Consider the following 69,898-nt stretch of genomic DNA (forward strand, 5'->3'; position numbering starts at 1 on the left):
AGTCCAAAAATATGTTATATCATCGATCCACAACTCCGAAACCGAGCCTATTGGCCGAACTCTCCTCCAACCCTTCCCTATCAACCACTCAACCTTATCTCCTACCTCTCTCTCTCTCTTCTCTTCCACCTCTCATCTCTCTCCCAGCGTGGCCACCTCGGCCTCGACCCTAGCAGCGGAGGTGGAGGCAGCCGGCGTGACCCCGTGGGAGTGAGCCGCCGGCCCCTAGCGGCGCGTGTGGCCGGCCGGCTCAACCCTGGTAGCGAACCTGGCAGCGCGGGCGGCTCCAGCTCCACAGCGGGGCCAGCCGGCACGGCCCAGGCGAGGTCGGTTGACAGGGGTGGCTCCGGCCCCAGTGGCGAGCGCTCGAACTTTTTCCCATTTTCTTTTATTTTTTCCCTTTTTTCCTTTTTTTAATGTTTTTTACTTTTTTAATCAATTACTAGGGCGGGTGATGGGGTGACCCGCCCCTGCAAATGGGGTTTCTAGGGGCGGGTCACACCCTTACCCATCCCTAGAAATTGTTTACAAGGGCGGACTGTTAACCCACTCCTACAAACAGTTATTTCTAGCTACGAAAGCCATGAGCAGGTAGCGCGCCCACCCCTGCAAATGCTGTTTCAACCGCCCGTGGAAACCGTTTTTGTGGTAGTACTGATTTGACAGTATGAACGCGTATTGCACCCAACGGATGCTTGGGGCTCCACCTCCTATGCTCCCGGAGGTCCTCCACCGGCTGGCCTCCACCGTGGCCCGCTCATGCGTGGAGCTCCTTCGCTATCCCCGAGTCTTACGGCGCCGGAGCTTCTCGGCTCCTTCGCAGGCCCCAGCAGCGTGCATGGCAGTGACAACTCAACCATGCATAAAGCCAAAGAAAACTCGTCTCATCCCAGCCCATCTTCCTCCGCTCATTGCTCTCCCTACCACACCACGACACAATGCCTCGACGTGCATCAGCAGCACGCGCGTCCATTGAGGCCCATAGTAGCGTGTCCCGCTCCCGCCCGTTTGGCGCGCGCCACCTTCGTGGCGTGACCTAGAAAGAATGGGCGCGCCCATGCTACTCTTGGCGCTGGCCACCGTCACCATGGTGCTTGTCTGCACGGCCGCGTAGCCACCGCAGTAGGAGCAGTCGGCGCGGCTCACCCTATCGCCCGCCCCTGCAAATGGGGTTTCTAGGGGCGGGTCATCCCCTCACCCATCCCTAGAAATTATTTACAAGGGCGGACTGTTAACTTACTCCTCCAAACATCTATTTCTAGCTGCGAAAGCCATGAGCGGGTAGCGCGCCTGCCCATACAAATGCTGTTTCAACTGCCTCTGGAAACCGTTTTTGTGGTAGTAGCGATTTGATAGCATGAATGCGTATTGCACCAAATAGATGCTTGGGGCTCCACCTCCCATGCTCCCTGAGGTCCTCCACTGGCCGGCCCCCGCCGTGGCCCGCCCATGCGTGGATCTCCTTCGCCATGAGCGAGTCCGACGGCGTCGGAGCTTCTCATCTCCTTCACGGGCCCCCAGCTGTAATATTTCAAAAATTGTAATAGTAATTTGAGTGTAATTTTCAAAAATTTAAAACTTTTTGTTTGAATTGTGTGCTTGTTTAAAAATGGAAGATAAATTCTCTTCTTATCCAAATTCCATTTCAAAACTTGTGCTGATGTGATTCGGATCGTTTTGGATTCTATTTCATTTCATGTTTGTGTGTGTTTGAATTTTGAATCTAATTCAAAATTCAAACTAAATATAAATCTAAACCTATATCTAAATAAAAGAATAAAACCTATCTAACCTATCTAACTACCAGGCCGGCTCAGCCCACAGTCCTCACCCGCTAACGCTTCCCCCTTACCCGCCTTCGGTTCGGCCCAGCCAGTCGACCTGGCCCGTCAGCCACCCTCTGCCACGCGCAGCCCAACAGGCCGCTCCGACCCAACCAGCCGGCCCACCCCCCTAACTGCACCACACCCCTCACCCTCTTCTCTCTCGCCGACGCGTCGGGCCTGCTCGTCAGCCGCTCTCGTTCATCTTCTTCCTCCGGCCGTACACGCACGCGCGCCGGGCGTGCGTGCCAGATGGGACAGCCGTGCCGCACCGTCCGCGCTAGCACGCACTCCTGCGCAGGAGTGCGTGCCCGTGACCTACCCCGCTCTTCTGCTTTTGTGCTGGTGGCTTCAGATGCACGCCTCGGCACCCGCGCCGCACCGCCACCACATCCCGGCCGTTCAACCGCTGGCGCCCCGCCCTCGAAACCCTAGCGCCAGCACCGCGCCCTCTAAATCTTAGCCGCTCCTCACTGCTATAAATAGGACCCCTCGACGTGCCCCTCCTTACCATCTCAAGCCACCCGAGGTTGTCCCCGCTGTAGCCACTCGATAAGGGAGAAGAGGGAGAAGGAAGGATGAGGAGAACGGAAGAGAGAAGGGAAGAAGAAGGAGGGGGAGGGAAGAAGAGAAGAGAAGGGAAGAGAAGGAGGAGGAAGCCCGCATCGGAGGGAGCTGAGCCCGTGGGGAAGCCACCTGCCACCATCCGCCTCTTCTTCCTCTCCCCACTGTGAGCTTCGTCGCCCCCTATCCTTTCTCTTGCTACCTTGCCTTTCTTCCCAGCCTTCGAGCCGCTTGCAGGTGCACGCCCCTGCTCGCCTTGCCGCCGACTGCCGCGGGTCGGGATACCGGGGCCCCGTGCGCCGCCGCGGTCAGGAGCGACCCCGTGACCGTGTGCCCGTGCGAGCTTCGCGCCGCGCCGCGCCACGCGCCTACGGGCGCCAGGCTGGGGCCAAGTGCTGGCCTGGCTGCCACGCGCCCACGCACGCGCGCCACGCCGAGCTCGCCCTCGCTAGCCACCGCGCGCTAACACGTGTCGCGCCGCGATGTTGTGGGCGCGATCACCATCGCCTACACCACGCGACACCGCACCACCATCGTGTGCTGCGAGGTTGCCGCGTACGCACCACGTGGCAAGGCCATGTAGGAAAAAGTGGCACATGGTTTCCCACTAGTGGGACCCACTAACTGACCTGTGGGGCCCATCGGCTGACCGGTGGGGCCTAGTTGATCGTTGACCGGGTCAACGCTGACGTCAGTAGACATGTGGCGCAATCCCGTGCTGCCACGTGGTACAACTAGGAGCTGACATGTGTCACCTTTAATAAAATATTTCCTGAAATCATTTAAATAATTAAATAAATCCGTTAATATTTTAAAATTCATAGCTAATTCATTTTAACTTCGGAAAATATGAAACCAGTTGCATTAAATTCGTAAATTCCGAGCCCGTGCTATTTGTAGCTAGCTTGGTGTTATTTGAATCTTATAGATTTGGTTTTCTTGGAGTTTGTGCCTAGATGTACTACCGTTTAATTTACTTTACGCCGTATCTCGTTCTATTTAGACCCGAGCTATGACCCGGAAGACCCTCAAGATCCCGACTACGCCGAGGAAGATCCAAACGACTACAGACAAGGTGTCATGTCACTCCCAATCATATAGATCCTATGCATGCTTAGTTGCTAGTGCTTTATTTATGATGCTTGATGATGATGGATTCCATAGCCAATGTTTTTAGCCATACCTTGATAATTGTTTATCTTATTTTCCTTGTTATCTATTTTTGTGGAGTAGTTACAGACCTCTAGCTAGTGCACCACACATATATCCATATATATGCTTTTGAGTTATGGTTGGGCATATGCCATAGTTTTGGTAATGGGATTCCTTGAACTCTCTCGCGTGTGTTTTGCGTGAGTGTGACTCCTTGATGTGTTTTGGCGGGAGCGAGCCATGGTTGGTACTAAGGAGTGCCTTGACAGGAGAGAGCATTCTAGACTCTCTCTATACCTCGTACCTTGGCGGGTACCTTGTTTGTTACTGAGGAGCAGGTGGCGTACTTGTACGTTGCAGGTACTTTGGCACATACTTGTGGAGTAGAGTGCTCGTGTGGCAGAACCGTCCAAATTAATTCGGCTAAAGCACACTTAAGTCACCTGACACGCGATCGTGCACCTTAATCAAGCCAATTTGGTCATTTGTCAGATTCTTTCCGATGAAACCACGCTGCAGGATCGCGAAAGTGAACTCACCCGAGAGTGAGCGGTTGCAGAGATTACAACAATCCATTCTTTTAACAAGTGCATAATTTTATTACAACAAAAGAGTTCGAAATTCAACACAAGTTTGCAAAGTGTTCAGCAGCGGAAATAAACAACGGTAACTAAACGTCGACGCCCGACACCGTGATGAAGCCGATCACGACATCAGTAACCTCCATCCTCACCGTTCGAGGAGGGAGCCCACTCGACCGTCCATCCCGAAGGGAGCTGGGAGGGCTAAGCGGTACCTTCTTCCACAAGAAAACCTGAAAAGGTAAGCCACAACAAGGCTGAGCGACTACGCTCAACAAGACTTACCCGTCGGTGGTACTAATCCACCAACACCTAGACATGCAGGCTGTTTGGCCAGAGGGGTTGTTTTGCCAAAAGCGACTAGTGGTGGATCCTTACTTTCAACATTTTAGCCATGAGTTCTAGTTCATTAACCATTCTACATTTGCAACTCATACTGAACAAGCATGGTTATACAAACAATTAATAGAAAACATCAGCATTAACATCATCAGCATGTCCTCTTCATACTCAGTGTAGCATAGTGATCAAGTAGTCTCAAGCTGTGAGAGGCAGACGAATCGATCCGAGTTTTAACCATGCATATTGGAAATAATCCCACGACATCCGCTCACCACAAAGGATAGCTTCACTTGTCCACCGTCCCCATCAATTCCTAGGCGCGTGTTATGTCCAACTGCCTTTAGCATGCAATGCTCCACAATCCCGGTCTCTACTGTACTGTGATCGCACTTGCACCCACATGATGAACCATGGGAACTACGTTCCAAGCATAGCAGGGGTATAAGCCACTTGCCGGTTCAATCAGGTACTAGGCTTCCCCATTCCACACTAGGTATGAGATTAGTACTACTCAAACACTTGATCACGAACACTAGCACATCTCAACCTTAGTCAAATTCATTTAGACAGACGGGGCAATCCACCGACCACCAAAACAATACACAAGGCCCTGCCCCATCCATCGTCCTTATAGTTGTTGCAAAAAGAAAACAAGCAACTCTTATAACTCGCGAGTGACAGGAAATCACTCGACTTTTACCGAGTCCTATTTAGCAAAGCAGCTACTGGAGATCCTGTCATACTAGTATTCAGAACAAAGGAACCTAGGATCATGCAACTAGAGTTTCCAAACAACTCCTGTAAACATAAATGCACAAACATTAACAACAGAAAGCATGCACAAGTTTAGAAAAATCGGGTTATGCTCTGGGGCTTGCCTTCACACGCTAAGTTAGCTTGAGGGCCTTTGGCAGGTTCAGCAACGGGCTCTGCTCCGGCTTGGAGTAGCTCTGCAGCAGGGTCCTCGTCAAGCACTTGATGCAGCTCGTAGGTGCCGTCGGCAACGCTCACTTCTACACGAGATGCAATGCAAGGATAAGACACTTAGACGGTGATTTCAACAGTATTTGCAAGGATTTAAACCCAAAACTATAGCAAAACTACAGGAAAAGGTGCGAAGCCTACTGTAATGGATTCTACTCAGAACGAGGATTCCAACCAAAGTGATTTCACATTTTTTTAATTTTTCCTCGATTTAAGATGTAATTTCCAAGTTTCTGTCGATTTAATTCGATTTAAAAGAGTCGGATCAGGGAAAACTTACGATCTGACCCTTAGACTTAAGGAATAACTGTACCAGGATCCTCAGATTTGACACAGAGAAGTCCTCAAAATTTAACACAGATACCCTCAGTCAAAAGAAAAGAGACAACCGAGCCCTCGGGCGAGGCAGACAGCACTCGGGAGAGGCGGACAGCACTCGGGCGAGGCGAACAAGGTTCGGTCGCCTTCGCAGACGATTCAGGGTCAGGAAGAGTTGGAAAGGGGGTCGACAGCTCACCTCCATTCCTACTGACGAGATCTCGAGGTCGGGAAGAAACAAGCTGAGGCGGAACGAGGAACAACGGCAGCTCGGGTCAGCATCGCGGAAACTGGCGGCGGCGATCCGATGAGACAGGGGCCTCAGAGGCTCCTTGAGAAGGTCGGCGAGCTCTAGGTGACCAAGGCGAAGCTGACGGTGAAGGAGTCGTTGCGCGGGGCTTGCCGGAGTGGCAGCTCCAAGTGCGGCGGTGAGTGAGGTGGAGAAAAACAGAGTAGGTAGTGCGGCAATGGCGGTGGTGGTGAAGGGAACTCTGGTAAGAGGCTTTGGTACCTTTTTATAGATGCGCGGAAGTGTTTAGAGGAAGGAAACGAGCTCGAGTGGGCGAGAGGATAAAATCGAGGGAGAAGGAAGTGCTCTGTCGCGGCAGCGATTGGTCGGCGCCTCAATTGGCGAGCTCGGACGCAATCTTGCCCTGGTTGGGCAGCAAGGATTTGGGGGCTGGGGCAAAGCGAGTTTGCTGGGCACATGGATTTGCTAGGTCTGCGCGCGCGTGTGGTCGCGTCACGCTGGTTATTGGGCGAAGGCATACGCCGGTGAGCTTCGGCGGTGTGGCGTTCGCGGCGAGGGGAGAGCTGGAGCGGGATTGGGCGACGGGGATTTGGAACCGAGAGGAGGGATGGCCTGCTGGCATGATTGGGCAGTGCTAGCGTTGTCCCGTCGCATCACGGCTGCGGGTTGGTTGCCGGCGAGCTGCTGGTGGTGGCGTGCCATGTGGCGACATCGCACAGGGTGCTCTGGTTCGGGGCGCGAAGAGGACAGAGCAGTTACTTGCTTTGCAACTCTTCTCCAAAAATTTGAATCATGCAGCAATTGAACCCTTTAACAAGTTTCTGACCTTGAACTCGTGCACAACTTTGCCAAAGAAATTAGATCAAGATCACAACGGATTGGAGTAAAAAGGCTCCAAGGTTGAACTTGTCTCACAGATTTAGAGCTCTGGCTGGCTAAGGAAAAACAAAATTTGAGAACCAAGGTTGCTGGTATTTAACCAGTTGGACAACTTTCTTGTTGGTGAAACTTAAAGTTGTTGTGCAAAAATGTGGTTTAGAATGTAAACAGCAGTTTAACTCCTTAAGGTCATTGTGGTCTTTTTGCTGTCAAAGCTACTAATTCATCAGCTCAATAAGACTCTAATGATCTTGCTGATCTTAACGATGTTCATTCGAGAGCTCAATCGTTACAGCTTGCTCTCAGCCGCTTAAGGACCGAGTCAGTTTACCACCAATCACAGCATCTATTTTCATACATACCGCTCGCTTACGTTATGGGCCTTCTATCCGAGACTAGTGGTGGATAGTGCTCAGCCTGTACGTGGATTAGAGGATCGTGTAAGGAGTTCGAGGCGTTGGCCTGCTCTAACCAAACTGCACCCCGGTGTGGGTAGGTTTCACAGCTTCGAGGTCCTCACTGGTGACAGTGTACCCTACAGTTGAGGATAGTTCCAGACTCAAGGAAACAGGAGAGGGCTATCCACCTACTAGGGCTCCGGCTATTAGGTGGGGTTTGGACGGATCGCTACCGTTTAGGCTCCATCCATGTGGGTACAGCTGTACAACAGATGGGAAGACTAGGGATGGTCCTTCACTCGAGCCACCTTTGGAGATGGAGTTCACCATAGTTTATGTTTTCGCTGCGTAGATGTTTTACTGTTTATGATTCAGTCCTGATGGACTTGTACTAGCATGTGTCGAAGAGATGTACTCGTTACTTATGATATTTGTACTCTGTTGTTGCTCCATATTTTTGTGTTGGTATGGATTTGTACTACCTAAGATAGGGATTCGCACGTGGTAGCCTTCCTAAGACTACCACGGAGATGCGTAGGTTTAAATTCTCAGAAATGGGAATTCAGGTCCATTTCACCAGCAGTGCGCATGGCAGCGGTAGCTCAGCCCACATAAGCCAATGAAAAGTCATCTTGTCCCAGCCCATCTTGCTCCACTCGCTGCTCTTCCTACCACACCATGGCGCAATGCCTCGACGTGCATCAGCAGCGCGCGGGTCCATCGAGGCCCATAGTGGCGTGTTCCACTCCTGCCCGTTTGCCGCACGCCACTGTCGTGGCGCGACCTAGAAAGAATGGGTGTGCTCGTGCTGCTCCTGGCACTAGCTGCCGTCACCGTGGCGCTTGTCTGCACGGCCGTGTAGCCGCCGCAATAGGAGCAGTCAATGCGAGCACACCACACGAGCGCGCGCTGGGCTGGAACGCGTCCGTGAACCACTCCATCCCCCGAGTCCCTTGCCAACAACATCCACATCTACAGCCATGCCAGGGCCTTCCCATCACAAGCTCCCTCCTCCGATGTCCTCATGCCCTCATCGAAGAAGAAAAGGAAGCTCCGTGAGTAAGAGAGAGAAAAGTGGGGGAGAGAAGAGAAAGGAGATTGGGAGGGGCACCAACAGGTAGGCGAGCACACTTAACACCACATGGATGGAATTATGGACAGAATGGTAATGAGGAGATAAGTCTAAATTTCAATGGTACTGAAGGAGTTTCGAGAAAATTTATGGCAGTGAAGGAATTCATGTAAATTTTTATGGCACTGAGGGAATTGACTCCTTTTTCAATGGAAGGATATCTTTTGTTCCGCTTCCACCATAAGCTCGAAAGGAGAATGCCAACCAATGATGCACACTTAAAAGGGCTTGAATCACTGTCATGCAGTTTGAATACATGATTTCAACTCCCAATCTGAATAATAATTTTTCTTAAAAAGAAAAAAAACTGAATGGTATTCTCAGTTGATTTCTACCATACTCCTAATGTTGTAGTAAAATAAGTTTATTGTGATTGTAATAGTCTTCCCCTCTCGTTAGACAATTATTCTTCAAAATAAGTGGCAGAGCTTAATCTAAATCTTGAGGGTGCCAAACTAGATGTCACACAATTATGCGATATCGCTGCTGGGGAAAGCGCATTCTGTATTGGTTCCACCTTAGTATCGGTTGTGCAATCGGTATTGCTCCTTCGTTACTAAAGGGGAACCTTTAGTACTGGGTCAAATAACTGGTACTAAAGGAGTATTAAAAAAATAAAAAAAGAAATCCGTCGATTGGGGCCTTGGTCGTACCCCAGCCGCACCGCGCCACCGTTCGCCACAGCGCCGGAGCCCCAGCCACACCCCGCCGCCGTCTGCCCAAGCACCATAGCCCCGGCCCCACCCCACCACTGTCCGCCAGAGCACTGGAGCCTTGGCCACACCCCGCCACCGTCCGCCAAAGCGTCGGAGCCCAGGCCGCATCCCATCGCCGTTCGCCCGAGCCCCGAAGCCCCGGCCGCACAACACCTGAGCCCCGTACCAGATAGAGAGAGAGAGGGAGGGAGGGAGGGAGGGAGGGAGGTGGCGTACTTACGCTGCTCAGCCACCACCGCTGGTTCTGCCACCGCCGCTCCTCAGCCCGCTGGTTGCCGCCGCCGCTGAATCTGAGGGAAAGGTGGCCGCTACTCCAAGATCCACGCACTTCTTGCTCTGCCAAGCCTGCCAACGCTCCACTGCCGAGCCCTCCCGCTGGAGCTCCGCTGCTCCATGCTCTGTCACGCCCTACCGATGCTCCACCGCCTCATCGCGCCCTCCCTTCTTGCCTCCACCGCACCTTGCCCCACCACCGCTCCTTACTCTGCCATGCCCTTGAAAAGGACCGATATGTCACCTAGAGGAGGGTGAATAGGCGAGTTGACCAATTTATAAAACTTCAACCCACTCAGCAGCATTGCTCAGGCCAAACCGGTCATACCGGTTCACCAGACCAGTCAGACCGATCCAGGCAGAGTGGCACACCAAGTGCTGCTCGAGTCCCTCCTTGACTTCTAGCACCAACCAAACTTGGAGAGTGGCTTCTGTAGATGATTTCCAACAGGGCAAAGTAGTCCTTGCACACAAGACAAGCACACCTAAGTAGATCGAAGTGGAAGCACAAGTAAATTGCTAGAAATCAACAAGTGAAGCAAACCAAATGTAGCCACAAGGATTTGTTTATCCGAAGTTTAGATTCACCGCAATGAATACTACATCTCCATTGAGGAGCCTATTGGAATACGAGTCCATTTCAACTCCCTTCCAACAAGCCGGATCTCTTTCAACCACTTTCCTCGTCTCCACTGGATGATTTTTTTCCTTGCAGAGGCAAGATTGTAGCCCTCACAAACTTGCCGTTGCTCACCATACCATGGGAGATAGCCGACAACGCCTAGCCGTCTAGGAGGCACACCTCCAAGAGTAACAAATGCTTCAAAGGCTTTCTCGACGCGAACCACAAGTGCTCAAGTTATCGATTGCTCTTTTCAACTCACTAATGCTCACACAAGATCACTCTCTCAACCCAACTCAAAGATTTCTCAAAAATCACTCAATTCTCACAAAGAGACATTGGGGAGAGCTTTTCTGGTCACTAGATGATGTCAAGGTCATGTGTAACCAGCAGCCCAACAAGGAGGGAGCCAAGGGGTATATATACCCCCACAAACCAGAAACTAGCCGTTAGAGCTGATCAAACCAGTCAGACCAATTGCTAGACCGGTCAGACCGGTCTAGTTTCAAAACCTAGGCATTGCCCTTAGACCTGTCAGACCGGTCTGCCAAACCAGTCAGACCGGTTTGACTGAGTTAGCCCAATAACTCTTAAACACTCACTCTTGGTCCACCCACTGGTTGAATCGACCATTGTTAGCTGAGCTACGATAGATAGCTCACTCAAGGGTTTTCTTAAGGAGAATTTGACATAGGTCAACTAAGAGCACTTTTGGTCTTGTCAATTAGCTAATCTTGCATCCCTCTTGATAGTACGACATACCTATACTCAAAAATAAATATAGACACTATATCATCTACTTGAGCTTGTAAGTATTCATCCATGCCATACTTTGATCAATAGTCATTTGAGGGCTCTCAACATAGCTATCATCTTGAGCACATCCATATTGAGCTATTGACTTAAGATTTTCCCTCATTCATGATAAGGTATACTTGAATCCTTAAGTCACTCCATTTTATCAATCACAATAGATTAGATGCATTGCATTGCTTCCCTCGGTAAGGCTTAGATATGATACTTCGAAACCCCGCGGATACTAGCCACTTCACCTTAGCAAAACGCACATAGTCCAAGCCGTCTCTTGATCAAATCTTGCTTAGTCCCTCACTCTAGTATCTTGCTTTATTTCTTCACCTATTCTTGCCACCTTGAGTTTAGCTTTGCTTTTGACATCAATAATGAAATCTCATTTGAAATCCTCTTCAAGTGCTTGTTCTTGATTGATAAATAATATCTTATGAATTACAAGCTTCCAAGAACAAGACCAATATGTAACACATAAGCTAATGTCTTTTTATCATATGCAATGAAGTCTTACAATATCCATTTGATAATATCACTATTCTTTTCTTAATGATCCCTTTACTTGTCAATGATCATGTAATTTCATCATGGGATCACATACTTGCTTACTTTTCTTTACTGTAATCCATATAATACATATTCAACTTATGAGACAATATCACATCATAAATATGAGAATAAAACCATGCTCACAATCTCAAGCAAACAAGTTAGTTCTTTAATCATTTTGTCATTCAATTCACCAAAACCCACTTAGGGGCCTAGATGCACTTTCAATCTCTGCCTTTTTGGTGATTGATGACAACCCAATTAAAGCTTACAAATATATCAATAAAGAACTTTTAGATTCTTAGATATATCATAAGCTCCCCCTTAATATGTGCTTTGAGTGGAATTTCAAAAATTTGGCCTCACATGCCAAATGCACATAAACATGAATACCACGGGAGCTTCCTCTATATCTCAGAATATGTGGGGGTGCAACAAGTATGTGTAATAATATAAAATTCGTGATGCATATGACATGTAAGAACACTCAACAAGAGATAAGCGTGTGTGCTGTCAAGGGCCAGGCTGGAGACAGGTCTGTCAAACCGGTCAACCGGTTTGCCCAGTCAGCACACACACAAAGCAATCATCAACCATAACATGCATATCAAACTATCACAAAGTCACTTAAGAGCATAAATAAGTTCTACACACATAGTAGCACACATTACAAGTTATCAAGTCCACATATGAATCATTACAGAACCGTCTCTCAGCCCACAGGATAGACCGGTCAGACCGGTCCCTCTAACCGGTCAGACCGGTGACTACTGACCAGCTACACTAAGTCCTGAAGATGAAGCTACTTTAATCCATTTATTCTCCCCCTTGGAAAGGGTCTTGGTAGAACCTGTTCTGAACGATGATAACGAACGTGCACCGATGTAGAAGAAGAAGTCTATATTTTGGGAGCTACCTTATTGGAAAATCCTAGACATCCGCAACGCAATAGATGTGATGCACCTGACGAAGAACCTTTACGTGAACGTGCTAGGCTTCCTGTGTTGTTATGGGAAGTCAAAAGATACATTGGAAGCACGATAGAACGTGAAACATATGAAGCAACAAGATGACCTACATCCGGAAAAGAGAGATAAAGGACAACACTACTTATGTCCTGCCAGTTACACTTTCAGCAAGGAAGAGAAGCATACCATGTTTGACTGGATGAATAGTATCAAGGTTCCATCTGGGTACTCTTCGAACATAAAGGGAATAATAAATATGAAAAAGAAAAGAAGTTCACAAATCTAAAGGCCCATGACTGTCACATGTTGATGACCCAGTTGCTTCTGGTTGTGTTGAGAGGTATTCTACCAGAGAATGTATGATTGGCGCTCATAAAACTATGCGTGTTTCTCAATGCGATTTCGCAGAAGGCAATCGATCCAACCAAGATACTAAAGCTACAGAATGATGTGGTACAATGTCTTGTCAGCTTTGAGTTGGTATTTCCACCATCCTTCTTCAATATCAAGAAGATGACAACATCGATGAAAATGTTGTGAAAGACTGGACGCTCAAGAAGATGGCAACCCAATTTTAGACCTTCAAGAAGAATATGGATTTAAGAGATCACTGGAACTCATTTCTAGAATACCAGAGGAGTGAAGATAGTGCACAAGGTTCGTGTCAACTCAGGCAATGCCCAGAAGAAGGAGTACCATCATTGTCTAGGGCAAGGTGGCTACAAGAGTGCAATTTCCAAATGGAGAAAGATGGAGCAAGACCTAATCTATCGAGGTATCATACCAGCGACAATTGACTAGCCCGATCGATCCAAGAATTGGTATTATGCTCACGGAGGCACCCTTAGCCCTAAGGATGGGGCACTTATTTTCAACGATACAATACGTGAGAAGGCCCTCAGGCTTATCAAAAACATTCAAGATTTTAACGCGGGAAAGTTCAAGCCTGATAGAGAGAACGATGAGCTGACTTTGGCGCTCTAGAATCTCGAACACCCAGGACGTTGCCGAGGCTTCGGGGTGGTTCCGTGGAAGTTTTCTTTCTGTAGGGACATCGACACATACAGAAGCCAAAAGAGAAGAAAGGAACAGCAAGAGGAGAGGTGGTGGAGCATGTTAGAAGCTAAAGTGCATGACAAGATGTAAGAATGCAGGAAAAAATTAATTGGCAAGTGGACCTAGCAGTTACTAAGATGGCCCAATCTGGAGCACTGCCGGATCCCAATGTCATCGTTAGCCATTCTCAATGCCGAAATAGCTGTGCTTCCACAGGGGTCCCCGATGAGAACATGCCAAGCTTACCCGTGGTTGCATAGAACAACCAACGGTACCCTATGGATGACATCACTCAACGCACCTCATGTGAGCTGTACAAACCATTTGGCAACCTCACTATTAAGGTATACATATATATAATTTATACAATTATCTCAATTGATCCATGCCTCGGGAGTTTAATTACTTCTTTGTTTCTTCTATATGTATAGGTGGCGTACAGAAGTGCTTTACCAATCCTACCAGGGCAAACAAGCCATGGCATGGCGATTCCACCTATCTACTCCAGCGTTGGGGTAGAGCAGATTTGTGATAGTCAATGTGAAGACCTAAAGCTTGACCTCCCAGGAGGTGACGGGGAAAGGACACTAGGAGATGCACTTCACGGTATCATTCTATGGTGCAAACGTTACATCATCATCATTATCCTTGACCAGGAGGCATCATTTCTTCCTATAGATCCCCCGCAGCCACTATCCCCTCAGAACTCAAGACCATCATCTCCAGCACATCCACCTCCAGGACTATCATCACCACTGGGACCGTCGTTACCACCAGGACCGTCGCATCCTGCTTGATCACCGTCTCCAGCGCCATCGAATCCTGGAGGTGCGAGCGATAATGACCAAAACACCCCTCCCGATCACCGTCTGCAGTGCCAGGACTAAAGTCTGGTGCGAGCAAGGAACCTGCAGCACCTCTCAAGAAGTCTTGACCACCGTCTTCCAAGCCAAAGCAACCAAAGGTGAAAGAACCAAGCAAGAAAACAAAGAAGTTTGAACCTATTAAGAAGCTAGCACGCGATATGACTCCAGAGGAATTGGAGGAGGCATCGCAAGCATATGTAAGGGAGTCGTTTGAAAAAATCATTGTAGAAAGAAAAGCGAAGGAGATGGAGTCTGAGCCAGTAGATCCAGCTTAATTAAAGTTTTTTATTGGCATGAAAAAAGAAGTCAAGAAGATGTTACTATTGAACTACGATTGTTCGTTAGTTAAGTCTTATCGGAAGAAAAAATAAGGAGAGTCATCGTACTGTCCCCCAGCTCGGGCAACAAGATCAGCAAGCAAATAAAGACGCCCTAGCTATAGCAGCTATGCCTTTAGAACAACAAATCAAGGTCATTGAGTTTATGGAAGACATAGGTCTCTCGCTTGCTGAAGTTCTAGGGTGAGCTGAACCGCCACCTCCAGAAAAGGTAGTACCTAAATGGCCCTTTGAGTTAGGCAAGCCTCTAGTCAGGCCTGAATTGGTACGGAAAGTCTCAACTAATATGTATGAATTCCATCAGTGGTACATGGAGCAGTCAGCCAAGGAAAGGGTCATGTTCACTCTTCTTGTTAAACCGATTGATTTTTTCGATGAAGGTGAGAAACTGTTGTGGTTGAAATTCAGAGATATTTATGAAGTGTACCATCAAGATACCCTTGATGTCTCCCTCATCAGCGTCTGGGTTCTGTAAATGTGTGTTTATTAGGTGTTAATTTTGGCTCAGATCATTATTTTGTGTGTGTCACCCTACTAACTTTGTCTTTCATTTTATGTAGGATACAAATTCAGAGCTAGGTGTCGCCAAGAATCGTACTTCAATGTTAGCTTCATGGACCCAACGCTTATTAACCAAGATCAGATTCGGGATCAGCCAAAGGATACATTGAACCGAATATACAAATTCTTGGAGCAATAGAATTACAAGCAATACATACTATAGCCTTACAACTTTAAGTAAGTGTGGGTACCGTCTATTTTCGTTTTCCTTTTCCTTACCTAATTAATATTAGTTAGTTCTAATATGAATATTTATGTACGCAGATTCCACTAGATTCTCCTTATAATTATGATTGATCAAAGCAACGTTATTGTGTTTGATTCATTGAGGAAACTAAAGGACGAGTACCAAGACATTCAAGACATGCTTAACTTGTAATAATTCTATATCTTTATCTTTATGCAAAAGTTTGATTCCTAAACTTTCACCTAACACTGTATCATTCATTATTTTAATTCACAGCGTATGGAAACGATTCTGTAAGCATCACCGTGGTGATTTCAAAGAAAAACTTACATTTAGTACAATGTTCCCTGTATGTATGAAGTTTGCACATTTTGTACATTTTATAACACGAATATTTTATAACTTGTTTTTTTCCACTAAAGTGCTTGACAGGAACAAGGAAATAATTTATATGGATACTACGTCTGTGAGCACATGTACCATTTCGTGAGGGATAAGGTGATATCGGACAATATAACTGTACATAAAATAAACCTATTAATAATTAATCATTTTCTAGCTCCTTATATTTAATTGTTGGTGTAACATTCACATCTTTCCAAATTACAAATGATGCATATTATCTTTTAATTGTTGGTGTAACATTCACACCTTCCCAAATTACAAATGATGCATATTAGATAAGAACTCTTGGAGAAGGAGAGACTTTTGGCAATCCAAGAAGCTCTCATAGGATTTCTGGTGGGCGAGGTGATAAATCCCAATGGAGAATTTTATTACGATGGACATCTAATAGCCGAACCGAGCAACACCACGATGGGAGGATCTAAGAATTATGAGGACAAATTATTGTATATATATTAGTTGTATAAATACTAGTTTGATGTGTATAAACTACTAAGAATTGTATATATAGTAGTTAAAATTAATGTTATGCATATACTATCATGAAATATATATACGACATGCATACAATACGAGCGTATACATGTAAGTAGTATACGCTAAGGATGTATATGTATAGGTATATATATATAAGTGAAGAAATAATTAGAATTAATATGGAAAAGAATTCAGGTTAAAAAGAAAAAAATCTTTAGTCCTGGTTGGTATTACCAACTGGGACTAAAGGAGGTCTTTAGTCCCGGGTGAATGACCCGGGACTAAATGGGAGGCCTTTAATCTCAAAAGATTAGTCCCGGTTGGATTTTTGAGATATATGAGCCTATCCAACCGGGATTAATGCCCATTTTTCCACCGGTGCCTGAAACTTAGGTCATTGCTCAACAAAAATAGAAGGAACTAATAATGTTTTCCAACTTCCACTCAACATTTTCTAGAAAAAGCCAGACACCCCCAGGCGTACTCTATATTACTTTTTGGCAAACCAAGACAATACATTGCTAAGGTTATTGCGATGTCTTACTTAAGCTCAAACACGACTGTAACAAAAAAAAATTATATGTCAATATTCCATACTATGTACAACATCTTAAAACAGAAAAAAGGAAACAACATTTTAAGGCAATATCTAAGGAGTTATTTTTTAGAAAATGGAATATTCAAGATATCGGCCTCTACACCTTTAGGGGGCAAAAATCTAGAATGTAAGATATAAATTATGAATACATGTTGTATTGTCAATAGCTACAAAATGAACATTGCTCTAAAATCACTTTAAATATATCGATTGATGATATAACTTTTTTACGTACATTATTAAATGTTCTCGGTGAAAAAAAAATGGTGAGTTGACATTTTCAAATAAAAATGTGCCTTACAAAAGTAGTTACCAAGTTCCCTATGTTGTTAAGATTAATAAATATCTCCACCATTGCCAAAAAAAAATATTGCTACGCCTCTTCTCTTACCCAATTCACTAGGATTAATATTGTTAAGATTAATAATGTGAAAAAAAAATAGTATCGTCCAATGAGGAAGATATAAAGGAGAGAGAGGTGACATTCAAGAGCATATAAAGAATCACTAGGATTTACAGATACGTTCCTCATAAGACAAATTAATTAAGGTTAATTGCCACTCCATCTTATTCTAAATTTAAGTAGTTTACTAGGACATCGACAAAGTCTTCAGTATGACACTTTGACTGACAAGCTTTTGTAAAAGTATACTATTTTAAATTGAGAAACTTAGATGCCATGAAAGTATCTTTCCAGATGAATTGATCAAGTTATGTTTAACCATGTGTTGTCAATGCATGTAAATTTTTCTATATTGATTGGCCAAGATGACAAGTTTCCCTGTTCATTCTCTGCATCATATAGACTGGAGCTGTCATGGAGCTGAGGACAAGTTTCCTTGTTCATCCTCTGCATCATATAGACTGGAGCTGTCATGGAGCTGAGGATCGCAAAAACTAGTTCCCATTCACTAACAGCAGCTCAGCTTACTCTGCTAGGGAAAGCACCTTTAGTACCGGTTCCTAACCCCTTTAGTGCAACCGGTATTGCTACTTCGGTACTAAAGGGTCCAAATAACCGGTAATAAAGGGGTATTAAAAAAATAAAAAAAGAAATCAGCCGACCGAAGCCCCGGCCACACCCCGCCGCCGTCCGCCCGAGCGCCGGAGCTCCGACTGCATAGCACCTGAGCCCCGCACCAAAGAGAGAGGGAGGGAGGGAGGGAGGCGGCGTACTTACGCTGCTCAGACACCGCCGCCGGTTGCCGTCGCCGCTGCTCCTTAGCCCGCCGGTTTCCGCCGCCACTGGATCTGAGGGAGAGGTGGCTGCTACTCCAAGATCCACGCGCTCCTTGCTCCGCCATGTATGCTGACGCTCCGCCGCCGCGCTCTCCTGCCAGAGCTCCGCCACTCCTTGCCCCACCGCCGCTCCTTGCTCAGCCACGCCCTACCGATGCTCCGCCGTCTTGCCGCGCCCTCCCTTCTTGCCTCGCCACTCCTCACCACATGTAAGAGGTGAGGGGTGAGAGGAGGGGGGAGGAGAGGGGTGGCGAGGGGATCGATCTATGTGGGGAAGAGAGGCGCGGGTGAGAGGCTGGATGAGGGGGACGAGCGGATAAGTACGTGTGGGGAGGGGGGTGAGCGTGGGGTGAGAGAGAGAAGGGGAGCTGACGCGTCAGGGGAGATACCTCTTTAGTACCGGGTGGAGGCTTCACTCCGTACTAAAGGTCACCCATTAGTACCGGGTAAAGGCCTTCACCTGGTACTATAGGCCCTCGGGCACATTCGTACCAGTTGGAGGCTTCAACCGGTACTAATGGGTGACCTTTAGTACTGGGTGAAGTCTCCACCCGGTACCAAAGAGTTCCACCCGGTACCAAAGGGGGTCACAGGGGGACTCCTCAGGGACTAGCCATCAAAATACAACCGGTACTGAGCGTCGAGACGGGATGTTGAATTTCTAGTAGTGATGGTAAATCTCTGCATATGTAATAAGGGCACTCAACTAGGGGAAAGGCATATCCAAATGCATCCATTTGTATGAGTTCATAAAATTTCAATATAGGTTTTGATGCACCTGAACTTTATATTCTAGATTGAACTAAATCTTAGTGTATACAGGTTGAGTAGTAATGAAACTATATGCACACGGGAATCCTACACTGAAAAATTGATCAAATAATAAGCAAAATGAAACCTGCAAATACTCCATTTTGAAAATTTTGACATCGATGTGTCAATCATATTCTGTGGATATAGACTAGAAAGAAGCAATTAACTATAGCTCTGCATTAGCACTTATACCAAATATGCCATCATAATCAATGAAGAACAGTGGATAAAATCTTGGACGAGATTGTGCATTAACCTTGACAGTGTAAATTCGTACACCAAGTTAATTAATCTCTTGCTGAAAATCTGATGACAATTAATTGTCTACAGAAATATATACTAGCGGCTTTAATGAAAAATAATGCGGATGACATAGATAGAATTATGATGCTGACCTGCATACCATGAATGGGACACCTTACTGCAGTTCAGAAGGAAGAAACCCCAAATAGGCGGAAGAGATATTGGCGCGGCTCAATCAGATACTGATTTTACAGCTGTTGTAAAATCTACCATCGGATTGAACCTCACCAATATCGCTCTTTCCATTGATCAACCATGCACGGAGATCATGCATGGATAGATGGAGCTCTCATGGTTGCAGGTAGAGCCGTGCAGACTATATAGTGGTGGGTTCTTGCATTCTTCATAGTCTGATTACCTAAAACTTTGACATGACACGAGATAAATCAAGAGATCAAGCTCATCAACGGATATATAGTAGATTGTATATGATCTTTATATGCAATTAGAAAGATATTCATCATAAGAAAATAGATAAGAAGGATCATTACATACCAGCAGATCGAGATCATATCCTGCTCTCTCCGCGATCAGAAGTGAATGAATCTAGAAACCATAGGGATAGTGGAAAAGGACGAAAGAAACTTTTGGCAGTATGTCTCTGAGTATTGTTAGGGTTAATTGGAAGCGTCATGAAACACCTTTGCAAATGGTATACATGTGGATCTCAGAGATCGCCACATGTTGATGCACAATACTTAGCTACTGACATATGCTATGCTATTGAGAGGTCAGCCATGCAGGAGCTTTGATGCAGGCCAAGGCCAAGAACACAGTGAAGAATGAAGAGGTTGAGAAAAGATTGTGGCCGGCCGGGCACAACATATTGGAGGGGACCTAGAGGTAGCATGCGATGGGTTTTTATGCTCGGCCTCCATGAGGGAGGGTAGTGAGCAGAATGATGAGCAAGGGCAGATGAAAAGATATATATGATGTATGTACACCTCTCTCTCTCTCTCTCTCTCTCTCTCTCTCTCTCTCTCTCTCTCTCATCACACAGTTGCATGCATGCATGGTCGGCATACAATAGTGGGGTAGGTCGAGCGTTTTGCGGATGAATGACCATTCATGCGGTTCAGTTTTAGTAGTGGAATGCTGGAGCATATTAGAGGCCGGCCATCGAAATTATGAGATTTTCTTTTCGCAGTGAATTTGGTACGCTTATAGCGACATTACATGAGTTCTCTTTTTTTCATTTCTTTCAGATAGAGAGAAGAGAGTAGGAGAGAGGAGGATGGAGGAGGAAGACGACGAGGAAGGCGGAGACCTAGGTGGCCGGGCAGCATCGGGAGCAGGAGCGCAGAATGTGTGTGCCTAGAAAGAAGCCTGGGAGGCCCGTACAAAAGGCTTGGAGTTTCTTAATCGGGAGCACCTTGCACGTAAATCTGTCTGCAATCTGAACCCCGGTTTCTTAATTAATCCCTCCTCGTCGCTCCTTTTCTTAACCAGAAGCCATCTCTCTCTCTCTCTCTCTCTCTCTCTCTCTCTCTCTCTCTCTCTCTCTCTCTCTGTGACAGTGTGAGAGAGAAGCAGCAGCAGCCGGGCAATCAGAACACCTGCTACAAAGCGGCGGGGACAGCGGCGCCAAAGCGGCTCTGCCGTGACACCGGCGCAGGGGACACGCCCCGCATAGGGTTGCTCCACCTGATCTCGTCTTTCCCTATCACCATAATGCATTGGGTGCCCTTCTTTTCTTTTCACCCCCCACATCGTCGTCGTCGTCTCTTCCCTTTATTTTGCACACCACCCATCTCTCTGCACTTCCATCCAATAAAAAGGGTCTTTTCTGTGTGTGCATGAGCATCTTTTACAGTAAGAACTCTCCATGAGCAATGATACTAACCTTTTATTCCCAGCACCTACACTACAGATAGTAGGTCAATTTTACGGTGAAATAAAAAGAATTCATGGGATGGCTAGAGATTGGAACTGCGTAGTGGACCAGGTCCCGTATGATTATGATAGGGTGCTTCCACGCAAACAAAGCGCGCAAAAGGGGACGTAGTAGACTGGTTGACGTGATGATAGGAGGGGCTCAGGTGGCGTGCCACCCCCTCACTAATCAGATTCCCACGCGCTAACCCAACAAAATCATCCCTCCCCCAACTTTTTAACCCCCTCCGGCCGGGTGAAACAGGTCAGGCGGCGTTAATTACCCTCCCGCGGTCAAACTGGAATATTAACGGCATGCTTGCTTCTTATTATCATAGCCACAGGAATAATCATGATGTATGCGGTATGCCACCCTTCAACTCGAAGTCGCTGTACCACGCTGTACAGACAGTGTTGGTAGAAATATACTGTACGTTGCGTTTGTTACGGTGACCGGAAGAGAGCGAGCGGTGATTCGTCAGAGGGAACTGGGACGGACGTCGTTAGCGGCTTGGTTGTTGCGTGCTGCAATCATGGCGTGGAGGTGCAGGGGAGGGCGCAGCGGGAAAAGAGACACCCCTCGCGTGTTTCGCTCCGGCCCGGCACGGGAGGCGAGCGCACGGCCGCCGAAGCCGGCTGGCCGGGGCGCCTTGTGCTGCGCCCCGCGCGTTCGATCGCGCACATGCGTGTGGAGACTGGAGAGACAGTTATTATACGCGGCGTACGCGTAGGCGGCCGCTTTCTCCCACGCCAAAATACACGGAATTATGCCCGCCCCGCCCCGCGCCATCATGGATCCATGCCGTGCCCTTCCGCTCCGCTCCCGATCCCGGCTGGCCGTCGCCGCACGCGGCCGCCACGGCCGGCGGCGCCCGGCCCTCGGCGGCACCACGACTGCTGACTCCAAGGAGCCGGCCGTTGGTGGGTGGGCCGAGAGAGCTGGACTGCTTGGGTCGGAAGATGGCTAAACGATTGAACTGTCAAGACCCAGCTTCATATTTCTATTCTAAAATCACCGAGGTCCAACTAATGATGGCCCATTCAACATTTTCAACAGATGAAAAATGTTGACTAACAATTTTTCAAAAAAATTGAACTTAGAAATGTTGAACCTTAACATTTCAACATTTTTCAAGAAATGTTGAAAAAAGTTGAACCAACATTTTTTAAAAAAAATTCAACATGTTTTCGGACCTTCTTCTCTGGCTCCGGCGGCCGGAGGCAGTGCGCGCAGGGGCCGGCGAGGGCGGCGGCGGCGCGGAGGTGGCACGGGCGGCGCTGCGGCCAACGGCGGTGGTGGCAGCGCGGGACAAGGGGTAGCGGCGGGGGCAGCCATGGGGAGGCGCACGGTGGAGCTAGGGTTTGGGATGACGATCCAACGGTAGCTATTCTTTGCACGAATCTTAAACATTGGAAAGGTTCCATCTCTTCCAACCTTCGAGAAGATGGATAGGTTTTCCGGAAGTGCTTGCCCTTTGGTTTCTCGTGGGCCTCCTTTTCCCTTTGTGTGCTACTGTCTAATGGGCCTCGTCAATTAGTCTCTAACACTACCTTTCTGGGCTGCAATAGCTCGGCCGAATGGCCATTAGCCCATTAGGTTCTTTATTGTGCGGAATTTCTATCCATCTTCTGGAAGATTTTAGTCTACATATCTTTCACTGTTTGAGATTCGTACAACGTTAGTGGGATGACTCGGATTAATTTGGAACTGAGGAGGATACGAAGCGTATGCGCAGCTGCATGTGCGCCAGCAGGTGACCACCTATATGTGGGGGACAGATGTCACTACGTGAGAGGAGGAGGTGGGTGGGATGCTAAACAAGTTGCAAACTTCAAACGATTTTTTCTCTTAAACCGTGGGCCTGTTCGCTTCAGCTTATAAGCCGGCTGAAAAGCTGAAATGGCTGATTTGTTGTGAGAGGAAAATACTGTTCGGTGGCTGATAAGCCGACTGAATAAGCTGAAGCGAACAGGCCGCGTGCAGCCAATTTAAAATCCGTTTGAACCATGGTATTTGTTGGAATTAATATTACAGAATGAGATCCAATATCACCATGTTTTGTTGTATTTTTAAAAGTCGACATTTTAGATGAACTCTCTCAATATTTTTTTACTTAAAAATGTTGGTGCATGTTAAAAAAATGTTGAGCCAAAAAATATTGAAGAATGTAAAAAAAGTTGGTGCATGTAAAAAAGTTGAAAAAAATTTAACTTATTTTTTAGATATTCACCATTGTTTTTTAATATTATCCAACATTTCATTGACATAGGCTAACTTATTCTGTACATATAGTACCATTTCATGATATTGACTAATAATTTATTTTACCTTCACCAACATTTTTCTTGATGGACCAATATTTCCTTTACATAATTCAACATTTATTGATGGTTGCCAACATTTTTTAATATATACCAATATATTCTTAAAATGTTTAGCCCACATTTTTTACACTCTCCAACATTTTCCCAATAATGACTAATATTTTTTGTTGACATGCATACAACATTTATTGATGTTCGCCCAACATTTTTCTCCAAACACCAACATGTTTTCTAACTATTTTTATAGTATCACCAAACATTTTTTTACGGAGGATGATGACTTACCAAACATTTTTCTTAGGAGTGAACAACATTTTTCTTTAATTTATTTTAGACACTCACCAGCACTTTTTGATGTTTGAAAACAATTGTTAACATAAATCAACATTTCTTGACTCGCCAACAATTTTAGAATTAAACCAACTTTTTTGTCCAACAGTTCTTACTCACCAACAATTTAGATCCACATTTTCTGGGTTGTGCAAATCATACTTCCGGACACCCTTCCGCTTCTTCTACCTTTTTCTTTTTTTCTTCTTTTTTTTGCCTTGCTCCCACCAAATATTATTTCCCAGTTATTGTCATCCATATAAATCATACGAATGATAAATACAAAGTAAATATTAGAATTTTTTTTCTGCTTATTATTTTATTTCTGAACTTCAAACTTCAACTCGCAAGTCCCCACCCATTACTATCCCCCTTCAAATCACATGCCCCGCAAAAAACATTGAACATGCCCCGCAAAAAATATTGAACTTCTGAACTATCTGTGGTGCTGCAACAAAAATGTCAAAGGCACTGAGCCAATGCCTCTTCTCGCGATGCATTCTAACATCTGGAACGGAACAGAATTATATGACTAGCGCAGGCGCTCCGCATACATATACATGTGGGCTTACATATATACTTGTTGGGTTTTATATCGGGCTTTATAGTTCATCTGATTAAACATCTTCCGGAAGCCATATAGGGTCCCTTTATTGTGGGGAGTACTCCTATTTGTGTAACCGAATTATCTTCCACAGCATGCTTCGTGCACCCCGATTTCTCATTCCGAATGAAATAACCCTTCAACGTTTGCAAATCTAAATAAGTATTCCCTCCGTTCTAAATTTTTGATCATTTTGGATTTTCTACGTACATGATCTTTTCTATACACCTAGATACAGATTATGACTAGATACTCCCTCCGTCCTAAATTATAGGTCGTTTTGGCTTTCCTAGATTCATACACTAGATGCGTTTTGGCTTTTCTAGGTTCATACACTAGATGCATACATCTAGTGTATGAACCTAGAAAAGTCAAAACGACCTATAATTTGTGACGGAGGGAGTACATAGCAAAATATATCTATCTAGAAAAGCTAAAACAAAACGGGCTATAATTTTGAACATAGCAAGTACTCCCTCCGTTCCAAATTGTAGGTCGTTTTGACTCTTTTAGATTCATAGATATTATTATGCATCTAGACATACACTATATCTAGATGCATAATAATATCTATGAACCTAGAAAAGTCAAAACGACCTACAATTTGGAACGGAGGGAGTATATATGATGACATATTCTTTAATGAAAAATTAACACATTAAATCCAAATCTAAACATATATCTATTGTTGTAAAAAAATCTCAATGTATTTCTAGATATGCTTTTAAATCACCCACTTATGTTGTTGTTAATATATGAGCTCATACATGTTTGTGTGTCACCGTACAAACCGATAAGGATATCCATTGTCATGTTGAACATACAGCACAAACTAAGATTTAACTAAGCTTTGACCAAATTTATAGAAAAATGCATAAATTCTTACAATATCAAACTTATTTCACTACATAGATCATGAACATATTTTCATAGTGCATATATTGGATATTCTAGATATTATTATATTTTTTATAAAATTGATTAAAATTGAATAAGTTTGACGAACAAAGAGTAAAGTGTATGGTCAGTCCTTGAATTTGTCCAGCTGTGTCACTTAGATCCTCGTACTCTCAAAATGCATATCTAGCTTCTTAAACTTAGGTTCAGGTGCCATTTAGGTCTATATATTCTCATAATGCAAATCTAGGCCCCTACATTTGGATTCGGGTGTCATATAGGTCCATATGCTCTCTAAAAGCGTGATCATATCAATTAAATTGATAAAAACTTATTTTACATTGATATAATTTAATTATAGTCAAATAATGTGATTTTCAGCTCAACGTGTATGGAGAATATTGATGTGCTGAATCAAAAAGATTGGCGATCTTTTACTTTCAAGGCAATATCTTAACTTAGGGCCTGTTCGAATGTTTAGATACTAATTAGAAATATTAAATATAGGTTGGTTGATAAAACCAATTACATAAATGAAGGCTAATTCGCAAGATGAATCTATTAAGCCTAATTAGTTCATGATTTGACCATGTGATGCTACAGTAAATATGTGCTAATCATGGATTAATTAGGCTTAATAGATTCGTCTCGCGAATTAGCCACGGCTTATGCAATTAGTTTTATAATTAGTTCATGTTTAGTCCTTCTAATTGGTATCCAAACATCTAATGTGGCCTGAACTAAAAATTAGTCCATGGATCCAAACACCCCTTTACTAGATGCACATGACAGACACACTCTATTATTCTTGGAAGATTGTTCAAATTTGAATAACTCATAGTTGCACTTACTAAACTAAAATCAGGAGTTTATAAGATAAATTAGTGGATGAATATTAGGAGAAGCTGAAGGGGTAATAAAATAAGTTAGAAAATGTGCCAATGAAGGTAATGGCTTGCTTGAAAGTATAAACTTTGATCTTATCATGTTCTATTAGTGGGATGACACTGCATTTCAAGAATTTAGAGACATATATGACACCCGATCGAAGTCAAGTTTAGAGAGTAAGATATGCATTTTGATATTATAAGGACCTAATTGACATCGGAGCTCAAATTTAGGTGGCTAGATATGCATTTTGACTTTTGAAAGTACAGGAAGTTGAGTGACACAGTCGGACAAATTTAAGCCAACCATGTATATTATCCTAGAAGAAAACTAAAATGACATGTAACTGGGAACAAAGGGAGTATATAACGTACGTCCAATCTTTTCACAAAATCCCATCATTCATGCGTATATGCTAATAGTAGTGTGCTTGGTCACCTGGTCACAAGACAAAAGGGGGTCGCGAGTTCACACTTCACAGCACACTTGGTGATCAATAGCATTAAGCAATTTACCGTACACACTAGTTAACAAGAACAATCAATGAAACACAATCAAACAACATTCAAGTCCAATCAGTGTCGACCCGTCAAGATCATGAACTAACACCGGCGGGTTCCATTAGCCAATCCAATAATCCATCATTCATCTCCTTCATGCATGCTTGCATTGATCCATCTCGACCGGCGGCTCGATCCATCAGTGGCCGACGACGACGAGCTGGTCATCGTTGGGCTCGTCGGGGTCGTTGTAGTCGTCGTCGCTGTCGCTGTCGGACGCGCCAGTGGGCGCCTTGGCGGTGACGCTGAAGCCTTCCTCCTCCTGGTTCTCCGGGTCGTGCACGGCGCCGACGCGGCAGGCCTTGTCGTTCACGGCGCCGTGCTCGCACTTGGGCTTGTGCGCGCCCGACGACACCGCGTGCTCCGACGACTGCGGGGCGGGCGCCGCCTCAGCGCCGCCGGCCGACCCCAGCAGCAGCAGCGCGCACGCCAGCGCCAGCACCACCAGCCACGCGCGCACGGGCGCCGCCGCCATGGTTGGGTTGCGTTGGTTGGTTGGTCTCGCTGCTGGCTCTCTCACCGGTGGTGGTCCGGCGACAGGATCACGGGCGCGGAAGGAACCGGGAATTTGCGACGGCGATTGATGGGCGGAGTGGTGGCGGAGGAGCGTTGGGGAATTCATGGCGCATTAACAGGGGGATTTAAGGAGAGGTTGGCTTTGCATGGCTCAACAGCTAACGTTCAGGAGGCACCGCCAAGGAGCTCTTGCCATTTTGTGGATGGTGACCCTTGTTTTTAGGGAGAAAACAGACGAACGGCCTTCCCCAACCTGCCTTTTTCTTTTTCTTTTGAGGTCCAAACTGCAGCTGCAAGGTGGAACAGGGAGAAAACCTGGCTAATTTTAGTCCCAGAAAGAAACTGCAGCTGTTTCCCCGACTTTCTATTCAAGGATGAAATAGGTGGAACACTCGAGCATTTTTAGGGACGGGTCTTAATAATGTGAAGGGATAAACGGCTTAAATTTCAGTTGCAAAGGTATGCCAGCGTATAATGCATGAGGGTGATGCTAAGGATTAACGCTCGATGCAGTTGCAAAACTTCTAATTCATCTCCGGTGTATAGCCACTCAGTCCTATCTAAAAAGTGGGTCCCCTCAAATAACTTCTATCTATCCCCTTTCCCTTAGGGCTCCTTTGGGAACTCAGAACCCCAAGAGGATCCCGCTATTTTCCCTGGGTCGAAAGCCCACGCGGGCAACTCACCACGGGCCGAATCGCCTCCTCATTTGGGAGCCCATCGGATGGGGAGGCCAGACCACATCCGCGACTTTTCCCCGGGGCGAGCCGTCCTCACCTCGAGGGTCCTGGCGGCGCAACCCCCTCCGCATCGCGCATCGTCACCAGGCGCCCCCCCTCCGCGTCCGCATCCCCATCCCTGCCGTGCTCGCCCGCCGCCGCCGCCGCCGTGCTCCCCCGTGCCGCTGGCGACCGCATCGCGCCGCCGCCCCCGTGCCGCTGGCGACCTGCGAGATCTGCTCCCCATCGCTGGCGACCTGCGAGATCTGTCTCCATCACGCTCGACGCGCCTCCACCAGGGACCCCCGGCAGCGCCGTTGTCGTACTCGTTGACGTCTCAAGGCCCGCGGACGCGCTGCCACTGAATTCGACGTATTCGCTAACACTCAGGTACCCCATCCAGCCAAGAATGTCTCCTTTTTTTTTCTCTTTTACAGAATTGAGTTGTCTTCTCTTGCGTGATCCAATGTTCATATGGTATTCAAGCGCATTCACGTCACTACTTTGCTTCACCAATTTTGATTGGGCTTTACATTCTTTAACCGTTTCATCGATTACAGACCTCACACCAGAATCTAATCTTATTTGACTTTACCTATGTGCTTGCTTTCAAAATGATTAGACAAGGCCCGCACTACATAATTTTGATGTTAGCTGGTGTTATGCTAGTATCAGTACAATGTCTTGGACGATGGAAAGGACTACTAGGACAATTGAGTTGTACCTGTTTACCTTATTGTTATTTGTTTCGAAAAGAAATGGAACATGTAGTTCTTGCATTTAGTTGGGAGTGGATTGGGCTATCTTCAGGTGCATTGTGGAATGGATATGTGGTACAGACACTGTTGCTTTCAGGCGCAACTTACAACTTTCTTAATCATGGCCATTAAGAGCATTACTAGTGTACTGTGTCAACTGTCAACAAAGTTTTAATGTTTTCTGGTAATCTTAATTTCAGTCCGGACATTAGACAGGAAAGCTAGTATGGATAAATAAAGAAAATAAAAGCGTTACCCTTTAGCCGTTCCAAGGAGTATGCGCATCCTGATGTCCCAGGTCAGTGGACTGATTTCACTGTCATCGTGGTGCAGCCACTTATCCAGATTACTGTTCTCCATGTACTGGTAAACAAGCATCCTGATGAAGTGGCCACAGCAATGACTTGGGTCAAAATTTGGAGAATAGTATTTGGAGAATCATGTGGAATGGATTTGGGTGCATAGTATTTTTTTAACGAAAAGGTAGATAACATTGGCAATCCAATTTTTTAAGGTGTAAATTTGGAGAATGTTCGAGATTGCAGTACTGTATGTCAGGTTGGTTCGTTTTCTTGGCAATTATTTGCCGTTTGCATTTCGAGCTACCTTGCTGTGTTGGAACTTAATACCAATGTGCATGTGTACTATTTGCTGTCACTTTCTTTTATAGAAAAGATGTTTTCTTGCAATATTTCCTTATCTTTTTGTCGGCCATTTTTTGTCATTGTCATGATTAAGAGCATATCCAGCAGCTCGTCTGTCTATACCCTATTACAGTACTACAGACTTATAGCATGTACGGTGCTTCAACCCTCCATTGCCTTGCTGCCCCTAGATTGGAGCACTGAGCGCGGTAGCTTCATATTGTTCTTGCAATATGAAGTCAAAGCCAGATCTTATTATCCTACGTGATGGTGAAGCCTTAAATAGTGTTACAGGGTCATGGGCATTGCTTTTGATGATATAATTTGTATATCATCAGTATAGATACTGCTTCTCCAAATGATGTTGTGGCAGCAGTATAATTTAGTATTTATCTTTTTATGGATCTCACTGTTGGTGCATTGTACATGTATTTATTCCATCATCTAGAATTTTCCTCCATCATCTTGACAGTATGCATTGACCCCTTATATATTAACTATTTCGTTAGAATATTGACAGTATGCATTGTCCCCTTTTTTCTAGACCATATGCATTTGAGTAACATAGTTTACTTGCCTTACCATATACATACATATAGATAATGGAATCTTGGGAGGATGAAGTTAGGAGATTCATGCTAGAGGAGGAAGAAGAGGATGACGAACTATTCCTAGTTATGGTTCCCGCTCTTCAGCAGTGTTTATATGAGGAGAAAAGGTCGGAGCATACCTCAACTCTGCCTGGTGCTGAAAAGGTCATACAAATCTTGGAAGGCCACGAAAATTGGTGCAAAGTGGAGTTCAGAATGGAACCTGAGATATTTAGAGTTATAGCAAATTATCTTAGAGTGGAGAACTTATTACGTGACACCCGTGGTGTTAGAGTTGAGGAGCAACTAGGAATGTTTATGTTCATGCTCTCTCATAATGCAAGCACCGATAGGCTAAAAAAAGAATTCCAACATAGTGGTGAGACAATTCATAGGAAAATAACAGAGTTCTTCGATATAATTCCAGCATTGACTCATAGATTCTTGAAGCTCCCAAATGTGAGTCATACACATGTGAAGATTGCATCAGACTCTCGCTTTATGCCTTTCTTCCAAAACTGCATTGGGGCCATTGATGGCACTCATGTTCCTATCACCATTGCACAAGAAAGAGCCGCTCCCTACAGAAATAGGAAGGGAACCTTGTCACAGAACGTCATGTGTGTATGTGACTTTGATTTAAATTTTACTTTTATCTCATGTGGTTGGGAAGGATCTGCATCCGATGCAGGGGTCTTACGGTCTGCACGTGCGAAGGGTTTTCATGTTCCTGTGGGGAAGTTCTACCTTGTAGATGGTGGATACGCAAATACTTCCTCATTCATTGCTCCATACCGAGGAGTTAGATATCATCTGAGTGAGTTTAGGAGACATGGAAATCAGTATGCAAATTATAAAGAATTGTTCAACCACCGGCATGCATAGCTACGCAATCATATTGAAAGGGCCTTTGGTGTGCTAAAAAAGCGGTTTCCAATCCTGAAAGTTGGGACATTTCATCCAATAGAGAATCAAATTAAAATTCCAGCGGCAGCTGCAGTATTTCATAATCTCATTAGAAAGCTAAATGGGGATGAAGGGTGGCTAGATCACCAACCAAATAATATCAACCCATCTGATTATGTTGAGTTGCCAGAGGGGGATAACAACTATCCAAATGAATTGCAATCAAATGAAGGAAGCACCCTACGAGACCAAATTGCTCTTCAGATGTGGGCTGCCCGTAATAATTAGGTGAAGCATAAATATTTTCATGACAGCTTGTATTGTTTTTTTACTTCATTGCTTATTTCTGTATTATTTTTATGACAACCTTTATCTAATCTTATTTATTTCTTGCAGCCATGTCAACGGAAAGAGCTACGTGGAGCTACACGTATGAGAAGGGACTTGTGGATATTCTGAAAGAGCTTGCCAACGTCCCAATGTTTAAGGGACAAAATGGGTGGACTGCTGAAGGTTGGAGGAATATCACAAACAAATTCAATGATATGTTTCCAACGACACATTTCACGAAGCAACAAGTGCAAGAAAAGGAGAAAGAGCTAAAAGGAAACTATAAGATAATAAAAGAAGCGAGGAAAAGTGGTGTTGGCTGGAATGACACTTTGGGTATGATCATTGCAGAACCAAAAGGATGGGAAAAGTTGATTAAGGTTAGGTCTCTTAAATGGAGAATCAACTTTATATAACAATCCTTTATATAACAGCTAACCTTTATACAAACCATCTAATCATATTTTTTTTTGTTGTACTTCAATAGGATAACCACAAAGTTGCCAAGTTCCGTAAGAAGCCATTTCCTTTATTTAACAGCTTGGAATTATTGTATGAAGGTAATGCTTTCATCTTGTTGTTCATTGCCTCTGTTCTTGTTTTAGTGCTATGGTGTGGATGGTTCTTTAGAGAGTCACTTCATTGTAGATTATGTTCCTAGTTTGAACTCTCGCTATTGTAGATGCTAAGATGTTGATATTGTTACCTTGATTATTTGTTTAATAGGAAGTGTGGCCACAGGGGATTTAAATTTTACATCAATTCAGCCACCACCACAAAGAACTGAACCCACTCCCCATAACAGTGAGCTGCCAACTGAACCCACTCCCCAGACAAGTATCTCAGAGCAAAGCAATCATAGCATGGCATCTATTGATAGAAATCTACTCAGTTTTGGACTTGGTGGTGTAGAAAGCATAGAAGTTCAATCTGCTCCAGCTAGTCGTAATTCAGAGGACCAAGATGTTACCGGTGGAAAGAAACGCAAACAAAGTCAGATGGCTGCAAAACTTGGGGATTACATTGACTTTAGAAAGGATCAAATTGGAAAAACTCTAGAAAAGTTAGATGAGAAGAGAAGACGTGAAGAAGACTACTCAATTGAGAAATGTATTGACATTGTGGATGCCATGGAAGGGCTATCGGATGAACAAAAAGCTGATGCAAATGAAGTTTTCCAAAGTGAAACAAACAGAAAAATATTAGTGGGCACAAAAAACCCAAATGTCCGGCTGATTTGGTTGAAGAAAAAGATTGCTCAGGTATGCTCCCTTTCCCTTTGCTCAGGTGTGTTTGTTGGATTAGGCTATTTGAGTCTGATAAGTTAATCTGGTCTTTCATCAACAAATTTATAGGAGTGTGGCCATTATATATTACTGTAAGTTGCCACTTCTCCTATTGCCTAGTTGTGCCAGATCTTTGATTTGAGTTCTAGCATGGTTGTGTCTGCTACCTGCTTTCTGTAAACCAGTAGTATGCATGCATAGTAATTTTTAAGTTGTGTTACTTGGCTTACAAATAATACTATATTGGATCATTGCTTCCTGTTTTACGAGCATCAGTTCTTTCCATGTCTAGTCCTGCTAGTTTCACATTCCAACCGACTGGCCTTGCTAGTTTCTAGTCACAGTTTCACATTCCAGCCAGCCGACCTGCACGACGTAGCAGTTTTTCATGACAAGTTGGGGTTGGTACTTGAGTCCACGAAATCTAGGGGTGAAGTCAAGTGTCAACTTTGTTGCTGCACAAGTTTGTTGGCTTCATGCTAGTGCGTGGAGAAAATAGGCATGGTTAGTAGGATGTTGTCTAGTCCATTTACCATTTCTGTTACCGTCTTATGTGTGATTTGGGCACAAGCCAAACTAGATTAAGCAGACAACTTAGGAAGCTTGTGAAATATAAAATGCTTACCAAATCATGATAAATTCATACTGTACAATTTTAGGAGATCAGACTAAAATTGTTTATTGTTTACAACTTTTCAATGCTGACTGTTGTTTATTTTTTTTCAGAATCAGTGAACAGTGAATGGTGGAAGAATATGAATAGGAGAAAGCATGTTGGAGGGAAAGTCCTTGGCTTATTTTACTAGCTAAATCTCTTATACAATAATTAGATTATGTGGCCACAGTTGAGTTGAAAGCATTGTAGTTAATTAAGTAGATGCTTAAAACATGCAAAGAGCATCTGTTCATTTAGTCCAGCTGGATGCGAATGTAATTTGGTGATTGATGTTGCTTGTTGACCTTGTAGGCATGTTACGGATTTTATTTATCAAGTTGCTATTTTTTATTTTCTGATTTCCCCCTAATTTTTAGGTATTTTTGGAGGTATTTTTGGAGGTATTTTTTAGAAAAGAGATGCTGTTACCTTAGTACCTTAGGACTACTACTGCATGCCATGTATTACATGCACTGTTTGTATTTTGTATTTTTTTCATGAAATTATTCCCTCCCGCTGTGGTGTGGAAAGGGGAAGGGGCAGCTCTGCCATGCATCAGGTTCTCCAAACAGCACTGCTGGGAAGGGGGCAGCACTGCCACTGGAGGAGGGGGATTTCAAAATCCAAAATAAATACCCCGTAGGGTCATTCTTCCCAGGGTTAATTAACCTGAGCTTCCAAAGTGGCCCTTAGTGACCATCATACCCTACCACGCCTACTAATTTGCAGCACCCGGTACAAAGTCTAGCACCATGACTAAGAGCAGCTACATCGTGAGTTGCTAAACGGGGTGCTAGATTCCTTAATGCTTCACGCTGGAGAGAGGGGTGCTTTGAAGCACCACCTTAGCTATGGTGCTTACTTTTGCACCTGGTGCTTCAAATAAAATAGTATTTTATTTGCCCATCATTCCTTATCTCTTGCAAACATGGATGGAGAAAACTGACGCACATAAATACTTTTCAGGATAAAATGTTGCTTCACGCTAGAGAGAGGGGATAAAATGTTGCTTCACGCTGGAGAGAGGGGTGCTTTGAAGCACCACTTGTGCTTACTTTTGCACCCGGTGCTTCAAATAAAATAGTGTTTTGTTTGCCTATCATTCCTTGTCTCTTGCAAGCATGGATGGAGAAAATTGACGCACACAAGTACTTTTCAGGATAAAATGTTGACTTTGCTTTGGCTTATACATGGAGCATTTTGTTTGGCTTAGCACCTGGATGACATGTTCGTCAGTTTCACAAGTTTTGGGAAGATTATACGTTGGAGTTGCTCTAAGGGGTTGCTCTGTAGTTGGATCCGCGCTGCTCAGTGTCCACGCTCGCGTTACGTTCCGACTCGATCGACCCTGCCTTTAAGCTGCCGGTTGCCGGTGGGGGTTGCGCTCGACCTGAACTCCTGAAGCCGATAGCACCTACAGACTACAGAGACGACACAGTCCGACCAGCCGGTGCGGCGTCCAGAGAGAGAACACAGCGCGATCACGCCAATCAGATCAGAAGAGAAAGAGGAGAACACGAGCACGATCGATCTCCATCGGCGCCTTTCGCGGCCCCGCATAGCTTGATCCGCACGCATCGACATGGTGGCATCCGATCCAGGGCATGCATTACACGCGCAGCGCAGTGGACACTCACATAATCCTGCTCTCCCCTGCCGGCGGTGCCATTAGAATCCTGAACCAACTGCACACAATCAAGGCCGCGACGGCGACGCGGAACCGACAGTACCCACCGTCGTGTCTCCTGCAGGCTATTCGCTCACGCAGTCCGCGCAGCGTCGCCGCTTTTGTTCGATCGATCGGTTCCGTTTCCCTGGAAGCCATCTATAGCCTGTCGCTGCCCACGCTCTCCGTCCTTGCTCGCGGACTGGTTGTTGGTGGGGGCTCTCGGACCGGTAGATGTCGTCGTTGCCGGCTCGGGGTCGCTATCCCCATGCATGTGGTGTGGATGCATGGATGCATCGGGCAACGAAATCAAGGCACGAGAGGCGCGGGAAAGCGAGCATCGCACGTACATTTGTTCAGCAAATGTTTTGCTGATAGGTTTACAGTTCTGAAACGTTCAGTTTGCTATATCAGGGTATCGATCTGCATACAGTTAGACCCTGTTTGGTTTAGTCCTCCTTTTTGCCTCTTTTAGCGCTCCCAGTCACTAGGCTGCACAGTATAGGGCGTGTAGTCTGTATAAATTGTGCGCGTGCAACCTTCTTTAGAGAGAGAAGTGCAGATCAATTCGTAAACTGCAACCTTTTCGTGTAAGCATGGGCTAATCAATTCACTGAGCAAGTGCAGATCGTCTAATTCACTAGACCAGAGCATGGGCTGGGCCCAAGCAAAGTCCAATTCATTTTGTGCCTAATAAATGACTGTCAATGCCCGGCCCAAGGGGGTCTGATTGGTTTGCCAAAACTTTGGTCACTATTTGGTTAGCTATCAAATTTTGCCTATGTCTCCCATTTACCCTATCAAAATGTTGGTAAGTTTTTTATCCAACTTTTAGCTAGCCAAAACCTTGACGATACTAAAATTTTGACATCAAACCAACCAGACCCCAAATTCCCATTAGGAAAAGAAAAGGCTTTGGGGGGCAAGCCACCTATTTTTTCATGTTAACAAAAATTAATATTTCAGGCAAGAAACTCTTGCCTAGGTCCACTGCTGCTCATAGCATTAGTGGGCCTTCTTAGGGTGGGTTTTCTTACGCCTAACATTTGCCTAACCTGGCCCTAAACATTGTTTAGGATGGAGGACCAGTGAACTAGTATTATCTCTTCCTTGACTGTGCTATATATAACATTTGTTTCTTTTACGGGGATACATTAACATTTAAGCCCTGGCACACGAGCAAAAATGTCACGCCAGCTCGTCTTCCCCGCGTCCCTTTTATCTATTTTGTACTTTTTGTTAGCTCACGCAAAGTGTCTATATAATCTATGCTTACGTACTCTACGTGTGTTTTCAGTGGTTTATTTTTAGGTATGCATGCATGTGTCAGGTTCAAGTGTAAATTAGAAAAAAAAAAGAGAGACTAATTTTTTTTAAAAAAAAATTGGCATTTCCCGTTTCTCTCGGTGTCTGCCATGAGTGAGGGTTTCACCATCCAACAAACTACGTACGTACAAAGTGTGAGATCATGCATTCGCAAAAAATAAAGTGTGAGATCATGCGTCGCTCGATGTAAATTTGAAAGCCCCCTCCGTCAGTTAACGCAGCACACTGCGCACCCTCCGCTACGTACGCGCGCTCGTCTGCCGCCTGCCGTGCGGCGGGGACCCCACCGCCGCCTCGTCGGCCTCTATTTAATGGCCACCACCAGACAACGACCGCAGGCCGCAGCTGCACTCTGCAGAGCACAGCCGCGCAGACCGTGCACGGGCGCGCCCCGAGCAGGAGGAGGCCACCCCACCTCCACCCGCGATGGCGTCGCCGGCGGGCCATCGGCGTGCAACCGTGCTGCGCCAGGCGGCGGCGCTCCTGCTCGCCCTGCTGTCCTGCTGCTGCTGCTTCCGTGGCAGCGGCGCCAGGTCGGCATCGTCGTCGCCGGCGTCGCCGAAGGTGCCGGCGGTGATCGTGTTCGGCGACTCGACGGTGGACACGGGCAACAACAACGGCATCGGCACGATCCTGAAGAGCGACTTCCCGCCGTACGGGCGCGACATGGCCGGCGGGCCCCGGCCCACGGGGCGGTTCTGCAACGGCCGCCTCCCGCCGGACTTCATCTCCGAGGCGCTCGGCCTGCCGCCGCTGGTCCCGGCCTACCTCGACCCCGCCTACGGCATCCAGGACTTCGCCCGCGGCGTCTGCTTCGCCTCCGCCGGCACCGGCCTCGACAACAAGACCGCCGGCGTCCTGGTACGTACCCATAGCTCTGTCCAGCACGATTGCAATGGGGATGTCAGAGATGTGAGTTTGGCGGCACATCTGAAGATAGCAAAATTCTTTTGGGGGGCAAGGCTGAGACGGCAGGAAAACGTTGCCGGGGAGAAGGTTCCATTCCATGAGCCGCGCAGGGTCCGTCTGAAGCGGCAGCCGAGTGGTTAGACTTCCCTTTCGCCATCTTGTTCGGGAAGGGGACGAAGAGCTGGGCGATGAAAGCCTGTGCAGCCTGCAGGGTGCAGTGGTCTTGCAGCTCCCCGAATTGAAGGCGCCTATTGCCTCAGGCTAGAGGCCGGGGGGGTGTTCGGTTGTTTGGTGCGGACTAAAGTTCCTATTTAGATACTAATTAGAAGTATCAAATATAGATTAATTATAAAATTAATTACACAGATGGAGGCTTATTCGCAAGACGAATCTATTAAATCTAAATTCATCTCGCGAATTAGCCTCTATCCGTGTAATTAGTTTTATAATTAACTCATATTTAGTCTTCCTAATTAGTCTCTGAAAATTTGATGTGACATGGACTAGACTTTAGCTCAACCATCCAAACACCCTAAACCTAATACGGCCACTGATAAAGGCCCTGCCGGGCCATGCTCACTACTGCATTTTTTTCAGAATTGATTAGACGGGACGGGTTAGATTAGGGCCCAGAGGATTGATGATCAGTCACTGATCGTCCTTGTCACTCTCGTATATCTACGGGCTTTGCTAATACGTGAAGCGTCCTCTGGTTTTGGTCTTGGACTAATCCACTGCAACCAGCAAGGCATCAACCGTCTTCTTCCTTTGGTTTCTTCTTCCTCTTCGGCAACCAACAACTGCAGAGGCATTAAAACCCCCGCATTTAGTGCGTCGAATGGTCGCGGACAGCGCTTTCATGCTCCGATCCGTCGCTGAACTTCTGTGGTTTTAATAACAGTCAGTAGCCCGGTTGGTCAGCCAACCTGTAGAGAGGCCGGCAAATCTGCAGAACTACAGTCTACAGTGGTCAGTGTGTTTTCTTCGTTCATCGTTCTGTCACCAACTCACCATAGCACCTGAATCCTGCATTTGCATGGTAACAGAAACGAGGATGCTAGATTGCTAGAATGTATTTGAGTATTTCTTCTTCCCATCACACTGAATTTTCCTCTTTCGTGTTTTGGCGCTCTGACGAGGAAGAACCTTCTTCTACAGTCAGTCACGGGGCTTCTCCTCCGAGCTATTCAGGTTAGGATTTAGGAATTTGGTCCCCACTCCCCAGTGAGGCTTCCATCATACGCTTAGGAAAAGGGCAAGTCAGGAAGGACGAACTGGCAGCAGAGTATCTTGGTTGGTTGGGCAGCGAGGGTTGCTGCCAACTAGGGTGACGGAGCACGGCTAGCAAGGAGGGTTGGGTGAGGGAGCGTGGTGACGGGTAGCAGCAGATACACGAGAAGCAAGCTGATTATGGGTCATTCTAATTAAATTCGACCGAGTCTATAGAGAAGAAAAACCACATTTATGACAACAAATAGATATACTATGAAAAGTCATGATAAATATAATAATACGGTATTATAAATACTAATAATTTTGGAAAAAGTATATTTTTCATCTCTTAAGTATTGCATAGCGTGATATTCATCCCTCATATTTCATTTGGTGCAAATTAACCCCTTAACTAACTAAATTAGTGCATTTATCATCCCACCTTAGTTTAACAATGGTTTAGTACCATCTAACGGTGGTTTATGCCCACGTAATTATCTACCTAATCACTACTTAATGTAATATGCTGAGTCAAAAATATAAAGCTAAAAAAATCAATAAATCCTCTAAATTAGCTACCTATAAAGATTTTATCGGAAAATTTGAATTCACACCAAACTTTTGATTTAACATTAGATGTGACTAAGCATTGATCATTAAAATGATTACATGGCCTAAAGCTGATGTTATATGATCCTAAACCATCATTAAATAAAGTTAAGGATGATAAACGCACCAATTTAGTTAGTTAAGGGATTGATTTTCTCCAAATAAAACATGAGGGATGGATGTCACACTTTTGCAATACTTTGATGAAAAATACACTTTTTCTGATAATTTTTTTATAAATCTGGTCAAATTTTACATAGTTTGAATAGAATAATTTTGAGATCCGCATTAACTTGTACTGACATGTAATCACGTGCAGTATTAATCAGCTACAGTTAGCAGCCTAGCACAGTGTGCTTGCTCAAAGGTGCAAACGGTGGGGCACTTGAGAATTTGTTACGTGTCCCCCGGGGAAGTAAATTATTGAGAGCACAGCACAGTAACCTCGTTGATTGCTCCCCAACCATTTCGGGACAAACCGTAAACGTGAGTGTCCTGTTTCCTGAACCCTGACCGAGCGTCGTGGGAGGCATTCAACCCCCGAATCTAGCCAGCTACCGAGAAGGACGATCGCCGCACTGTGTGGCAGTGGCACACTGGCACTGTGTGCAGATCATGATCCCTGCAGATTCTGTTCGCGCTTGCAAATTCAATTCTCTGTTCGATTCACTCTCCTGAATTCTCGAATCGAATCTGACCTGAGAAACGCACGCTGTTTCTGTTTGGTGATCCTTCCTTTTCCGGCGCGTGAAGTCAGTGATCCCGCTGTGGAAGGAGGTGGAGTACTTCAAGGAGTACCAGCGGCGGCTCCGCCGGCACGCCGGGCGCGCGGCGGCGCGGCGCATCGTCTCCGACGCGCTCTACGTGGTGAGCATCGGCACCAACGACTTCCTGGAGAATTACTTCCTGCTGGTGACCGGCCGGTTCGCGGAGTTCACGGCGGCGGAGTTCGAGGACTTCCTGGTGGCGGAGGCGGAGCGGTTCCTCGCCGAGATCCACCGGCTGGGCGCGCGGCGGGTCACCTTCGCCGGGCTCAGCCCCATCGGGTGCCTGCCCCTCGAGCGCACCCTCAACTCGCTCCGCGGGGGATGCATCGAGGAGTACAACCAGGTGGCACGGGACTACAACGACAAGCTCCTCGCCATGTTCCGCCGCCTCACGGCCTCCCGGCCGTCGCTCAAGGTCGCCTACATCAACGTCTACCAGAACATGCTCGACCTCATCACCAACCCTTCCACCCTTGGTGAGTGATCGATCGAGTCTGCGATCTCACAGGAATTTCGAAGGAATTTCATCTCGATTGCAGAAGGAATCCTGACCGGCTGATCGGCACCGCAGGGCTGGAGAACGTGGAGGAGGGGTGCTGCGCGACGGGGAAGGTGGAGATGTCGTACCTGTGCAACGACAAGAACCCGCTGACGTGCGAGGACGCCGGCAAGTACTTCTTCTGGGACTCGTTCCACCCAACCGAGAAGGTGAACCAGTTCTTCGCCAAGAAGACGCTGGACCTCTGCTACGAGCAGCTCCTTTGATGATGCATAGTAGTATACAGATTTAGTGTGGCTGCTGTATTGATTGAATTATTGATGCTAAGATGCGGCATTGCGATCGCCGCCCCTCCGTATATAGGGTTCGTCAAGAATGGAAATGTACTCTGTTCCGATGCGCCGATTATATTCTTTGGGTTTAAAAATGAGCAGAAAGATAAAATTTACACATTGGACCGAGTTACATTTGGTTCCGGATGTACGTTCTTTTATGCCAATTTAATTTGTGACAGGTAGATAGATGTATGAATACTACTTAGTTCCTAGTCTCCCGATCAGACAAGACAGTTCAAGCATGCAGAGACAATCAGCAGCTGCAGTTCAGTTATGCTAGGAGCGATGGAAGATGGATCACGCGTGCACCGGTATGGACAAGTTGTTGGCGATGCATCCCATCCTGAAGATCTTGGCGAAGGAGCGCCAGAGCCTGAGCTCCTGGTGCACCATCACCGGCATCCCCTCCTTGACGCAGTGGTCGTACTTCTCCAGCACTGACACGATGTAGCTGAACTCCGGCCGCCGCGCCGGGTTCGCGGACCAGCACTTCTTGATCAGGTTGTTCAGCACCGGCGGGCACGAGGTCGACAGCGGCGGGCGCAGGTTCTGACAGAAATTCAGTTTCAGAAAGAAGTTCAGTTTTCAGATGAATGACACTGCGATCGAATCGAGTGACCATCCCATTCAGTCAAGAGGAATTCTTCAGACAGGCACTACCTTCTCGGATGCGGCGTAGGCGGCCTGCACGGGCGTCATGCCCTGGAACGGGAGGAGGCAGGTGGTGAGCTCCCAGAGCACGATGCCGAAGCTGTACACGTCCACCTTGCGCGTGTAGGGCTTCTCCTTGGTCATCTCCGGCGCCATCCAGCGGTAGGTGCCCTTGTTGCCCTTTGTGGCCTGGCACTTGGTCTCCAGGCAGGACGTCCCGAAGTCGGCCACCTTGACGCGCATCTCGTCGTTGAGCAGCAGGTTCTGGGACTTGAGGTCCCGGTGGATCACCCCCTGTGCGTGCAGGTATTCCATCCCCCGCGAGATGTCCAGCGCCAGCTTCAGGATCGTCTCCGGCGACAGCGAGTAGGGGTCCTTCTTGTTCAGGTACATCCGCAGCGTCCCCTGCGACATGTACTCCGTGATGATGCAGTACACCGGCGGCTTCTTGCACGCCGCGATGAACTGCACTATCACAAATTCGTAACACGATCCCGATCAGGCGACATGATCAGCAGATTGTTGGAGGGATGGATGAGGGTGATGAGATCTAATAATGGGAGGAGCAAGAGCGAGAGCAAGCGGTGACCTGCACAATGTTGGGGTGGTAGAGGCGGGAGAGGAAGGCGACCTCGGAGTTGAACTGGTCCTCGAGGAGGGCGCGGCGGTCCTCGTCGCGCTCCGGGATGCGCACCATCTTGACGGCGACGGCGCGCTGCTTGTAGATGCCGCGGTAGATGCGGCTGTTGGCGCCGGAGGCGAACTTGTTGCCGATGAAGAGCTGGGAGAGGTCGGCCATCCACTCCTCGCGGCGGCCGCTGTCCCGGGAGCCCTCGCCGCTGGGGCCCATGACGGTGTCCAGCAGCATCGACCACGACTCCATGCTGTCCCACCGCTTCTTCTCCATGTCATCCGCCTCCGACGGCCACGGGGTCTTCCCGCGCCCCGACGTCGACGCCGGGGACGCCGCGAACAGGCTCGCCGCGAACGGCAGCGGCGGCCGCCGGGGGGACGCGCCCGCCGACTGGTCCGCCGCGCCCCCGCCGCCGGCGGCCGCACGCGGCAGCCGGAAGCAGGAAAGCATCCGGGGCGCCAGTATGTATATCAAGAGTCGCACGGCGTGCCACCGCGACGGAGCGACGCGCCGGACGACGACGGCCGCGCCACCACCACGAGCATTGCTCGCCGCGCCGCCAACGCCTCCACCACGCCCGGATGCTTAAGTCACGGCTCGATCCCAACCAAAGCAAAGTATCTTCAGCTCTTCACCGCGCAGCAAGCTAAACGAAGATCCCAAGCTCCCACGCCGGTGCAACGGCGGCGGCCGGCAAACAAAGCCCAGATGCCTACGCGATCCAATTCCGGCGCACCCTCGCTAGCAACAACGCTACCCTATCCACACCATGCGCGCGTGGCACGGACCCCAGCTGGTGCTAGGCTAGCTTCTTGGAGAGGAGGACACAAATGGCAGGCACGGGCACGAAGGGGACGCCCCTTCTTCCTCCTCCTCTCTGGCACCCCTGAGAAGCGCTGGCTGCTGGTGCTGTTGACTCCTGGGAGATAAGCCGGAAAGAGTAAAGGTGCTCAAGGATGTCTCGTGAAGATGCAGTTCAGAAAAGGCCGCACCTTTTCTCTTGCAGCACCTAGATGATCGGGTGCTCTCCCCCTTCCGATCGCCCCCAGCTTGCAGCATGAGGCGAGGTCGAGAGAGAGATATCTGCAACGGGAAAAAGCGCCGGGAAAGATATCCGCGACGGAAAAGGGAGATGAAAGCTTGGGGGGGTGACATGACCTGCGGTGAGACGCTAGGCATAAAAATGCGTCGGGGAAAAGGGTGGTGCTGCAAGGAACTGTCTCTACGTAGCGGTCTGCGCTTTCGACTCTCGTCGAGGAGGGCCTTCTGTGGCAAGCACGGCGCGCCGCCGATCGTATTGCATCAGCGAATGCGTCATATCTTTGCCAGTGAGCCATTTCCGGTGAAGGGGAAAAGGGAAAGTTAGACGCAAATTGGGATTGTCTCATTATTTCGTAGCGGGCTGACTTCGAGACTCGGATGTAGCCCACTATGGCCCAATACAGTGATGTTATATAAAAGGCCAGCCTGTCCACACATGTTGATACTTTTGTACCCAGACATATGGCCCAATAAACCTAGTGGAGCTTCATTTTGGCATCAATTCTTGGCATAGAATTCCATCTGAAAATTTTTTTGTGGCCACCAGTGGGAAACATGGTCACCTAGTTGCATCCCGAATATCCTCTGGAAAAGGCCTAAGTGGCCGTAGTATCGCAGAATAATATGAAATAAGGAGGAAAATGGCACGTATCTAACTGCAAGTGGATAGTGGAAGAAAGTGGAATGAAGTTTACGGTAGCAAGATGGGAACCAAACACACACAAGAGAAGCACACACAAGAGGCTAGTCAGGCCTCGCTCAGCAAGCCTCCCTTCAAGGGAAGCATGCACTAAACATTATGGCACTCCGAGGTTGTTTGAACCATATTGAAGTAGTAGTGGGCCCATTCAACGGGTTTGGTCCAAATTCAATCACAATAGTGTTAAGTTCGATTAGCGGACTGTATTAGAGTAAAATATCGCTTCTCACATCGCTCTGGAATTTTTCTTCTCAACCTCTTGAGCCCCTAAAAGATGACAACATCAACATCCCAATCATTGCCTCTATCAGTCCTCTTTCATCAAAACAACTACTCAAAGGGAATGGTTGCCAACCCCACCGATCCCATATCCACTAGACCACTACCATTCCACTCTCTCGTTCCAGGTCTCTCATTGCCACCAATACTAGAGAAACGGAGGAGTTTGCCAGTTTTGGGTAATCTCAGTCTCTTGACGGGGCAGCTTTGTTTTGCATTGAAAGGGATCATTGAAAGTTCATTATTTGTATATTCTTATTTTACGAGGAATATTAATGGATTCTTTATTGCTTGTATAGTTTGATTTGAACCGAAAACAGGGTCCTAGGAAAAAAGGTTTTTCCTCCTTAGTTGGCCCCTCCAATCAAATCATATTCTCCACAACTTATCTCCACGATTCGCTCCCGTTTGTCACTTTTACTTTCTCTTAGGGTGTGTTTGGTTGGGCTGTGACTTTTGGAAAAGCTGCTGTGAGCTATGAGATGTGGAAAAGCAGCTGTGAGAAAGCAGCTGCGGGAAAAGCAGAAGACCATTTGGTTAGAGCAGTTGTGACTTTTGAATAAACTATCAAGTGGACCCTACATGTCATCCACAATCCACTCCACTCAACTCTCTCACTCTCTCACTGACGAGCGGGTTCCGCTCGTCAGCCCCTCCTTCTTCCTCCCGCTGACCAACAGTTCTCATCTTCCGCTTGGGATGAACAGACGAACGAACGAATCATGTTCTGCAGCAGCAACCTCTTCAGCTTAGAAAGGGCATGGATTAAGTTATTCTATAGAAGTGTCGTAACTTTCGTCCAAGCTAATGATTCATCAGCCATCAATTTGATCAATCCTCTGTTAGTGAATCGCCAATTGCAACTTTGAGAACAGTACTGAAGGAAATATCCTGATTTCAATTAGCGAAACTAGGACACCTACTCACGAACTCAGTAATGTCTTACTCAAACATAACCTGCACTGGACCAATCGATCGGAGCATTGCACGACAGAAGCAAATGTTCGATGGGTAATCGCTACGGATCGAGCGGGTAGGCGAGCTCCTTGAGGACCTCGGCGAGCGGCTTGCTGATGCCCTCGGTGGGGGCGGCAAACTTGCCGCCGGCGAAGTCGTTCTTCTCCTCCAACGGGAACTCCGGTTCCTGCGGGAGCCATGGCAGGGCGGAGGGACGAGGGAGCTCCGGTTCCTGCGGGAGCCATGATGAAGCACGGCGGTGGAGCCCGCACCGGGCTTCTCTCACGTGCCACAGAAAACGAAGGAATCAAACTGCCTACTCTCACACGTCGGGCTTCTCTCACGTGCTGGGGGCAGTGGACGGAGGGCCGGTGGCCGGAGGCGGCGTGCCGTGGGGGGAGCGGGCGGAGGCGGTCCTGAGGAGACGGACGGTTCCGCGGGGGAGGAGCGCTGCGGGAGACAAATAGAACGCCGAAGCGGTATGTTTCATAAACAATGGTAAGGTGGGTAATTTTTTAACTTAAAAGCACTTGAAAGCAGGGTGGGAGGTGCTTTTGGTTTTGTACTAGACCAAAAGCAGCTTTTGGGCAAAAACACATGCGGTTTTTTAGTCTTTTGGTTGGCTTTTAACTTTTGCAAAAACAAAAGTAGGTTCAAAAGCTCAACCAAAGACACACTTATAAGATGGCCAACGTGGTCACTTTAGTTTATACAACCAAGCTGCTACACCCTTTTGCAGGTCAGGTCACTCTGATCGACCACTATGTGATAAGTCTAGGTTCAACCTCAAGGCTAAAAATAAAAAGCAATGGCGCGTAGCTGAAATCGTGCAAGACGCCGGTGTGAACTCGCCAGTCCCATTGTCACTTCGCCCCGCCCGATTCGGTGTTTCGGCGGCCCCGCAAGTCACCTGTGATCCGCGAAAACGACAAAACCGTCCCGTCACGCGTCACGAGCGCGGCCGCACTCACATTCCCCTTCCCGACCCCGCGATCTCCACCGTCCGCCCCGCTCGCTGGACCCCATCCCGCACGTCCACGCGTCGGCCCCGCCTAACTGTCGGCAGCAGCCCGCGCGCGGGCGCGGGGGCGCGTCGTCGGCGTGGACGGCCGGACGGCGCCGGGAGCGTCCACGTGCGCCGCCGGGAGGCTTATCTGGCGGCGACACGTCTGCGCCGCGCACGGACGCTGGGATTCGCCGGCCTCGCGCGGGCGGGCAGCTTTGCCGGCCGGCGCCAATGGCGTCGCTGTCTCGCCCTCCACCACTTGGAGATCGGCCCGTATCGGGCGTGGTAATCCGATTGATTAATGCGTGCAATTTGTGCAAGTGCAGAGGTGCTGACGCGTCGCTGTCCCACGGCGATCACGGTACCCGGCTGAATAAACCGTCGTCATGGTTGGCCTCTCATGGGGATCTTGGAACAGCGGCCACGATTCTGCCCGGAGATGTTAGAGACGGATGCAGAGAAAAATTCAGTTTTTCTCAACAGACGAGAAATTTAGTCTTAGGATCATTACGTTTCCCCGACAGTTCTGCTATCTTGAGCAATTCTTGGTGGATTTGATTTGGCGTTGCTTTGAGAGAAATTTGCGCCACAATAGCATCCCGAGCTGACACTCTGACAGCGACCGAAATCATAGTTAAAAATGCGTAATGAGTAATGACCTCGGCACAGCGTGTGCCGCCGCGCCACGTACACGCACGCGCGGGCGCACGCCGGCGGCGAGCTGGGAGGCGGGCGCGCCGGCCGGGTGGCGGGCTCTCCCTCAGTTTCACCGCCACCTCCGGCCGTATTCAAATGCTGGATTTTGTTCTGAGACATTTGGCCAGGTCCGATGCCATCCAGTCGTGTCGTGCCGACCTCGGATGAATTCGCGACCAAGCAACGGGTAGAGATTACCCCGGGGGGCACTGTGCTGTGTGCTCCGTGTGCCCTGCAGTGAAGTGGTTCCTACTCTGTTTTTGATAAGATGATCACGACACCACGTTGCGCCCTAAAGCGGCGGCCCTAGTCTCACATCACGCCGTGACGGGGAGTGGACTCTTCTTCTTCCTCTTCTGGCTGCTTCTTCCACTTCTTGGTCCAGCAGCTAGATCGTGCGCTCCGTGCCGTGCCGCTTCTTTCGGTCGCGATCGGGAGGGAGGGATGCATCAGATTGGGAGCGGGATGTACGTGTCCGGCCCGGCGCCGGACAGGAGGCGGGAGCGGCGGCTGTCGTCGGGGTCCGGCGCCACGCCGCCGTACACGGGCGGGGACGTGTCGCGGTCGGGCGAGCTCGGCCGGATGTTCGACATCGCCGCCGCGTCGCAGTCGCAGGCGCCGTCGCCGGCCTCCTCCTCGCGCCGGAGCTCCGGCCCGCTGCCCCGCCCGTCGCCGGCGTCCGGCCCGCTATCGCAGCTCTCGCACTCGGGGCTCCTCGTCGGGCCATCCCCGTCCCCGGCACCCTCGCCGGCGCACGGGTCCTCGAGGAAGGGGAGCTGGCGGCGCGGCGCCGGGAAGGAGGCGGAAACTGCGGGCAGCGCCGTGGCGGCGCGCGGGAGGGCCAGGCTCGGCGTCCCGTTCGCGTGCTACGTGCTGGTGGTCCTGGCGGCCGCGGCCGCGCTAGGCGCCGGCGTGTTCTGCCTCGTGTCGTGGCGGCGGTGGGAGGTCATCGCCTCGGCGGCCGGCGCCGTGGCCGCCGTCGGGGCGGTGTTCGCGTGGAACGCGTGGCGGAGGGGCGCCGAGGCGGAGCGGTTCTTCCGGCGGTTCCCAGATACGGCGTTCGACGGCCACGGCGACATGCCCGTCGGCGAGCTCGTCAAGATCACCGGGGTGAGCTCCTCTCTCTCGATCCGATCAATCAATCTCCTCATCAAAATCAATCAGCCATTGCCTTCCTTCCTTGCTTCACTCTTACCAAATCTGTTGCCTCACCTACGACTCTGCTCATACACGTCGCTGACAATTGCATTGATATTCACCCACAGTCCATGCATGCCAACTAAAAAACTGCCCTCTATTTCGTTGGGAACGTGGCTAAGATCTTGTGGTGTGTCCTTATATGCATTCTTTACACATTTTTTTTGTTGGTCCAAATTGTTGCTTCAACTTGTTTATGCGTCAGAGAATGTCAAAACTGATGAGTCGCATGTACGTAGTGGTCAATGGCTTGATTGAGGAAGCCAAGCTACCAAACCACTTTTGCTCCACCAAAGCAATGCGTTGCTAACTTGTCGTTCCTTCCTCCAAAGGTCCAAACCAAAGCAAGGGCTCGAAACTAAAATCTGCGTCTTTGGCATGCTCTGTTTTCTAACATGACCGGCTGACCGCCGGGTCCTGCTCCTGCAGCAAGTCACCTGCGGCCGCCACCCGCTCGCCGCCTACTTTCACGACGGCGCCGCCAGGTGCGTGTTCACGTCCGTTCAGCTGTTCGAGCGCCGTGGATGGGCCCGGTGCTGCTGCCGCCGCCGGTGGCAGCAGAGACACTCCGAGGTCAAGCTCTGCATACTTTCTGCCACCGTCCAAACTTGGCACGCCAGTTTTAGATACAGTTCAACTGATCGGCATGGCTTTGGCAGGCACGGGTGGCGAACTTCTACATTTCTGACAGGAACTCCGGGAAGAGGTTCTACGTGCGTGCCGGCGAGGGTGCCAAGATCACTCCGATGATCAAGCTGAAAACGATCAGCTTTGACGGTGACGGGAAGGGTGCGTCAGTGAACCTGAAGAACTGGATGGCAAGCAATGGTTTGCCCTGCAATGGCGCCGTGCGCGTTAAGGAAGGGTAAGATCCTTCATGCACCGATTGTGAAATGGGGTAAATGGGGACTACACATTGTGGGGCCAGGAATCCTAAGAGTGGGGGTAGCTGAAGAATGTTAGAAAATCCACTCGATTATATAAATAGAAAAACAATTATGCTCGACACTAGCTTTATTGCAAACTTTGGTTATTAATTATGTCATAATTTGCTAACCTCTTGGTACTCGTAAGGGCTGGTGTAAATAAGAACCATGTTAACTCAATGCGTTGGAGACAGTTGAAGTTGTCTCCCAAGTGCTACAGCAATTCTCTTTTTTTGCCCAATAGCATAAAAATAGCTGGTATGGATGCCAAGCTTCACTTCCTTCTGAAACGAAGCAATAGGTGTTTGGGAGCCAATTCCATACATTGATCACAGCAGCTACGAAATATTGATTTGATTTCCTCAAATATCTCACTGAACACTGTATACCGATTTAACATCATTTAAGCTGGTACATCGGTTTCCAATTTTGCAATGGTCTAAGTAGTTTGCAACCTACCACACGCTAACAATGAAAATCAGGAATTTATATATGATAGAAGTCGGGAGTTACATAACATAGTAAGCTTGTGAGACTTTACTGCATAAAGTTGGTGCTGCATTCCAAACCCATGTTCAGAACACAAGAAAATTATGCAGCCACAAGTCATGATCATTGCATTGGCTGCATTCCCAGTTCAAGTACTATTATTCACAAAGATTGCAACAAAAAATTGGTAGGTTCATCAGAGAGGGGGACATAGCAAGCGTGATAGGCGTCCTGAAGAAGCACCATGCCTGTGACATCGTCGATGCACCAGCCGGCGTGGTCACCACCGGCTGCCAGCCAATGCGGTTCATGTTCCCCATCCTCATCGAGGGGCTCATACTAATTGGGAAAGAAGACCCGGACGAGGCTGTATATATGGTCTGAACTCTAAACATATACATTACTGATGTAGAATACGCAACCTTTTTATCGGTGAAGAGGATGTTTTTCGTACCTCTCCACTTAGGCTTTTTGATAAAAAAAAGATTTACTACTTACACAGTTGATGGGAATGAAACGATGTAAATTAAAATCTTATTTGTAGGCTTTGCTGTAGTATAGTTGTGATTTTTTTTTGTTTCTTTTTAAGATGACAACTCTGTTATTTGTTGGGAAAGGCTTATGTTATTGTGCCACGCTTCTATTGTAGTAGAGCCTGATCTCTGTTTTTTTTGCAAATATTTTTGCCTGATTGCAATAGGCTTATGAGTTGATCCTTTTAATTTTCCTTTTCCATATGCAGTTAAATGAGATTTCTCATCATACAATATATAGTACTACATGTTGGTACTTAGTATATATAAGAAGAGAAAAGAAAAACGATATGTTGTCTCCATCTTGTCCTACAGAGATCTTGTTTTGTTAAAATATAATCTGTACCGATGAAAACGTGTGATTGTCATGGGCAAATTGATCTCCAAAATTTTTAATTAAGGGCAGTACCTTGCTGTAAACATGGCTTGGTCATAGACATTTGACTGGACAAACAATCTTTTTATTAAATGAACCGGCACGAGAGCTGCTTGTTGTATTAAAAAGAAAGGGTAGCCGATGGCTAAAATTACATCTCTGGAGGAGTTTAAAAGGCTCGAGAGGAGATTACAATATACTCTGCATTACACTCACTATAGATGTACATGCAGGCCGTGGCCCGCCCGCCTGGCACGGAATCCGATTTTTTAGCTCGGCTCTAGCCCACCCCGGCAGGGAGAGCTTCGGTCCTGGGCTGGCCCAGCCCGGTAGTCGGGTGTGGGCCGCCACCCCAGCACGACGGCCGGCCTGGCCCAGCACGGTGTAAAGGAGCCAGCCCGTTAAAGGCCCGTATAAATACGAGCCGGCCAACCCAATAGCCCTATCGCCTCCCAGTTTCTCTCCCCGGCTCCCTATCGCGCTCCCCGACTCCCTGTCGCCGCCGCCTGCCACCATCTCCCTATTGCATCCTCGGCTCCCCTTCGACCTCCCCTCCAACTGCTGCCGGAGCCACCTCCCTCCCTAGTCCCTATCGCCATCTCCCGGCGGGCAACAGCGCAGCGCTCCCTCCCTCCCTCACAGCCTCCTCCGGTGCCGCCTCCCTCCCTCGCCACCTCCACAGCCGCCGGTGCTGCCTCCTCCATCACCACTGGCTGAGCGGAGAGCCGCGGCGGCGGCGCGGGGAGCAAGAGCGGCGGTGTGGAGGTCCAACGGCGATGCGAGCAGGTGGCTGCAGGGAGCGGAGGCGACGGCGACGGCGAGGTGGCTAGCTGTGGCGCGGGGAGCGGGAGTGGGAGCGGCGGCGTGGGGCTGGTTGTGGGGAGCGACGACGGTGGTGGCGAGGGGCCCGGCTATGGCTTGCGGGGAGCAGCGGTGGCGACGTGGGGGCCCGCCGTGCCTTGCTGGTACGAGCTGGCTCGGCATGGAAAAGGCCTTGCGGGCCTGTGCTTGGGGCCCGTGCTTGGGCCACTGGTGAGGCCTGTGGGCTGGCACGGCACGGCACGATGAATCCGTCGTGACGGCTAGGTCCGGCACGAAAATTAACGGGCCTTGCAGGGCCCGTGCCGGACCGGGCCGGGCGGCCTGAATGTACACCTATACACTCTACACAACAAGCGTGCCAATTGTTTGGCTCCAGCTGAAATCCAGTTCTTGGCCTCGTTCTTGATCTTTGCCGTCACCCGGAACTGTGGGGACTCGACTCTGTCAAAAATGCGGGCGTTGCGCTCTCTCCATGTCTCCCAGCGTGCCAAGATTATCAGTGGACGTAACTCTTTGCACGCTAATCCTGGCGTCTTGGCCCTGTCCTGCCACCAGCTTTGAAGTGATTCAGGGTTATTCCAGCTTGCTGGATGAAGTTCTGGCACCGCAAGCCACTCTGGGATTCCGTCTTTGTATATCGGCTTTCACAGAAAACGTGGACTTCTGTTTCCGGTTGTCGACGGCATAATGGACACACCGGATTGTGCGGCCACCCTCTGATGCTTAGCCTATCTGCCGTCTACACCCGGTTCTGAATTGTAAGCCAACTGAAGAACTTGCATTTCGGCGCCCAAACTGACCAAACGAGACTGAACAAACAATCACTGATCTGACGAACATTTTCCAATTGGTTCAGCTGTTGCCCTAACCGCTGCTGAGATGGCTATGCAACTTTTATAGCATCTTGATTCCGGTGCATCTGGAGAACTAGATTCTCCATAAGCAAGTGCAATCCATCGATATTTAGGACAATTGTGGGTCTGAATGCAGCAATAGTCCCCTGTCAAGGAAGTATGTAGAGCTGCTAAACTGAAGCCCATTTTCAGATTGGTTTCCCCAAATATCTCACCATCCCTAGCCCCCTCTTCTCTGGTGTTTGACATGGCTTTACCGCCTCTGTCGGCAAGTGAAATAGCCCTACGAATTTACAGTACTTGAGGAGTTTGAAGCAGGCGAACCCATGCCTCCTCTACCATTCAGTTTAAGGAGGCGAACCTATGCTCTGCCTCTGGTAGTCTCATGGTCATGAGGAAACTAGTGGCTACTAACACGAATGGCATTTTTCCGGTGGAACCATCGCCTTTCCTATAAGCAAGGCGAATATTTTCCGTGCGTACCCTTACGGCCTTAACCCAAATACCCAGTAGACTGCAGTGAAGAAAAGTGCGAAGCGCAGTGGCTCATGTTTTCGTTGACCAGGAAAGCTGCTGAGTTTATGTGGGCTGGCCCAAAAACAGATATGGGCTGCAACCTAGGAAAACTGCAGTGGGGGCCTGCCTGGGCGCAAAGAAACAAAAACCCATAATAACGTTAGATGGGCGGCAAAGGTGCTAAAATCATCACTTCGATGGTCAAAAAGGTAGACGGCGAGGGAAGGGTGCCGATACTAGGATTCGCGCACGTGACTGGAACTCGATCTGTCGCAGAAAGGGGATGCAAAGTGATTGCAGGTGGGTCTGCATCTCCCTATTCATCGCCCTCCTCCAGATGGAGCTTGGCGTCGGGGGAGGTGGGAGGGGTTGGGAGCCGCCGGAGGGAAATCTCATGGTCTCCGGACTTACAACGAGGAGGGAGGGGTGATAGGGAGACCTGACGGTGGTGGCGGGTTGAGGGAGTGGTGCGGCGACGTGGATGCCGCTCCACCAGCGATGGAAAGACAACCGGTGGACCAGGAACCGGAGGAGGTACAACACCTCGATGACGGTGGTGGGTTTCGAGGCAATGGATCTAGCGGTGATGACACCTGAGGTAAGGAAGGTGGGCGACATCGAGTCTACCTTGCAGTGGGCCTCATGGACCTTCTGCTATGTATGGGGAACATGCGAAGGGAAGGGTTGTGTGTACGGAACTAGATGATGTTATACGAGTATAGAAATGGTACAATCCTTCACGCACCATGGCACCGAGTAATAGTGAAATGAGAGTGCAAAATTGGGTCAAGGAATCCAAAAGTCGTGGCTAGGTCACACACAAAGCAGAAGCTCCGCAAGAAGTTTTATGGAATAAAGTTCTGAAGTATTGTTTGTAACAGCGTAACATTTTTTAAAAACATCATTCGTATTTAAACTATTTTCAAAATATAATTACAGAAATTCTAACACACATATCTTGGAACGGGTTCAGCGAAACCTTCCGTGAGTACCACATTCTAAGGTTGGTTCTGATCCACAAAGCTGAGAGTTTTGTAAAATGACTCAATGCATAATGAGGGTGAATATTCTATGCACGCCGCCTCTCCAAGATTATGAGATACTGGTTTGCATTACTTCCTCATCAATGCACGCCGCTTCTCCAAGATTATGAGATACTGGTTTGCATTACTCCCTCATCAACCCCTCTGCTCCCCGACGGCCAGCTGTGGAGGAGCCAGGTTTTTTTAACTTGTGTTCCCAACAAAAATGAAAGACATGAATGCAAAAACGTACAGTATATGGTTCACACTCTAAACATCAGCACTAATTTAGATAAAAGTGGTCCAATTATGTTACAAAATCTGGTCGTGAAATCTGGGAAAAAACAACAGCACATCACGCCTTTGCACCCTTCTCTTCTTATCATTCAGCCCCGACGATCGGGGAATCCCATTGAGCACCATCGGATGGTGCCGAAAGCTGTCCACACTCGCCTGGATTTACAGGCGTATCGCTCGTCATCCAACGTGCTCCTTCCACGGTACCCATCAATTCATCACGTATCGGTTCCTCCAATCCTCCGGGCCGGTGTCTTGTTGTCGCCCCGGCTACCGGCCTAGCCTAGGCTTTGGATTTGATGAGGATTCGTGGAGATGGAGGCTGACAGAGGCAATAAGGGAGGTTCCACGGATGGAAAGAGAGACTATATTGGTTTCCTCAAACATCTCACTGAACTTTGTAAACCAATTTGCTACGTACATCAATCTCCAGTTATGCAATGGTCTCAAATAGCTTGCAATCTACTATACGCTGGCAAGGAAAGTTCAATTAGGAATTTATATATGATACGAGTCGGGATTTGGAAAACATGCTAACCTTCTGATAATTCACATGCATAACGTCGGTGGTGCTGCATTTCAAACTTGTGTTCAGCACACAGGAAAGCTATGCAACTACAAGTCATGACAATTGCATTGGCTGTTTTTTTTTTACCATTATTCACTAAGATAGCAACAAAAATTGCACTGGTAGGTTCATCAGAGAGGGGGGCAAAGCATGTGGGATTGGTGTCCTAAAGAAGCACCATGCCTGTGACATCGTTGATACACCGGCTGGTGTGGTCACCATGGTTGCCAGCCAATGCGGTTCATGTTTCCCAACCTCGTCAAGAGGCTCATAGTAATCGGGTACGAAGCCATTTTTATGAGCCCTATATTCGTCAAGAGGCTCATTCGTGGTTTGAACTCTGAATATATGCACTGATGTAGAATATACACACTATTTACCGGGGAAGAGGATGTTTTAGTACCTCTCCATTTAGTATTTTATGATAAAAAAATTTACTACTTAAGTAGTACCAAGCAAATTAATTAGAATTTATAGTGCTTGAGAAGTTGAGGTGAGTGAAGCCATGCTTTTCCTAATAAGAGGAAAAGGGGGAGTCCTACAAACTTTTCCTAATAAGAGGAAAAGGGGGAGTCCTACAAACTCACGTAATTAGAGTAACTCCAACAAGAGCTCTCAAACTAAAGCCCTCAAATGGTAAATGGGATTCTCTATTTTTTTAAGGATCACAAAAATATTTCCAACTCCATCAATAACCCCCGCGAATATAGGGCTCCAGAGACCCTAGGAATGGATGGTGGAGGGGGTTTCACAATATTCCTCCTTTCATATAGTTTAAAGGAATAGATCCCTCTCGACAAATGGACAAGTCCTAATTGCCCTACCTATGGTCATTTTTTTGGAAAAATAATCCTTTTGTTGGTTTTTCCTTCAAAAATCATGGAAATTCCACATTATTTGCTCAAGATACTGTCGTATAGTTACAACGAATTCTGAATCAATTTCGGGTATAGAACATGTCATCTTCGAAAACGCTTCACAAAAATTTAGCCCAAATAATAGCTAGCTGGTACAATGAGGGAAAAAAGGTTTTAGATTGTCGTTTAAAATTTGGGGACAAATTGCAATGTAATAAGTTCTATAGGGGATGACCTCGTTTGATCCCAAATCATTGCAATTGCTATCTACATACTTAAGATAGCGACCTCTCCAAACTAAGTGTAACTCAGTTGGTAAAATTTCTTATGGTGGAACCGGTGTTTGAGTCCTCAACTTGGAACATGTGCTCGTATGGAGGATCCAAAATGGCGCTTGTGGTTGTTTAGTTTTTGGGCGATCCCCAATAGTAACCCCTCGTGGGTGAGGGTTGACTCCGACGGGCCGAACTCACGATAAAGGATCGCTCTATCAAAAACGTCATCCTCGAGCGTCGGAGGAGAGATGAGCCAACAGTTACTTTTTTCGCCTTACGTGTCGATTTCTGATTGGTTGTCGCTTCAGCTTTGGTTCGAGGTTCGAGGCGTCAGTTCGCTCCCTTTAGCGCGCTTATAAAAGGTGGGGGGGTGCGGGTCGCTTGGGGTTACCCTCGCGTCTTGCTGTGAGTTTGCGTATTGTTTGCTTAGTGCTTTAAGATTTGTGTTTCCTCTGCTATTTTCATTGATCTTCGTAGCTTCGAAGGTATTGTTCTTATCCATATTTTTCATTCTTGCTTACCTCTTACTCTGTTGTTTCGCTTTGATTTACTATTCATGTGTTGTTGAGCTGGCTCGGATTATGCAGACGGCGAAGTTGATGACTTTTGAAGAACTAGTAGAGCAAACGAGGTTGCGTGGCGAGGTTGCCAAGGGACAAGAGGCTTGCGAGGCTGTGGTTTCTTCCGATAGTGACAGCGGGGAAGATCTTACTAACGTCGAGGCTGACCCATCAGAGCTAATGGCTAGCAAGGAAGATTTTCCTCCAACGCTTCATTTTGGGTGGTCTTTGGTTTCACAGAACACAATCAACTTCTACGTCAGCAAAGGATATTTTCCCGAGGGGATTGCTTGGCCTCTCGGTGATGAGCTTGTGCCAAAACCAAATATTGGTGAGACTGTTTTGTTTAGGGATTTCTTTACCGCCGGCTTGCGGTTTCCTTGTGACAAAATGCTGCCTTTGATCTCAGATATAGTGCTAAGCTTCATCAGCTTACTCCCAATTCCTTCGTGGCACTTTCTAAGTTTTACTGGGTTGAGCGCACGTTCGGAGGTGTTATCTGTAATATTCCAAATTTTTATAATATTTATTTGAGTGCAATTTCTAAAAATTTAAAACTTTTTGTGTGTATTGTGTGCTCATTTGAAAATGTTAGTCCATTCTCTTCTCAACCCAAAAATTCCATTTCAAAACTTGTGTGGATTCATTTGGATCTTTTTGGATTTTATTTGGATCTCATGTTTGAGTGTGTGTTTGAATTTTGAATCTAATTCAAAATTTAATCTAAATCTAAATCTAATTAAAACAAAAACCTATCTAACTCCTCTAACTTACCATGCCGGCCGCAACCCACCGGCCTGGCCCGCTCGCGCCGCACCTCACCGCTCTGGCCCAGCCAGCCGGTCTGGCCCTCTAACCGTCGCTTCACCTTCGCCCAGCAACCAGCCCAGCTGGCCCGCTTCGCCTTCGCCCAGCGATCGGCCCAGCCTAGCCTGCTCCGCTCGCGCTCCCTCTCTCCCTCTCTTTCTCTCTCACTGCTACGCCAGGCCCGCCTGTTAGCGCCCCTGTTCACCGTATTCAACCTCCGGTCGTACACCCATGCGCCCGGCTCGTGCGCGCGCGGATGGGACAGGGTCGTCGGCCGTCCGCGTTGGAACGCACTTCCGCGCCCGTGCCGTACCCTTGACCCTTTCCCGTGCCTCTACTTTTGCGTTGGCGGCCTCAGATGGCCGCTATGCCGCCCGCACCGCGCCGCCGCCCATCCTGGCCGTCCATGTCGCCGACGCCACACCCCCAAACCCTAGCGCACCGCTGCACCCTCCTTCCGGAACCCTAGCCACCTCGCCGCTATAAATAGGGTCACCCGGGACTCTCCTAGCCATCCACCTGGGCTCCGCCCACTCGCCGCCGGCCACCCGAGTGAGAGAAGGGGAAGAGGAGAAGGAAGGGGGGAAGAAGAGAGGAGAAGAAGAAGAGAAGGCCACCTGAGGGAGGAGCCGGAGCTGCCCAACGCCGCCGTTCCCCCTCGCCATGAGGCCCGCTATCCCCCTCTTCCCTCTTGTCTTTTTTGCTATGTGCCCGAGCCATTGTAGGAGCAGCCGCTCGCCTCACCGCCAGCTGCCATGGGCTTGAAACACTGGGGCCACACGCGTAGCCCGTGACTGCGTGCACGTGCACGCCATGTCGCGCCGCACCCGCGCATGCACGTGCCTGCCGCGCCCGCGCCTGTGCACGCGCCGCACCGCGCCGGCGTGCGCAGGCTCTGCGCCCATGCCTCTTTGTGCCCGCGCACGCTCTCGCCACGCTCTAGCCACGCCACAACGTTGTGGGCGGGGTCACTGCTGCTTAGGCCCGCGGCGCCTACTAGGGCTCTAGCTGTTAGGTGGGCTTTGGATGACTGATCCCTGTTCAGGCTGCATCCGTGCGGGTACAGTTGAAGAACCTCTGCAGAATGTATAAAGCTATAGCTATAGTCCGTGTCCACTGGTTATGGGTAGTGCTGTTGACTATCGCTACTTCTGACTAGAGTTTACTTACTTTTTTACCTCCCCTTTTTTAGATAGGCCGGCGTTTTCCGTTGATATGTGAGGAGAGGGAGCTCTCACATCGCCTAGTGTGATTGGGTGCTGGACCCTTGGGTGAAGGATCCGGTGATTTGTGCCGACTTCCTTGATTGAGGTATTGACCTCAAAGATGGTATTGCTTTGCTGCTTCCTTGAATGCTGCTGCTGTATAAATCTCTACAGCCATATATAGGTTTATCCATGCATATATAATAATTTTCCCCATTTCCTTGGCTTGCTGCTTTTGGGATTGACATGGCTTACCCGCTTCTCGGATAGATGGTGGCTTTTCAGGGTCGGAGTCCGACTACGACTTGGATAATGATGGATGGGAAGACTAGGGATGATTCTTCGCTCGAGTCACCTCTGGAGATGGAGTTCTCCATAGCTTTTACTTCCACTGCGTAGATGTTTTACTTTTCTTGATTCAGTCCTGATGGATTTGTACCGGCATGTGCCGAAGAGTTGTACTCGATAATTATGATATTGTACTCCATTGTTGTTCTATATTTTTGTGTTGGTATGGATTTGTACTATCTGAGATAGGGATTCGCACGTGATAGCCTTCCATGACTATCACGAAGGTGCGTAGGCTTGAATTCTCAAAAATAGGAATTCGGGTCCCGTTTCAGCTAGTATCAGAGCCATACTTGACCATAGGATGATCCCTAGCAATGGACATTAGTCTAGAAAGCCTAACTACCCTTGAACTTAGTATGTACTCCTTGACTGATATATAAATCCTCAAATCATTATTATTATTACCTTGTAATCTCTAGTTTTTATGACTTACTAACACCCTTAACAGCATGTTATAGATGACCGAAGAGTGGCGCTCGTTTGGTGGAGACGGAGTGCGCTATGGAGGCTTTTGCACTCTGGCTCCACGAGTGCTTGGAGAGAGCTGGAGTTTGCACTCGGGACGTGCGCTACGAAGGCCGTATGAGGGGTAGTGTGGACTCTGTACCCACCGAGGTGAAGCTGATTATACCTGCAGACCCCAAGGTGCCTGAGTTCGAGGAGGTTGTGGTGCACGCATTTGAGCTGTCAGTGTCAGAGGCTCACCGGACTGCTGCCAGGAGGGTCGTGCATGAGGTGCACGCGCAGCTTCGTGATAGGTTGGCTCAAACTCCCTACCGCTTCATCCCCAGAGCTTGCCGTGGGCCGAGGGACTTCGAGAGTTTAGCCCATCAGTACTACGAGGATGCCTACGCTGAGTTCGATGAGAAGTTTCGCGTGGCTTGCCGCTGTATCCATGCTCAGGACTTGGCACTGTTCTAGAACGACAGAGAGATGGAGGTACTTCGCAAGGGTTGGGATGACTGCATCGGTGCCAACGCCATGCTTGAGGGAAAGATACTCGGACTTGAGCGCTACTTGACTAACTTGGACCGGACGAACCGTCGCTTGCAGCATACGACGAGAGGGACTCGCTGAGGATTGCCACGCTGGAGGTGAGAGTTGTTTGGATGGAGGAGGCACTAAAGGCTAGGGATAGGATGATAGATGAGAAGAACGCCTTGCTCAAGGAGAAGGAAGAGCTAGTTGGTACCTTGGATGCCGCATTGGTTGCCAAGAATGGAGTCATTGAGCAGCTCCACCACCATCTGCACAGGAACTACTACAACTTGGTCCACCTTGGTTTGCGTTGCTACCGTGGCAGAGACTTGGCAGAGAGACCACAGCTTACGTGGGAGCATTTAGACCGCAGGAGGCTGATGGAGCTGGAGGAGCTGAGTGCGTGGGTTCCAGTCAAGTACAGGAGCCCCGTGTGGAGAGCTTCGTGTTACCACTGTCCAGACTATACACACAGGTGATGCACCCACTAGCCAGGGTTGCTACCGAGGAGATGACTAAGGCTCTGTCTACGCTCACCCAGCTATACGGAGGAGACCCGCTTGAGCTGCTAGTGTACTCAGACGACGAGTCGGGTCCGTGGAGGGGCCCTACTGCCGAGTACCACCCCGGAGATGAAGACGTGGATAAGGATGACTTCCGGTACTCCGACTGAGTGGACCGCTTTTGATATGATCTAGTGCTAGAGTTAGACTCACTATGATGTAGTAGCATTAGAGACTACCACCCCATGATTCTCGATGTAGTAGTATGATGATCCTCATGTAATCTTGGAGGTTTCTGTTGTAGACCTCGAGATACACCTCCTTTGTATGGTATCCTTGCATGAGTGATATGGAGTTTCATGGATTTTATGGTTCTTATGCTTCTTATTGTCTGTGTGAAATTGTTTGTGTGCTTTAGCTTTATGTTTCTTTAATAATAATTCAGTAACCCCCTATCTAATTTCTTAAGAAGTAATGGCTGATCGCAATCTCATTTGGTACTTGAAAATAAAAAATAAGCCACCATGCTTGTTCTCAATGGTTACAAAATTCCATGTAAATTGGTAGGCAAGAGATATATAGTCTTTTCATTTGTCATGGGCCTAATTGACAGTGATAGATTAATTACATAGTACTTGAGAGTCAATAAGATATACCATCAATAGTATAGATAAAAAAGGAAATAAAATTGATCGATATTATTGCATATGTTAAGTTATTACAAAAGCAACATCTGGCGTTGACCTGGGAAAAATGCATGTGATAATTATCTTAATACTTAAGTGTTAAGTGAAGCCTCTATATGTTAGATTATAGGAACTAGATAATTATCGGTGAAAGAAACATAAATGCCTCCACTATTGCTCTTAGTGACCCATGTCATAACCGCTCAATTATTCATCAAGAGTGAAGTACATGAGTACAACTCCAGTTTATAAAGTAAAGCAGGGAGGAAGGGAGGGAGGGAGGGAGAGAGTGAGGGGGAGGGGGAGGGAGGGAGAGAGAGATTTTCCTTGGGGAGGAAATGCTGTATCCTGAGGATATATTCCCTATTCCTTTCCTAAACAATATCAATATAATCTAGCCACAAAGAGTTAGATAAACAAGCTTGGAGAATGAAATGCCGCAATGTCTAGCATGGCAGCGCTCTAATGTTGGGAAAAAAACATGACCGAAGGAATCACATTGATCACCAATGCTGCCGAAACAGCGATCTACCACTTTGCATGCGTCGTGTGTGTCTTTGGAACACGAAACTGAAGCTGCTAGGATACATTCACCTTGAAAAGTGCTCCTGGATGAAGTGATCAATATGAAAAAAAAACCACAGTGAATGTGTTCCGACGCTGTCTCACCAAAATTATAGACAAAGTGGCCCGGGACAACACTCCTATAGCGAGCACTTCAAGTACGTAATGTATAAGTGCCAAGGAAAATTGGTGCTTATAGAATTGGTGGATGCGATGATTGAGTGCAGTTGTGGAAGTCCACGACACCCTAAATTACTATCTGAACAATGATCACTAGAGCACATGTAAGAAATAGGAAGGATCAGGAAAAAATTCATTTTTGACCATCCAAATATTGCCTCGGTTTGGTTTCGACCATCAAACTCAAAATCAGGAATCTTTGACCACCTCCTCCCATGTGAAGGAGATTACCGATAATGGGACTACGGTACATTTTGAAGAATAGTAGCGGGTGCGGGTTCAATTAGATCTGTAACTAATCATGCACTAATTTCTCTTTTTTGTTTCTTCTTGCACAAATTTTTGTTCAGCTTTAATTTTTGCAAGATTGTAGAAGATAATAAGAAGTATTTATTCATATTTTTGGATAAATTTTTTATACACATCTAGAGGTGCATCCGTGAGTTGAGAGGACAGTAGCACCCAACCCGCGGGAGCACTGAACCCTTCTCGCAAGTGTGATAGGCGTCATGAAGAAGAGCACCATACCCATGGGCCATGATGATGATGACACAAAGAGGAAGTGGCGTGGGCCTTACCGCAAGCCCACTGGGGTTATTGTGACAATTGCAGTATGAAACGGGGACAGCCTGCTAAGAAGCCCGAGACCCGCATAGATAGAGACTGCAGCTGTTGCCATTCGCGTGCATCGGTGCTGCTTGCTGTCCGGAGCGGCGCCGCCGCCACCGCCGCTTCCTCCCGGCTGCTCATCGTATGCCACCAGGCGAGTGAGGCCATGCCTTGCACCATGAAAGGACTTGCCTGCACCATGTTTGGTTGGAGCCCCAGCCCCCAATCTCCGACGATGTTGCTGCCTGTGCCTGGACGGAGCGTCAGTTGCCTGGCTCCAGGATCCAGCACTCGCTTCGGAGCATGTCCGATTTTGAGTGCCGGGGTCAGATGTTGTTATCTTTTTTTTTTTGAGAAAACAGATGTTGTTATCTGACTCAGGCAGCTTTCTTAGGGCTGCATCCAAACAAGCGAATGCCTGGCACAGGCTACCAGATCCGCCTGGCTTTAGTGTAGGTGATTAACCCTGCAATGTCATGTGACCTTTTGCTTTTTACAGAAACCGTACCACGTCATGGCTTGTTTGTTCTCAACGCAAAGCCAATTAGCTACTACTGTTTTTTCCCTCTATAATTCGATGAGCACAGGAAGAATATTTTTTAGCAAATATTTTTTTAACACCTAATCTCTCTTTCCAGAAAAATACTAAATATGCAGATTATTTCAAATGGTTTACATATATAAAAATAGTAGAAAATATAAGGTTAATATTAAAGTACATGGAGCAATTGATTTGTTTAATTATATATGCATAGTTCTCTAACTAACATGTAATATAATGTTGTTCCTATACACATCTTCTTCGAACTTGGCTGGCCAGGCAAACATCATAAATTTTACGGGCAACTCCTAGGAAGCACTTTTCACTAGTCCAACCCTCCTATCCGGACCCCAGCAAAATAGGCCCTATATGCTCTTCCGAGGAAAGTTGTGAATATTCACACATTATTGCTGAAAACTATAGCGAACATGGCCCCTATAGGCTATTTGTTTGTGATTTTGGTAATTATATGACAACACGGTCATTGGCTTAGAACGTGCCTTGAAGGTTTTTTTAGTCCTAAGCAAGTAACCACAACCAAAGCTAAGTAAAGAACTCAAGGAGATGGGCTAATTTCATAGAAATCAATAGCATCGGATGTTCCGACGGTCACCAGGGAAACATCGAAGCAACCATCGGATCAATTGGTACGCTACGAAGAAGATAAGTTAAAGTCAGACCATCGGATGTTCCGATGGCCCTTTCTCTAGTAGCGTCGGATCAATTCTGGAGCAAGGGCATAAAAGATAAAAGAAACCCTGGACCATCGGATGTTCCGATGCTAGGTCAAGAGAAGTGTCGGATGAAGCATATTTACTTTGCGAAGTTCCAAAGAGGTTTGGGCAAAAACCCTTCATCACCGGATGTTCCGACGGTGGCATCGGACAAAACGTCAGATGAATTTTGAGTGAGTCAGTGAAGAAGTTGGGCGCGGAGGAGCCAACGGCTAGTTGCACTGGATGTTCCGATGCATGCCAAAATAGACCATCGGAACATTCAATGGTATACTTTAACTAGCTGTTGGAGCAATGGCTCCTTGATGCCTTGGGCTATTTATACCCCCTCCACTCGCCCATTTGATATTGCTGGTGAAATGGACATGAAATCCCATTTCTAAGAATTCAAGCCTACGCACCTCCATGATAGTCACAGGAAGGCTATCACGTGCAAATTCCTATCTCAGATAGTAAAAATCCATACCAATATAGAAATATAAAGCAACAACAGAGTACAAACATCATAAATAACAAAGTAACGAGTACATCTCTTTGGCACATGCCAGTACAAGTCCATCAGGACTGAATCAAGAAAGGTAAAATATCTACGCAGCGGAAACAAAAGCTATGGTGAACTCCAAGAGGCGACTCGAGCGAAGAACCATCCCTAGTCTTCCCATCCGTCGTTGTCGAAGTCATAGTCGGGCTCTGACCCTGAAAAGCCACCATCTACCCGAGAAGCAGGTAGGCCATGTCAACTCCCAAAAGCAACAAGCCACGGAAACGGGGAATTATACTATATGCATGGATAGACCTACATATGACTGTAGAAGTTTACATAACAGCAGGAGCAACAATCAAGGAAGGAGCAAAGCAACACCATCTCTGAGGTCAACACCTCAAACAAGGAAGCTGTTGGCGCTAGAAATCGGTCAACCGAATCCCAGCGACCGACACACGACCCGGGAGAATCTGCTTAGCTCCTGTTCGGGTGAATGCCCTGGTGTAGTTCGCGCGGCGTGCCAGCCAATCTGACTTGTTGATTGGCAAGGAAGAATACGTGTCAGGTCCAGAAATCACGATCGGCTAAGTTTCCGATCGAGAGAGTTTATCAGCGAATCAGCCGATTTACTGTAGTAATGAAATCGGCTATAAGACAGCCTGATCTCTGTAGCCTTGTAGACAGGGAATTACTAAAGTAATCGATACAAAGCTATGATAACAACACTAGGAACAGATCTAATCGGCAATAGATGAATTTAATAGCAGAATATAGAAAGAGCCAAAACTACCGATTCCTAGCTGGATAACTGGTGATAAAGACTAGAAAAACAGGTAAAACCTATGGATCTAGCAAATATCGATAACTAGTGAATAAATCTAAACGAAACAACAGCGATACGCCCGAAGTTAAAGCTTAGATATTACTCGATAAACGGAACTTACAGAATCAGCCGGAGATCAAGATGATGCAGCCCTGCCAACCCGCACGAACTCGTGAGAAGAGAAAAGTAATGGCGAAGTCGCCTGCTTGAAAGTAAGTACGAAGAAAAAGTAGCTTGTTGTATTGATTGGTTGATGATTACAGATTTACAAAGGCAGCTATTTATAGCCCCGTACAGATATCTTCTTAACCGACTAGAATTCTATCCCTAATTCAAATAGAAAACAAATATCTACAAACACGATTCGTGCTAGGTTGGTTACTCCACGCTTCGTGGGCTGATTTCCACCTCATCCTTCTATCCCCTTCTAAGCCCATACAGGCCCAATTAGCCCATCCTCCTAATCGGCCGATTCCTCATCGGCAAAAGATTACCGATTGGGACTCTAGTATATTCGACCCGAAGCGAGACAGAAGTCACCGGCCGATCTCACACTGTAGCACCATTTGGCCGATTCCCAACTGTGCTTCTCCGATTCCCCCTCTTCTTGGCGCCGATTCTACTAGTGACGAAATCTGGCGTCAACACATGCCCCCCAGTTTCGGAGTAAAACATAGTCTTTTACTTCGAAATTCTTTATAACTTCCCCTCCGAAACGGCCGCAGTGAAAATATCCTTCCGTTTCGCGGTCTTCCAGCCGTTCATTGCAATTTTTTCGAAACAGGCGCCCACGACAGCCACTACTCCCGAAAAACTCGAAGCGCCGGTGCGGTGAAAATTCCATTTTTACCCCCCTTCAGGCATCCTTTAAATAGCGCTTCACCCGCACCTCACCTTCAAGCTCACGTCTCTTTTCCCAGCGCGCGCGCCTTCTTCCTCCTTCAACATCTTTCCCTTGCTGCCGAAGCTTCCTAGCTCCACTTCCTGCTACTTTTTCCTCTTCTCCTCCAATGGCGGCTCCTTCCGGCAGCTCTCCCGCGCGCGATGTCCCAGAAGTAGCACCTCCAGCAGTGGTGGCGATAGCCGTTGCTCCTTCCTCAGAAGAAGGAGCTTCATCGGAGATCCCAATGGCGATCCCCATAGTGGCCCCATCGTCTGCATCCTCCCCGACGGCCACGCCGACCACTCAGAACTTTATTCCAGAGGTAAATACCAAATCCCTCTTCTATCGGCAATATATTTACCTTAGATCTGTTTCTTACTTTTCTACGCTCCCCTTTTCCTTTTTTAGGCAGTTAGGCATCGAATCACCATTCACCTTACGGGAAATCCCGGCCTTGTTTGTCTTGGACCCATGGGAAACCCTGATCCAATAGATCTCATAAATTTGGAAACCGACCGGATACCCTTCAAACTGTCTGATATGAACTTAGATCAATGGCTGGGTACTTTTAGGTCCTGGCCGAATGAAACCCCAGGTTGGAGGGAGTGGTATCAATGGGTGGCCGCATCAAAGAGCGTCTCATGGGAAGAGCTCAAAATCGGCCAGTGCATCAGCCTTTTCTTATCCCAGATGGAGAAAAATGAGCCGTTAGTGATGGCGGCTTCTTATTTTTGGTCTGATGCACTTAATGCATTCTTATTTGGGCACGGTCCTATGACCCCAACACTGGCCGATGTGGTCCTGTTGACCGGCCTTGACATATCCTCCCCGGATACACCCTTTCACCTTTTAGCCACAACGTCACATCGGTTGGATACAAGGGGAATCGGCAGGTGGAAGGGTTTCATCAGAAGTAATAAGAGGACCGGGACTGTTGAGAATAGGGAGCACACAGCTTTCCTGATGATGTGGCTAGAAAAGCACTTCTTTTGCGGAAGAGCCGCCGGCCCGACAACCAATACCCAGGCCTTAGCTGAAGCACTATCCAGGGGAAACCATGTTCCTCTTGAGAAACATCTGCTAGGGGCCGCGTACCACATGCTACATCAAATCGGCATAAGACTATCCAAGGGAGAGCCGATCGGCAATCAAGGCGGGCCCTGGTGGTTCATCAACTTGTGGCTGAACCTTTATATGAGCAGAATTACTCAGCAGCCGGTGGATCGCATGACGTTCCCCAACATCGAATCGACAGAAGACCCTACCAAACGTCACCGATGTATGTCCTTTGGTGAAGCGGCATCGGCTTTTCCAGGTTGCATGTATTCTGCTACAAAGGTAGCCGAGTATTTTCGATGCTTCTATAATGGCTTCAGTGAAGATGCAACCATTTGGTTTCCGTATCAGCGAGACGACCCGGTCTTTGAACTCCCCACTTGCTTCGATTTGGCTTCTGGCCGATTTGATGAAGATCTCTATGATGAGTTGATCAAGCCAGGGCTCCTGCCAGCCAATTTCTTCTCGGGGAAGGATGCCCCTACGTACGAATTCTACAACCCCTCCGCTGCAGCACGTCAATTCGGCATGGGTCAGCTGCCGATTCAAGTGTACTTTGCTGGCCGAATCAAATTTAGGGATGAGCTCACATCTGGTCTGGATTACAGTCGGTTACGAGACCGAATCCCGGACTCCAGCACAATTGACCTGAACGACTGGCTAGTAGCTCCCTTTGCTGTTCAGCCGTTCAAACTCTGGTGGGCCGATTGGAAGAAATTTCTTTTCTGCAACTCGACATCGGTATACTGCAACCTTCTAGACCCAGCCAACATTGACCCGAACGCCGAGGTATTTCACTTAGCCAATTTTTTATTCCTCTCAACATGACTAAGCACTAATGATTTTATTATCTTTTCAGGCCGAGAATCGAACTCCTCCAACACACAGCCGCAGCGGACGGCTAATAGAAAGTCACCCATACACAACTTATCCTCTTATCGGCTATGACGCCCCGTCTGTTGACGTGATTGCTGGCCGATCAAAACAAGTCCATAAGAGGACTACCAAGAAAACCAGTCGCCGAGTCCGAGCTCGTGTAGAATCGGCAGATCCCCCTGTGCTCGTATCGGCAGAGACCCTGGCCGCACCACCTTCTCAGGTCATCCAAGATGCCGATACCCAAGCTGTTGCGCAAGCTGGAGCAGCCGCCGCGTCGTTGTTGTTGGAGGCCATACAGGTAAACCTGAATTTTACTGCTTCCGATTGTTATTCTGATATTAACCCTTCTTATCCTTAGACTGCACAGAGCACCCCTATGGAAATACAACAATCGGCAGCAACTCAACCAGCCATCGGCGCGCCCCCACTTCCATCCGTTGAGGTATAGTACTATTTTACCGATTTCCTTTGGTATTTGCATAATGTACTTATTCAATCCTCTAACACAGGCCATCGGCACACCAAGCGCTCCTCGACCACCGATCTCTTCTCAGGGAGCTGGTCCAAGCACCGCGCCGATTATTGTGGAATCTTCTTCATCCGATGAACCTATGGCGCAGGCTCCTGAGCAAGACGTGACGGCTTCACAAGTGCAGCATGAGGAAATTCGCTTCAAAATGGTAAGTTTTGTTTCGGCTTCTATCCAGCCGATTTGCTTTTACTTCCGGCCGATTTATTTCTTTTCTTTATTATTTCCAAGAACAGGACACCCCCGACAACAGCCTCTTTTCTTTTGCGGTCGCCCTTTCCGACAACGAAGAGGTTGCCTCTCGCCAAGTTGCCTTGAGCTCCGTCCCTGATGACGTCCGAGCCAAACTTTCCAGCATCCGATCCCTCCTTCAAGGGGACATCGGCCGACTAGTAGAAGATGCTTCACCGATTCGGCAACTCTTCAATGATGTCAGCGGACGAGTACCAGAAGAGGCGGAGGAAGCCCTGGCACCGGCGGCCTTCATCGAGTCCATGAGGATCCCAGTCTTCAGGGCTCTTCGTCATATGGCCGATCGTGCCAAGCTTGCCAAGACTCGTGAAGAGGAGGACGCGTTCAAGCGTCAGGCTCAAGAGGCACATCGGCGCATCCATGTTCTGGAAGATTCTCGCCCGGCGATCATCGGTGAGATAGACCGCCTCAAGCGTCGGAGGGCGGAACTTGCCAAGGAGATGGAGCAAGTGACTAAAGCAATCAGTGCCGAAGAGAAAAAACTCCAAGAGCTACCTTCTGTCATTGCCGATTTGACACGGGAGAGGCAACGCTTTGCTCACGAGGCTCTAAAGCTCCATCGCAGTACATCAGAAGTCCCCGGATTGGCAGATGAAGACCAACGGGTTCTTGACTCTGCCGATCAGATCCGGCGCCGGGCTATCACGGCTATCGATACCCTTCTGGGTAATCTGTAAAACACTGACCGTTTGTACGAACTTTTACTATCTTCTTTGACCGTCCCTCGTGACGCCCTTTCTATTTATTACCTTTCTTATTTCCGATGGGACGTAGCCTTACCAAATTTCCACGAATCTTTTTCCACGAATACCGACCTCGGCGCTTACTCCCGATAGTACCAATTTGGCTTTCGGTTTTACTCTCTCCTTCCTCTTACCGGTGCGACTTTCTGCCATGGCTTCGTCGGCTTCTTCTTCCTCTGTTAACCAGGTGCAATCTTGCCCTCTACCTTCCCTTCTTTTTAGATCCTAGGAAAAGAATGTCCCTTCTTATTCCTTCTTTGTTTTAGCCTCAACGTCTTAGCCCTGCGCTCATGCGCGCCATTGAGCTCATTCACTCCGAGGACCCATTGACGTCGGAGGATAAGGCGCTGATCTTGGCCCATCGTGAGGAACTTCGAGATCATGTTACTGCGGAGGCTCGTGTGGTCTTGGATCTCATGGAGAGTGACAGTAGCCGACGATCTCCAACCATCGAGAGCCTTCATTGTGGCGGCCTTGAAGACGATGTTGCCACGGCAGCCCGTACGATTTTGGACTTTATGGAGAGCAATGGTAGCCGGCGACCTCCCACCGATAGGAGCCATCCGCTTCCTCAGCAAGTCGTTCTCGAAGACGCAGCGGCCGGAACTTCGCGCCCTCCCATGGATCGGAGTCATTTTCTCCCTCGTCAAGTTGAAGCGGAGACTTCAATGAAGGCAATAGAAGAAGGATACCTTCGCGTCATGAGCGAGTTGGAGCGGAACGGGAAGGCGCCCAAGAAGAAGAACAATTAGTTTTTTGTATTTTTTGTTCTAAGGGCGACTAATGTTTTGTCGGCCATGTAACCCGTCGTCCGTACCGAATGAATGCAATCGGCCGATCCGGTCGACTATGTGTTTGAACCGATTTGTATTGGCTATGCGTCTGAACCAATTCGTATCGGCTAAGTGTTTGAACCGATTTGTACCGGTTGTGTGTGGTCATGTTATGGTCAATTTCCTACGCTCCGACCCATATACTGGGGTAGTATCTTTTTAAGTACCTTCCGTTCAGAGCTCTAGTAAATTCCTCTCCTTCTATTGTTTCCAAAATGTAAGCATTTCCTGGGGCGTATCTGCCGATTTTGTACGGCCCTTCCTATGTAGGGGACCATTTTCCGAATTTAGGATCCTTCGACCCAATTGGCAATACTAACTTCCATACTAAGTCCCCAGGGGAGAATTGTTTGGTTTTGACCTTTTTATCGTACCACCTGGCTACCCTCTTTTTATTTTCTTCAATGCTTATCAGAGCCCTCAATCGTTGGCCAGCCAAATCGTCAAGTTCCCTCTTCATAAGTGACGAGTAATCATCGGCCGTTAACTGGTCCTGGAGCGAAATACGCCTCGATCCCGCCCTTGACTCCCATGGGAGTACCGCATCGTGACCGTACACCAATTGGTAGGGAGATAACTTGGTGGCCCCATGACAAGC

General features: G+C 47.7%; 6 protein-coding genes and 1 long non-coding RNA gene across 8 annotated transcripts; 4 read left to right on the top strand and 3 right to left on the bottom strand.

The window, feature by feature from the left end:
- Positions 1–13,808: 13,808 nt before the first annotated feature.
- LOC117851906 (uncharacterized) lies at positions 13,809–20,117 on the bottom strand. The gene is made up of 2 exons (XR_004639669.2): positions 19,697–20,117; positions 13,809–19,565 (listed from the first exon to the last, which is right to left on the bottom strand). It is a non-coding gene; the product is annotated as an uncharacterized lncRNA (long non-coding RNA).
- A 6,497-nt stretch (positions 20,118–26,614) lies between these two features.
- LOC117851984 (uncharacterized) lies at positions 26,615–28,038 on the bottom strand. Its single transcript, XM_034733906.2, has one exon. It carries the CDS (start codon positions 27,297–27,299, stop codon positions 26,817–26,819), a length of 483 nt encoding a protein of 160 aa, XP_034589797.1. The 5' UTR covers positions 27,300–28,038; the 3' UTR covers positions 26,615–26,816.
- A 1,600-nt stretch (positions 28,039–29,638) lies between these two features.
- On the top strand, positions 29,639–30,805 carry LOC117852769 (uncharacterized). The gene has a single exon (XM_034735013.2). The coding sequence runs from the start codon at positions 29,917–29,919 to the stop codon at positions 30,787–30,789; it is 873 nt and encodes a 290-aa protein (XP_034590904.1). The 5' UTR covers positions 29,639–29,916; the 3' UTR covers positions 30,790–30,805.
- Positions 30,806–30,938: 133 nt separating this feature from the next.
- On the top strand, positions 30,939–33,432 carry LOC117852768 (uncharacterized). The gene is made up of 5 exons (XM_034735012.2): positions 30,939–31,098; positions 31,207–31,520; positions 31,628–31,700; positions 31,867–32,402; positions 33,153–33,432. The coding sequence occupies exons 2-5, from the start codon at positions 31,209–31,211 to the stop codon at positions 33,159–33,161; spliced, it is 930 nt and encodes a 309-aa protein (XP_034590903.1). The 5' UTR covers positions 30,939–31,098; positions 31,207–31,208; the 3' UTR covers positions 33,162–33,432.
- Positions 33,433–36,406: 2,974 nt separating this feature from the next.
- On the top strand, positions 36,407–40,521 carry LOC117852766 (GDSL esterase/lipase At4g26790). Its single transcript, XM_034735010.2, has 3 exons — positions 36,407–36,934; positions 39,557–40,046; positions 40,142–40,521. Exons 1-3 carry the CDS (start codon positions 36,500–36,502, stop codon positions 40,333–40,335), a joined length of 1,119 nt encoding a protein of 372 aa, XP_034590901.1. The 5' UTR covers positions 36,407–36,499; the 3' UTR covers positions 40,336–40,521.
- LOC117852765 (serine/threonine/tyrosine-protein kinase HT1) lies at positions 40,452–43,227 on the bottom strand. The gene is made up of 3 exons (XM_034735008.2): positions 41,645–43,227; positions 41,065–41,520; positions 40,452–40,953 (listed from the first exon to the last, which is right to left on the bottom strand). The coding sequence occupies exons 1-3, from the start codon at positions 42,137–42,139 to the stop codon at positions 40,702–40,704; spliced, it is 1,203 nt and encodes a 400-aa protein (XP_034590899.1). The 5' UTR covers positions 42,140–43,227; the 3' UTR covers positions 40,452–40,701.
- A 3,255-nt stretch (positions 43,228–46,482) lies between these two features.
- LOC117851570 (uncharacterized membrane protein At1g16860) lies at positions 46,483–49,628 on the top strand. Of its 2 annotated transcripts, XM_034733402.2 has the most exons (4): positions 46,485–47,478; positions 47,995–48,138; positions 48,225–48,430; positions 49,172–49,628. In XM_034733402.2, exons 1-4 carry the CDS (start codon positions 46,813–46,815, stop codon positions 49,362–49,364), a joined length of 1,209 nt encoding a protein of 402 aa, XP_034589293.1. In that variant the 5' UTR covers positions 46,485–46,812; the 3' UTR covers positions 49,365–49,628. The 2 variants fall into 2 exon arrangements, with proteins under 2 accessions (XP_072149350.1, XP_034589293.1); XM_072293249.1 differs by lacking the exon at positions 47,995–48,138 and having other exon boundaries at positions 46,483–47,478.
- Positions 49,629–69,898: the final 20,270 nt, after the last annotated feature.

Source organism: Setaria viridis, chromosome 4, assembly GCF_005286985.2.
Source record: "Setaria viridis chromosome 4, Setaria_viridis_v4.0, whole genome shotgun sequence".
Taxonomy (NCBI): domain Eukaryota; kingdom Viridiplantae; phylum Streptophyta; class Magnoliopsida; order Poales; family Poaceae; genus Setaria; species Setaria viridis.

What these genes read in the sequence shown, in the direction of transcription:
- LOC117851984 (XM_034733906.2), bottom strand. Translation starts at nt 27,299, where the DNA reads ATGAATTCCCCAACGCTCCTCCGCCACCACTCCGCCCATCAATCGCCG.
- LOC117852769 (XM_034735013.2), top strand. Translation starts at nt 29,917, where the DNA reads ATGGAATCTTGGGAGGATGAAGTTAGGAGATTCATGCTAGAGGAGGAA.
- LOC117852768 (XM_034735012.2), top strand. Translation starts at nt 31,209, where the DNA reads ATGTCAACGGAAAGAGCTACGTGGAGCTACACGTATGAGAAGGGACTT. An exon ending in GATGGGAAAAGTTGATTAAG is followed by an intron (nt 31,521 to 31,627) that starts GTTAGGTCTCTT and finishes GTACTTCAATAG; the next exon opens with GATAACCACAAAGTTGCCAA. An exon ending in CTTGGAATTATTGTATGAAG is followed by an intron (nt 31,701 to 31,866) that starts GTAATGCTTTCA and finishes TTTGTTTAATAG; the next exon opens with GAAGTGTGGCCACAGGGGAT.
- LOC117852766 (XM_034735010.2), top strand. Translation starts at nt 36,500, where the DNA reads ATGGCGTCGCCGGCGGGCCATCGGCGTGCAACCGTGCTGCGCCAGGCG. An exon ending in ACAAGACCGCCGGCGTCCTG is followed by an intron (nt 36,935 to 39,556) that starts GTACGTACCCAT and finishes CGGCGCGTGAAG; the next exon opens with TCAGTGATCCCGCTGTGGAA. An exon ending in CACCAACCCTTCCACCCTTG is followed by an intron (nt 40,047 to 40,141) that starts GTGAGTGATCGA and finishes TCGGCACCGCAG; the next exon opens with GGCTGGAGAACGTGGAGGAG.
- LOC117852765 (XM_034735008.2), bottom strand. Translation starts at nt 42,139, where the DNA reads ATGCTTTCCTGCTTCCGGCTGCCGCGTGCGGCCGCCGGCGGCGGGGGC. An exon ending in ACCACCCCAACATTGTGCAG is followed by an intron (nt 41,521 to 41,644) that starts GTCACCGCTTGC and finishes GTGATAGTGCAG; the next exon opens with TTCATCGCGGCGTGCAAGAA. An exon ending in CCTACGCCGCATCCGAGAAG is followed by an intron (nt 40,954 to 41,064) that starts GTAGTGCCTGTC and finishes AATTTCTGTCAG; the next exon opens with AACCTGCGCCCGCCGCTGTC.
- LOC117851570 (XM_034733402.2), top strand. Translation starts at nt 46,813, where the DNA reads ATGCATCAGATTGGGAGCGGGATGTACGTGTCCGGCCCGGCGCCGGAC. An exon ending in AGCTCGTCAAGATCACCGGG is followed by an intron (nt 47,479 to 47,994) that starts GTGAGCTCCTCT and finishes CTGCTCCTGCAG; the next exon opens with CAAGTCACCTGCGGCCGCCA. An exon ending in GCCGTGCGCGTTAAGGAAGG is followed by an intron (nt 48,431 to 49,171) that starts GTAAGATCCTTC and finishes AAAAATTGGTAG; the next exon opens with GTTCATCAGAGAGGGGGACA.